This window comes from Acomys russatus, chromosome 12 (genome assembly GCF_903995435.1).
Source record: "Acomys russatus chromosome 12, mAcoRus1.1, whole genome shotgun sequence".
Lineage (NCBI taxonomy): Eukaryota > Metazoa > Chordata > Mammalia > Rodentia > Muridae > Acomys > Acomys russatus.
Window position 1 is genome coordinate 2155992 of NC_067148.1, and position 72089 is coordinate 2228080.

Sequence of the window (72089 nt, forward strand, 5' to 3'; positions counted from 1 at the left end):
CCAACTCCTTTCCAGGTCCATACAAGTTTCCAATAAAGCTAAAAAGCAACAATATATCAGACTATTGTTATGACACCTGTCATGTGGCACTCATGGTGATTCATGCATCTGAATCTAAGCTTAAAAAAAAGTAGTGTCCTTCAGTGTTGCAGTGACCCAGAGAAAGCCATGACCTGAAAGAGATCATGTATGACTACAGAATGGTTAAATATGAATAAAGAAGTATTCTGTATTCTGCTAATACATGAAGCTGACTGTAACAACATGCCCCAGTATTCATCCAGGGTTCCTGCAATCCTAAATGATGTCAAAAACAAAACAATCCAGTAAGTAATGCTTCAAACTTAGCCAAAGTCAACCATGAGTGTTCTGCCTGGTGAGCAGCTATCCCAACAGGGATATGAGATGACTGTACCTCTGCCTCTTCTACTTGCTGCCTTTCTTCTCTGTGGTCCCTCTCTCTAGTACTTTCAGGGTGAGGCTTTGTTTCTACACATTTTTTGACTTTGTACCAAAGAATTAATCCTTCTAATCCCTTGAGCTCTGGCATCTGGCCATCTCACACTGCAGCTGAAAATCCACTAGAATATGCAGTCACTGTCCTGCTTGAAAGGAGCTGCCAGACTGTTCTTGATCATGGGCCCAGTATAATCAATCAAGAGTCCTTACAAGAGAAAAGAGTCAGGAGAGTCAGAAATGAAGATGTGATCAAAGAAGCAGATGGTAGATAGATCTGAAAAATGCTATGCTGCCCACATGGTACGCAGAGGTAGAGACCACAAGCCGAGGCATGCAGCAACCTCCAAAAAGCAGAGGAATGTAGAGTCTCTTCTAGAGTTTCTGGTAGAAGCACAGCCCTGTCAACACCCTGACTCAAAACACTTGGAATCCATCATGAACTCCTGACATCTAGATGTTGAGATCGCCCATCTGCATTGCCTAAGCGATTGTCAGAAGACCCATCACTGCAACAAAAAGTAGCTTGTGGCAACATCGGAAAGTTAAAAGAAATTTCTGTCTGTTCTTAGAAAACTGGCAATTCAAGGCTGGGTGTGATGGTACATGCCTTTAATCCCAGCAGAAGCAGAAGCAGGTAGATCTTTCTGAGTTCAAGGACAGCCTGATCTAGTTAGTAAATTTCAGGATGATCTGTGTATATATGTATGTGTGTAGATGTACATATATTCCTAAAAATATAAGTACAACCTGTTTAATCTGTATAATGTTACACATATGCATGTTTTCAGGGCTGACCATTTGACATCAGACAACAAAGAAACTTCTCTTTGCCACCGATGGAAACCATTAAAACCACAACCAAACAAATGGCAGAGTTGTGGAGCTCAGACAAAGTTGATGATGCATCTACAACACAGTCCTGAACCTAAGGCTGAGGAAACACTGTAGAAGAAGGAACAAAAAGATTGTTAAGAGCCAGAGAAACAAAGTTTGGTATGAGACTGTGTCTGATAAAGATGTCAGAAGCTACAGCCATGAAGCCTCACCAATATAGCTGCCTAAACATGACCCGAACAAGGACTCACTAATCTGGATGGGGAAAAGTTCACGAGACCTCAACCCTAGACACCTAAGGAATACTGATAGTATGAAAAAAGTTGTCTTCCCATGGAATAGGGCACTAAACAATGGTCCACTTCCAGTGTCAGAAACTGGCTTTGCAGCAGTTTCCTTCTTTGGGAAGGGTCCAAGATCCCTGACGTTTCTCTTTTCCTAAGAGCTCAAATACTCTGGGCCTGTGTTACTATCAGTGAGATTGTAATAGCTTGTGCTTGGCCAGATTCATTCAATATTCTCAACACTATTAGTCACACCATTCTTCCTTTGATTTACTGCAACAACTGTCTAGATGGACAGCCCTCTGGACTCTATAAAGGCCTGCTTATCAAAGCAACAAAAAAGGATTGAGTATCAAGTTGGGTTGGATGTGTGAGAGAGACAAATGCATCCATGGGCATCACCAGGTAGCCAGCACTACTGCAGCACCATTGCTTTGGGGTTCAGACAACTTATTTTATCAGCATTGTTTTATGAGCAACTTTATAGCAGACACCTATATACTTGAGGATTCTGAACATTATGATCATGTAGAAGTTCTGGGTTTTGTTTTAGTTTCAGAAAAGAGGTTTGATGTCTATAATACTTGGCCAATACTATTATTATGTTTTCTAAAGTTATATTTTAAATCTAGAGGATGTTGGCCATAGAAGAACCATTCAAAAGTCTTGCACACACAAAAGGCTCAATGCACTGAGGAGGTGCCCAAAGGAAAGGTCTTTTGCCAGTGACTCAGCCACTAAGGACTGTTCACACTGTATAGAAATCACTTGCAAAACCAAAGATGCCAAAGCTGAACTTCAAATGCCAACAGTTATGTAAAAAGCCACTTGTTAATATAGAGGCTTCTTTTCCTTTATAATAACATTGAATATCAAATGGCCATATGAACAATACCTTTCCAGAAATTATATTCGTTTTCTCTCCTCTCCAAGTCTTCCCATATTAACAGGCAACTTCACCTAGTTTTATTTCTACAGAAACTCTCGATCATTCCATTGCATGACTGGGCAATCATTGAGAATGGGAAGAAACATTTACTCAGATTTCCTGAGGACAGTAAGCTGTAGAGGACGGTGGCAAAGTTCAATCCCCATACAGTCTTCCAAAATGGACTCTAGCCAAAGAGCTGTCTGAGAAATGAGGTGGATTTGGGCCACAAGATGCTTTTAAACAGCTTGTGTAGATATTTTTGTTCAAAGCCTGAACCACTCTGTCCTTCCTATGCGTGGAAGATTTTTTATGTGCACCACCTGGGCCTGGCACTGGGGACCTGCTGTTTCCAGACATGAGTGTGCACGTACTGTGTTACCTTTCAGAATAGAAATGTGTTGTCTCTTGGTTCTGGAGAGTGGAAGGCCAAGCAGGAAGCGTCAGCAAATATACTCACTCCAAGACTTTCTCTTAGTTGGGCATGCTTTGCTGGTGGCCAGAGGCGGCATCATCCTGTTCTCTGCCTTTCTCTTCATTTAGCAGGCTTTTATATCTGTGTCTAACTGTCTAATTTTATTTTTATAAAGTTACCAGTAGTATTGCATTAGAAGCCCACTCTGGTCAAGGATGACCTCACATTACTCACATACATCTGCAGCAACATAATTGCTAAATATTATTATTTTTATGTAATAATATGTAAATTTGTTCTCATCTAAATAGGGTTGGAATTCATTTCAACATATGAATTGAAGTGGTGCAATACAAGTCATATGAAATTTGGTCCATTAAATTATTCTACAGAAAACCAGAATGTAATAGGTTCCCCTGTTTACCCCTCATCAAGTACATGGTCTTCTTGCTTTGCCCAGTTCCCGCCAGTGCTGTGGGATCTTTTTCTTGGCTTGTTTCTCTCCTTCTCACAAGGTGTTTGACAGAAGTATAGTCTTAGGAATTGTTCGTTCTTTAAGACTTATTTAATCCTACACTTTTTGTGAAACCATTTTTTGAAAAGCCAACAGCCTCAGTGATTGACGTTTTATTTGTTTCTCTTTTCTTCTACTTAAGTGAAGCCCTAGGAGGTGAGTGCTCACAGCGCATGTTCAGGAAATGGCTGTCTGCCCGCGGAGGTCAGTGCTCACTTCAGGAAATGCTGTCTGCCCACCTTTCCTGGTAAAGCTGGCTTTAGAGTTATTGGCATGCTTGTCTTCTCTGCTGTGCTGGAAACTTCTAGAATGTTAAGTTTTAGGCATCCTTCAAGTGGCTTATTATCTGAGAACTAAACAATGACGATTAAGTCAAACTAAAAGGGTATTGGAAATGGAACTCAACACACCAAGAAACTGTGCTATAAGACACTCAGCAAAAACTCAAGCAGAAAATGAAAATGATTTGTCTGTCTTAAATTCCTGCTTTCTTATGTTTACATTAATCACTACACTGCATAACTTTGTCTTGGAAACATCAAAACATATCTTAGAAAGACACTGTGGGTGGGAACGTGAAAATAAGTGGTAGAAACTCTGTTAAAGACAAAGGAAAAAAATTATCCCAAATCTTAATCTCTAGCATGTTCTCAGAGATAAAATTTGCATGTGTAGCTGTTCCTATTGCTTTTTAGAAGATGGATGGAATTTTAGAGGGGATGGAATTGGTTCTTGAGCCTAGGTATCTGCCACCAAAGCTGTGCTTCTGAACCACTGAGCAAATCTAAACATCTGGAGCTGGCTTGACAGCTCCCCACTAAAAACAGCCGTGCCCCTTGGGTCTGTATCACATCACAGACAGAGACAGGTTTGTTCATCTGATTGTAGCTTTGCTTTATTCAGTTGGATCTACAAAATAGCAACCTAAGTATAAAGGGCATTCTCTGATAGAACATTGACCTAATTATGCAGTTTGAATACATTGAAAACTATCCACAAGTGGGTGTGTAAGATGCCCCATCAGGTAAAGACATTTATCCCCAGTCCCCACATGGTAAAAGGAAAGAACCAGTTCTGAAAATTGTGCTTTGACCTCCATATATGTACTAAGTGGACAGTACCTAGGCTCAGACACCAACTCCATCCCTACTAAGTGGGCAGTACCTAGGCTCAGATACCAACTCCATCCCTACTAAGTGAGCAGCTTATGAAAAGTATTGACAGCAATGGTTCCTTCTGCAGAGGCTACAAAGACTCCCCATCCCAAAGTCACTCCTTGGGCTCCCTTAATTTGTCAGCTTCTAGGCACTTCACTGAATGCAGCAACAAACTCACTATAACTACCCATGCCCATTTGTTGCACTAAGGTGTTTATGACTTACAACCAGCTTTACTGAGATATTATTTACATACTGTGTACTACACAGAGCTGTAATCCTGAACACAATCTAGCTTCAGAACATTTTTCTCTTTGTATATAATAAATTATGGGTATTTTTGTATTTGTTTTGTTTTGTTTTTAAGACAAAGTCTTACAATGTAGCCCTGGCTGGCCTGGAACTCACAGAGATCTGTCTGCCTCTTTCTCCTGATTGCTAGATTCTAGGCATGTGCCACCACACTATGCCTGGCCAAATTAATCAAGTATGTTTTATTGTTGTATTCTTCTTATGGTTTAGAATTCTCCTCATTCTAGTTTTTGAATAGTGGTTTAATTTTTTTTTCAACAGCTAAGTTGGCTACTTTGCTTTGAAAACAGAGTGATTCCTTGTACCCAACATACATAATTTTAGGGGGGGGGGTTGAGAAAGGATTAGATACTGTTCCATACTGCTTGTTGGGTAAGAAGTAGTCATAAATGGTGATCAAGAGCCACTTTAAATATTTAAGCTATAAAGAAGAACCCTGGGTGAAGTGCTGAGAACTGATCTGTGATCAAGGCAGGGTTACTAATGTTCATTTTTACGACTGGCTAAGTGCAGACTGGCTAAAACCAGCTTCTTCTGGCTTGGCATTTGAGAGTAAGGGTTCAGTTTAGTGGGAGCTGGAACAAGAGTGTGAACACCTGGGCAGGAAATGAAACTCCAGGCCACAATCCTGAAGTTGAAGTGGGCTAGGTTGGAAATAAGATCAAATGAAGAAAACCAAAATTTTTCACCAACTTGCTGAGGTCTGGATGAGTTCAGAACACCCACAAATACATGTCTGTCTGTACCCTACCTCTACAAACTGAAAGCATATTAGACTTGGGTTTTTCTTTAGTCAAGTAGGTTCATAGCAAAGTAAATATGCATGTTATGAACAACTTCCAGAAGTTTCTCTGGACTCATGTAAGCAACAGCTGCATGAATATTTCTTACATTGGCTGCCTTCCTAAGTCTACTTCTTTGCAAGAAAGACCAGAGGATTTTTTTCACTCCTTATATCTCATGTGGATTGATGGAAAAATGTTATTTCTGAAACTCAGTGTTCCAACCATAACTATGACTCCTAGAAGCTAAAAAGACACTCATAAACTATTTTTCTCCTCTTATATATTCCTGTCTTTTCTTTAATTGAGAATACTTAGTATTCTTTTCACACTCACTGGGATAACTATAATCAAAAGACAGAAGGCAAGGAGCTATAAGATGACTTTGCAGTGGAGGCAAGCCACTTGCTATACAAGCCTGAGGGCTTGGATTCAATCTCTGAAGCCTGTATACAATGAAAGAGAAAATGCATTCCATAAAGTTGTCCTTTAACTTCCACGTGTGCACTGTGGCATTTCTCTCCTCACCAACATATACACAACAATAGTATTAAAAAAAAAAGAGAGAGATACGTTGGCAAGAACATGTAAATATAGGAACCTGCTTGCATTGCTTTGGGAACTGTAGAATGGTGCGGTTACAGTGGAAAACAACAGGAGACTTGGCAAGACTGCCTCTGGGTATGTATGTACACAGCACACTGAGCAGCAGTTCCAGCTTAACCTTTCACCCACATTTATAGCACGTGGATGTAGCCCAAGTGTTCATTGATCGAGGACTTGGTCAACAAAACAAGGTATGAATACCCACAATGGTATTATTCAGCCTTAAAAGGAAGGAACATTCTGGTAGATGCTAAACATGGATGGCCCTCCACATGAAAGAAGCCGGTTAGGGAAAAGACAAATACTATGTAGTTCCACTCCTCCAAGTGCCAAACTCATTGAGACAGAAATTACAGCAATCATTAGTAGGATCTAGGTGTTGGGAAATTGAGCTTGTTAGTATTTAATAGATACAGGCACAGCATTCTGGGAAAGTGAGAATGTTTTGAACAGTGGGTGGCGATGATTGCACCGTGATGTGAATGCACTTTGCTTACGTCAGTGAGCTACCTTACACTTAAATGTTTTAAGTGAATACAAGCCTAAATCTGTATTAAATAAAACAAAGAAACATTAAATAAGTGAAAAATACTAGTTTGTGGTACTTAATGAAAGGGAACATTAAAATTCATGAAAAAGTCAGATTAAGATCTTGTATTAGTTACTTTCTATGGCTGCAACAAGGCAAGGCAACTTCTAAAAGAAAATGTTTAACTGGGCTTACAACTCCAGAAGGTTAGAGTGCCTAACAGTGGAGCAAAGGCGAGGCAGCAGGAGTCTGTAGCTGAAAGCTTACATCATGACCCATGAGCAAGAGGCAGAGCTTGAGAACTCAAAATGGTATGGAGTCTTTTGAAACCTCAAAGCCCACCCACATACTTCCTTCCTCAAGGCCACACCTCCTAATCCTCCCCAAACAGCCACCAACTGAGAAATCAAACGTCCTAGACTTATGGAGGACATCTCATTCAAACCGCCACAGACAACACAGAGCTAGGCTGTAGGCCAGCCCAGTAACAACATCAATGAGCTTTCTAGCAATTTGCAAAATGGCAAATGAAGGAAACATGTAAAGACAAATATATATCTATATAGATATAGATATAGATAGAGAGAGAGAGAGAAATACATATATAATAAAAAATAAAGAATACCCTGAAAAATAAAAAGAATTTGGTTATACATGTCATAAGCTAGAATATATCCTGAACTATACTTTTAGATCCTGCTAAATATATACAAGAACTTAAAGCCAAGAAGTTGTTTCCCTGTGAAATGACTATTCAATAAGCGACTGCTCAGCAAGCTCTCATCATGTGCTGTGTATTATTTTAAGCCCTTCGTACACATAAGCACGTAAATCTTGAACAACACCTCCAGGAAACAGTTCCCATACCCTCATTTTGTATCTGCGAAATCAGGTTTGTCCAGTTATTAAGCAATGGAGGCAGAATTTCGACCACAAAGTTTGACTCCAAGATGAGAATCTTTTGATCATTCTACAGTATTTTCAGTAAATTCACACACAAACAACTAGCCAAAGCCATGCTTCGTTTTATATTGAATAGCTTAGTTCTAGATGGCTTAAATAGCATGAATAAAACTACAAAAGCACCAGGAGAAAGTGTGGACTTTACACTTTGCTTCTTCTTTAACAATTTCATAGATGTTACAATGTATTCTGGCCATCACCCAACAGTTTCACCACACCCACCAAACTTTTCGAACTTTAAAAAAAAAAATCTCAGCGTGACAAAGCCTCTTTACAGAGCACACAAATCTGAAAGTTAAAGTTTAAAAGGCTCATAGAAGCAAGGCATGTTGGTGAGCACACAACTTTAAGTTTAAAGGATTTACGGATTGTAGGCCTGGTGATGCGTTACTATGATTGCCACATAGTAACAGAGATGTAGACGGAAGGCTTGTGATGTCCAGATCAACCTGGACCACCTAGCAAGAGCCTGTCTCAAAAGAATCCACCAACAAAAAGGCCTGATTCATAAGCATTTTTAAACCATAATTAAAGTCAAATAAGCAAAGAGGTGATGCCATGATCATAGTGCATACAAGAGATAGACGTCAACATGCCCCCATGGAGAGATCTTTTTACACATCAACCAGATGATAATAAACAAGCCTATGGAAAAATGCATGAGCATTTTATAAGAATGAGAAAAACAGCTGAGTATGCTTGTGCACGCCTTTAATCCCAGCTCTTGGGAGGCAGAGGGAGGATCTCTGTGAGTTCCAAGCCAACCTGTTTAACATACAAAGTTTCAGGCTAGTCAGGGCTACATAATGAGACTTCATCTCAGAGTGAGAGAGAATATAACAGGTGTTTAATCTTACTATTTACTAAAGAAGTTCACACTTGAATGAAAACCAATTTTTCATTTATCTCATTGGCAGAGACATAATTGATAAAATCTGGTGTTGACTAAGATAAAGAGGCTGTAGCTGAGTGCTAACATATGTGAGGCCTTAAATTTGATGCAAGCAATACAAAATGAAAAATAATGTTAATAAATACTTTTTAAATGAAAAGCTCCCTTTAAAAAAAATACATAGAAATACATATGGCACTGTTTCTCAGAGAGCCACCTGGCTTTTCAGAATTTCAAGTATAACCTAGGAACTCTTCCAAAGATTTATTTGCGGAGACCACTTCCCAAATAGCCAACGTACCATGCACATAAAAATGTGATCAGAGCATCATTTAGAACAGCAATGTAAGTTGAAAACAGATCTTTTATCCTTTGATTAGGAGCTAACTAAATTAAGTAACAAAATATGTGACCATGTAATTTGTGACATGATTTTAAAGTCATTGTGATGGAATGACATTGGTTTAATGAAAATAATGAAGACACTGAATAGCAGATAGAGTATGGCCACAGATGCATAAAATTGCATAAAGAAACATGTGCATGCCTAGAAGGGCACTGACTAAATGCCAGCTGCATTTAGATTTTTCAACGAGTTTCACTCCAATTTCTATTTTCATATATGATTTGAATTTTTAAATGAACAAACAAATACCACTAAACAATTAAATAGAACAATACAGGGGGTGGTGTGAGAGCTATTATGCATTGTCAACTTGACTATATCTGGAATGAACTACAATCCAGAAGTGGAGGGTACATCTGTGATCTGGATCTTGAGCCTGGAAGACACAGTCCCCTTCTACTGCCTGCAGATCCCCATGTGGAAGGCTCAGCTCCTTCTCCAGCGCCATGTCAGTCCGAATGCTGCCATGCTTCCCACCATGATGATAATGGACTAAACCTTCAAAACTATAAGTCAGCCCCAGTTAAATGGTTTCTTTTGTAAAAGTTGCTGTGGTCATGGTGTCCCTTCACAGCAATGAAACCTTAACTAAGACAGACTGACTTTATAAGAGTAAGATGTGGGTTTCTTCCAATGGTTTTAACAAAATAAACTGTAGATATATAGGACGACATGGCTTTTCACAAGTTCATGTTCAAGGAAGATGCAGGGTCTCAGTAAATCAACACTTGGCATAACCCTTGTGTGTGTGTGTGTGTGTGTGTGTGTGTGTGTGTGTGTGTGTGTGTCTGATTTTGACAATACCTATTTTGTTTTGTCGTGCTTTAAAAACTGGGAGCATATTTACTTTCTAGAACTCTTTTTTAAGATATAAACTAGAAATACAAATAATTTGCCCATCAATAGCCATCTGCTGCTGCTGCTGCTGCTGCTGCTGCTGAGGAGTGTGTCAAGTGTGTGCACTCTCAAGGGCTCTACCTCAGGTACGTTTTATCTCAGCTTCAAATTCTCCAGTGAACTCTGTATTTCTTTGTTGAAAAACACTGCCATGCACTGAGCTCAGCTCAGAAATGTTTCACAAGATTCCCTTATCAGCCCATTAACTTCACCACGTGATGTTTGCCTCTTGCCAGAGCACAGATTGTCTTCTGGGGTCAGTGCTTCTCAACTGTAGTTACATATACGAGCCGCAAGTAGAAATGGCCTTTTATTAGTAACTATTAGGTATTAACAAGAAATGCAAAGCACATGAAAAGAGCAACAGATGTCAGGCTCCCCCAAAAATAAAAAAAAAAAAGTATCGAACTGACATTATTTTAAAAGCTAAAAGATCTAAATTCTTTGTCTAAACTATAAATTTAGTCTTAAGCCCTTGGAGCAGCAGTAGTTTTGTGGGGTTCATGTTTCTATTGCTACTTAAAAAAAAAAAAAAGTCAGGAGGATAGCATGATATCAAAGAAAAGAGCTCTCCTTAAAGCAGCCCATGTCTCATGGCAGTTCAGTGTTGTTTCCATGTTTGTGTCTTCCAGGAGTCACCTCATCTTTAGTTTGTTCAGGTGCTATGTTATGTTTTGTTTTTGTTTGGGGTGTTTTTTGTTTTTTGTTTTTTTCTTTTAACTTGCAAAGCTTTATTCAGGTTGTAAAGGCTGCAGATAGCATGTCTAAATCTATATCCAAGCCAGACTTTGCAGTCCCCTAGACAGACTCAGCTCTTCCTCCCTTTGGTCTCACTTCCTGTCTTCCTTTTTCTTGTCCTTCTTGCCATCCTTGGTGGCCTGGGAGGCCAGAGAGCCCCATTGCATTTCGAATGGCTTCATTGTTGGGATCCATGCCTGGAAGGTTCTCTAGGATGCTCTCATGGAACTCTGGGTCCTGCATCACTTCACAGTCATCCTGCTTCTTCCCTGGCTCTGATGTGTCCATGGCTGAGCTGGCATCGATGTCAGCTGACTCTGCTTGGCCAAACTCCGCCGGGACATCAGCACGGCATAGGCAATCTGCTCTTCCTCAGTCATGCTGCTGAGGCCAGGGAGCTCAGCGCGGCCAAACTCCTGCTGGCTGATGGTCATCTTCAGAAGGGCAGCATCTGAGTCTTCAGTCCCAGATGTAGCAATTCCAGCCTCAGCTGCAGAGGCTGCAGCAGCCCGACGTGCCTCCTGCTGCTGCCGCTGGTCTTCCACAGGAACACGAAGGGCTAGGGCCAACTCGGGATCAGCACTGCGGTCTACTCCAAACTCAAAGTCACTGGCACTGAGACCCTACATGGCACCACCTTCGCCAGTCAGAATAGGAGAGCTGATGAGAGCATCGGTCAAACTGGGCCCGAGAGACAATGTCACTAGATGTGATCCAGTTCGTCCTTGCTGTTCAATGTACTCACAAAGGCCATCAGCTTTTCTGTGCTCACCTCCTCTTCCCCAAAACTGATGATGTCGACATTCAGGCGTTTAGCTGGTATCACCAGATCCTTGTCACTGTCCTCCACAGGGACACCCACGAAGGCATCTTTTGGTTCTTGCCCTGCCAGTGCTTCAGACTCCAGATGGGCCACAGGGATGCCAGTACAGAAGGTGATCTTGCCCTTGGGTTGCACAGTGTGAAGGTTGGAGCGGAAGGTGAGTATGGTCAGCGCTTCACAGCTATTGGCCAGTGTAATGAGACCCACATTATTCCCAGCGTCGCTTCTGTTTTTCTGTTTTTTTTTAAGATGTATTTATTTATTATTATGTATACAGTGCTCTGTCTGCATGTACACCTGCAGGCCAGAAGAGGGCACCAGATCACATTATAGATGGTTTTGAGCCACCATGTGGTTGCTGGGAATTGAACTCAAGACCTCTGGAGCAGCAGTCAGTGCACTTAACCTCTGAGCCATCTCTCCAGCTGCTGGTCTTTGAGCGACCTACAAAGTTGACATCATTCTGCTGGGCCTATAGCCGGGTGGGAAGGAAGTCTCCATTGCGCATGTACTCAACTGTTGTCCACACAAACCATAATGCTCTCCAACATCATCTTGCCACCTTCCCTCTGTGGCCCAGCTCTGGGACTCTGGTGCTATGGGTTTTGTTTGGTTGTTTTCCAAGACAAAGTTTCTCTGTATAACAGCCCTGGCTGTCCTGGAACTCTCTTTGTAGACCAGGCTGGCCTCAAACTCACAGAGATCTGCCTGCCTCTGCCTCCTGAGTGCTGGGATTAAAAGCGTGCTCTAACGCACCAGCTTGGGAGCCATGATTTTTACATGCTCCTCGAGCCAAGGAAAGCATCAGCCTTAAATGATCATATGGAAGTTGTGAGTCCCATCCTACTAGTGTCAATACGGATAGGTCAGTTCATGTCTGATTATTTATTTAACAATCTCTCCAAAAGTAAGCTTTAATATGTTTCCAGGCTGTTACTGAATATAACTCACCATTTTAAACTGGGCATACTACAAAAAATACTATTTTTTTTACATTCTATTTTTAACTTATATTACATAAACCCATTTTTGAAGCTGTGTCATTATTAAGCATTTATTTGTTAAAATCAAAAGTTCAAAAGTTTTGATAAATGCAAAACATTGGAAAGTATGGATATTACTAGGGAAAGGAAAAAACAACAAGATGACTGGAACTGAGGAAGAGTAAAAAATAAGCACTAGATACAAATAACCTACAAATTACAGTCAGAGTATCTGCACATGGTGAAACTACTTTGTAACAAATTAAGACCCATTTATATTACATTTAAGTAACTTGCATATAATTCTATGACCATAAACTTTTTCCTTCCTCTTTAGAAAACATGTGTGTGATGTGTTACTTCTTTTAAAAATAATACTTTAATTAATTCTTTGAGAATTTTAATGTATTTTTATCATAGTTCACCTCCCCACCCCTAATTCCTCAAAGATAAACATCAATTCACTTCCCTACCCATCCAACTTTGTGTTCTCTCTCTCTCTCTCTCTCTCTCTCTCTCTCTCTCTCTCTCTCTCTCTCTTATTAAAGCCATCAAGTCCAATTTGTGTTGCTCAACTGCTCTTGGATGTGGTGCCTGCCCTCATGTCCAGTTGACCTATGAGGGATAGTCTTGAAAGAAAATGGACTCTCCGTCTCCCAGCAGCTATCAAGCGCCAAGAGCTAGGAATGGGACTTCATACTCACATCTCTCTGAGCAAAGACAGTTTTCAGTTTCACAAAAGAAAGCAAAACTAATCAGTTACATACATTTAACACATTACAATAGCAGCCCCTCAAAAAGCCTGAGTAGATATTCCTGAAACTGTGTGGTTCTAAACAGACAATATAAGTTTTCTTAGTCATCGAACCATTGATCTCATTAACAATTGTATTTAAGAATGAGCTTGCTAATACATACATGCAGAGCAAAGATGTAACTTTCAGGACCACTAAGGTGGTAGCCACTTACACCTGCTTCTCAACACCACCTCAACATTATCTCCACTTCTACTGCTTAATGTAGAGACCTAAGGCAAACTTTCTCTCAGTGGCTCACTTCCTCACATAAAGTAACTCATCTTTATCCCATTCCTACCTCTTCTCCAAGATTTTTTTCACTATACATTTGCAGTTTGTTGCTTTTCATAGTCTCAAATAATGAGCCTAAATGCCCTTTATTGTTTCATAAATATGTACAGTATCTCAGTTGTCTTTCAATAAGTTTAGGATGTATGAATCATATTTGGTAGTGATGCTAGCAATCTGGACACAGAGTCAGGAGTCTTGTGAGCAAGACAGCCTGGACCATGTACTGAGCACAATTCCAGTCTGGGTTACTTAGCAGGGCTGTGTCACAAAGTAAAGCTAGAGGAATCCTACTGCATCCTTCATCTACAGCCTTCAGGTTCTATCAGCTTACACATTAATTTAATTTATCTGTATTTATATTATTTCCAGTCTACTCTGTCCTCATTTTATAAAGTCTTCAATTTATTCACCTTATTAAAATTATGGGGAATTTTGCATAAAGAATTTTACTTAGTTTATAAAACTTTCTTCTTTGATCTCTGAATATACTAACTACAACTTAAAAAAGAAAAGAAAATGTATTTTCCTCCATGAAGTGTTTTGCTTCATTGATCCATTGTTTTCTTTATGGATCTACTGCTGCTATCTGGTTCCTTGTTTTTCTGAATCTTCTGACCATCTTTGATTATCTGTTCATAATTATGAAAGAGAGACAGAAGAGAGAGAGAGAGAGAGAGAGAGAGAGAGAGAGAGAGAGATGATTAATTCAAGCATATCATGTAAATTCCTTCTGCTGTTGAGGAAGCTGTCTTTTCTTAACTGACATCCCTGGAGACATGGGAAAATTGCTTCTATAAAATTTCATGTATTGGTTGGTAGTTTTATCTACATTATTGGGTTTCCTTATGTGTCTACCTCTCTTTTTCACCCCACTCGCTTCCAACACCTCAACACCAGGTAGGAGAGAAAGACAATGGTGGGGAGAGAAGGCATAGTTATCTTTGGCTACTTTCTGCTGTTTCAGGGTTGTTGGGTTCTTTAGAGCAAGTCCAATCTTTGTTTCGGGACATTTCCAACTCATCAAACTACAACAACAACAACAAGAAGGAGCAGCAGAGGGGAGCAGCGGCATCCTTCTTTGGAGTGCCCCAGGCTCTCTCTGGGCTCTGGCATTTATTCCCTCTCCAGAGTCCTGGGAATTAAGCTGTCTGCAGCTGGCAAAGATCATGCCCCTCTCAGAACCCACAGGGGGCATAGTCTGCTGCTGTGAACAATCTAAATCAGCCCCATATCCCACACCTGGGATTAAAACAAAAACATGTTTACATAACATAACTGAGTTTTTAACAAAACAAAAACTCCCACTATATTCATGTATACATAAAGCAAGTTCCACAACAGACTAAGATAATTGTGAGCCTAGCTATTTTAAGAACTTGGCAGTATACTTTTCTTCCAGTAAAACACAATAGGAAAAATGTTCAAATAAAAAAATCTATCCTAACTCACACAAGGCCAGAGACAAAAGAATTTACCTATGCTCTGATATTCCATTAGTCCATTCCTTAGATAAATACATGTTCCCTTATAGACCTTGAAAATGTCAACAAGTCTACTTATAAAGAAAAAGGTCATTTAATTTTTGAAGTGTTAGGAAGATGACCAGCTCATACTTGTTAGGTGAAATATGTATGTGTTGTCACAAGATTCAAACATTTCTACTCTATTCTTTTTCCCCTTGTTTACTTTTAATTTATTTTCATTTTTTTAAACTTTTATTTTTTATTAATTCATTCATATTACATCTCAATAGTTATCCCATCCCTTGTATCCTCCCACTCCTCTCTCCCTCCCATTTTCCCCTTACTCCCCTTCCCTATGATTGTGACTGAGGGGAACCTCCTCCCCCTGTATATGCTCATAGGGTATTGAGTCTCTTCTTGGTAGCCTGCTATCCTTCCTCTGATTGCCACCAGGTCTCCCCATTCAGGGGACGTGGTCAAATATGGGGCACCAGAGTTCGTGTGAAAGTCAGTCCCCATTCTCCACTCAACTGTGGAGAATGTCCTGTCCATTGGCTAGATCTGGGTAGGGGTTCGATGTTTATTGGCTCAGCCGTTAAAGGCTAGGCTCACATCCACTCTATTCTTGAGCTACTATCTTGAACAACAAAAAAATCCTGATAGCAAAGATTATTTTGAAAGGTGAATCAAAAGGCAGAAAAAAAGCATCCTGGAAGAAGGTGTAATGCTTAGCTTGAGGTAGTGAGAGTTTGAAGTAAGAATAATTTGAGAAAAAAAATAAAACTGAGGGTTTTGTTTGTTGTTTGGTATTGTTTGTTTCATTTTGTTTGCTTTTTAAGTTAACTTTTGGTCTTGGCTACAATCTTAGACTAAATTTATTTACTTTAAAATTTTTAATTTATTTTTATTCATGTGTCTGTGTGTGTGCTGCATGTATGCAGGTGCTTGAAGACTGAGATGAATCTGTGTCACCTATGTGAGTGCTAGGAAGGGAGCCAGAGTCCTTTCAAGAAGAGCAGGTGTTTCTAAGTGCAGAATCACCTCTATAGTCCCCTACATTTATTTCTTAACCATGGTAAAACATATTAGGCAATTTGTATACCTACTTACAAGTATTATAGATCTTTAAAATGCTTGATGAATATACAAACAGTCCACATGAACATGATTTTCTCCTTTCTTAGAACTTTTGGAAATATCCACAAGTAGAGATAAACTCAGCAAACAAACTATGGTGATACAAGAACAAGTATCTCTTTAAATTCATTGAAAATATTATGCGAACAAACAAAATGTTTACAGTGGTTACTTGCAAGACTCAGAGAATGGACAGGAAATGATCATTTTCACTGAAATTCTGCATAATTTTCTTTATTCCCAAGAGGGGTGTATTATCATTACAAATCAGGCAATCTTTAAAAGTCATTTTTAAAACATCATTGTTTAACCCAACAGTACTAGCACACATGGAATAAAGAAATGATATGGCAAAATTCATGACATACATATGATAGGTGATAAATATATAGGTTTTTTAGTACAATGCTCTCCTGAATTTTTTTGTTTTTGTTTTTTTTTGTTTTTTGTTTTTGTTTTTGTTTTTGAGACAAGGTTTCTCTATGTAGCCTTGGCTGTCCTAGACTCACTTTGTAGACCAGGCTGGCCTCGAACTCATAGTGATCCGCCTGCCTCTGCCTCCTGAGTGCTGGGATTAAAGGCGTGCGCCACCACGCCCGGCTCTCTTGAAATTTTTATCACAAATGTTTGCCCAGTTTTTCCTGGTTATCCCAACTTTTTAGTTTTAGTTTAAGTTTCTTTTCACAATCATTTGCTTTATGAAAATACCATCCTCTTATTCACAAATCATCTCATTAGAGAACATTAATTTTTTAAAGATTTATTTATTATTATGTATACAGTGCCTGCATGTACACCTGCAGGTCAGAAGAGGGCATCAGATCACATTATAGATGGTTGTGAGACACCAAGTGGTTGCTGGGAATTGAACTCAGGACCTCTGGAAGAGCAGCCACTGCTCTTAACCTCTGAGCTATCTCTCCAGGCCCAAGAGAACATTAATTTTAAAAAAGCAGCCCATGCATTTTGTTTGGTTGGTTATGTGTGTGTGTGTGTGTGTGTGTGTGTGTGTGTATGTGTTTTCAGATTAATTGTCAATATTTAAGAGTTTCAGGTTCTGCCAACACAGGGCCACATCACATGACCAGTGGGTCATTACATTTGCCTGAGCCTTGAGCCCTGAGCCCTGAGCCCTGAGCACACCTCACTCCCGGCCAGACCAACAGGTCTTGGATGTGGGTACCTTCAGAATTCCTTGAACACTGACTTTCCTTATAGCACGCTGGAAAGCAACTTTTTACCTGCAGAAACTGTAAAGGACACTGAGTACCAAACGTATTAATGCTGTTACTGCGGGGCAGAGGGTAGGCAGGAGAAAGTGGGAGAGTAGCAGTTGGAACATTTCTTTGAGAACTAAGTGAAATAAGCTCGGCCAGAGGGACAAAGGTTGCATTCCCCCTCTCACTTTTGGAATCTAGTGGGACAAAGAAGAGAAGACATGCAAGTAGATGGGGAATCATCAGAGAAGAAGACCAGCCAAAGGGAGGGATGGGAGGGAAGGAAGGAGATGCACTGGTGGATGGGACCCAGATACACATATGCGGAGGGTGTCACAACAAACCCCATTGCTTTATGCAAGTAATGTACAGAAACTAAAGGAGAGAAAAAAAAAAAAAATGAAACCTCTCCGCTGGGCTTAGTACACAACCAAAAGGAGTCTGCTGGGAGATCAGCTTAAACAGCCTGCAGAGGATGAAAAATGAACCTGAGAAAAACAAACTGGAGTGAATGTTTCCAAGTGGAAACAAAGTGAAAAATTATTTTTTAAAATTTAATTACATACAAAATAAAAGAATATTTTCCCTACTTCTAAGTCACTGTGCTATATGATCCCGCGGACCCAGAAGGATTTTGAGTTTATCTCGCTTTTAAAAACACGCCCAGAGACAGGGTCCTTGGTCTTCCGAGTCTTCCACCCATGACGCCACTCTAAACCCTCGGACAGTAAACAGCCACCATTTCCCCGTTTTGCTTCTCTTCCTGCTCAGTGCAGCAGCCAGCAAAGATAAGGGCAGCTGCTGTAAAATTCCCATTAACTTCCCCCACCACGGCCCTTCCTCTCCACAGCGCTTCTCCTGTGGGTCTGGCATTTGGCAAAGCGCCCACATCAAGTGCTGGGATCTTTTCCTGCTCAGATGGGTCTGTTCATCACACAGGGTCACAGACCTTCAGTTGTGGCCTGCATACACTCAGAGCAGACATCTCACCCCAGCTTGACCTCTGTGGAAGGGAGCCGAGGGCCTGAGCAAGACTGCAGCCAGGCCTAAACAGAGTTGGCATCTGCCGTCTGTGCAGACTCCAGATCTGTAGCTGCAGGCTACATGGGAAAAGGGATCTTTATCCACTGTCTGCCTTGATCACAGCTAGGGGCCTAGGTCACAGCATCATTGAAGGATTGCTGAATGTTTTTTGAATGTGTCTCCACTCACAGAGTGTTAGAAATCTGTGTTACTTAGGCCCAATCCCTTATGATGATGTTATCATCCTCAAATGCTCCACATGGCCTCATTTGCTCAATCCAATCATGGAAGTATTGAGACAGGTAGGGCTGCTTTTTATAGTATTACCTCCAATTTACAGAAGGGAAAATAGAACTTGAGAACTTGGTATGGCTGACTCAACGTCAAAAAATGTGCACTGGGCTCCCTGGTACTACACTTTCATCCAGGACAACATAAACTACAAAACTGATGTAGCCTTTTATAGAGAAAAACACACTATCCAACACAGATGTCCTGTAACAAAAACAACTTAAATAATTAACCCCAAGAATCAGCACACAGGGCTCCAAGAGATCAAAAGTTTCTACATAGTTTAAGAAGTTATCAGTGGAATGAATGGCTCGCAGAAAGACCAGCCAAATTTCAGACAGGGCTCTGATAGTCAGAATTTATAAAAAAAACAAAAACAAAACTGTAAAAATCAAAGACAAAAAAACGTAAACTGTTGATCAAGGAATGGGCTAACGAGTTAACTCCCTCAAAAGAAGAAACGTAAAAGGCTAATGAGAATTTCAAAAACGCATTCAACCCCACTAGTCATCAGGGGAAAACAATTATAACCACCCTGAGATAGCACCTTACTGATCAGAATGGCATTACAAGACATCTGACAGCAGCCTGGGGATAGTGACGCATGCCTTTAATCCCAGTACTCGGGAGGCAGAGATAGGTGGATCTCTGTGAGTTTGAGGCCAACCTGATCTACAGAGTGAGCTCCAGAACAGCCAGAGATACACAGAGAAACCCTGTCTTGAAAAAACCAAAAAAAAAAAAAAAAAAAGAAAAGAAAAAGAAAAGACAAGAAATCTGATAGCAAATGCTGGCAAGGATGTGGGCAAAAGTGACCTTTATTCACCGCTAGTAGGAGTGAAAACTAAAAAGCCATTATATAAATCATTATGGAGGCCAGGCTCACCTGGAACTCGCAGAGATCTGCCTGCCTTCCTGAGTGCTGGGCTTAAAGTGTGCATCACCATTCCTGGCTAGAAAGTATAATTTTAAGGAAACTGATCCAAACTCAGAATGACAAAAACAAGTTCTGTTTCATGTGTTGAATTTGTAGCCTTCCATGTGTACACATACAAATATATGAGTCTACATATGATCCCAGCCTTCCGTGTATATACATACACATATGAGTCTACATATGATCCCAGCCTTCCATGTGTACATGTATACACATATGAGTCTACATATGAGTAAGGCTTAAAAAACCAGAAAGACAAGATATGACTAGGTGACAAGGAAGGACAGGAGGTGGTCAAAGAGACATAGAGGAAAGTTACTGGAAGGTGCTAAGGAGGAGACTAGGGGTAAAGGAGGGACGCGAGAGGAGAAACTGACTAAAACATACTCAGTTCAAGAGGCCATAATGATATCAAATACAGCATATGCTAATTTTGAAATAAGTAAAAATAATTGGAGAACACAACTCAGTAAAGAGAAATTAAGATTTTAAAAACATTTTATATAGAAATATTTTATGAAGATTTTACAACGTAGTATATCATTATGTCATACTGTAGAAAGACGGAAGGAAAAGATTAACCTCAAGGACAAAGAAAGTGCTTGTAGGAAAATATTGCAGTCTCCATGAAAGTGCATCAAAAGTTAAGGCAATGAATGTCCCATGTTGATACTGGTATGTTACAAAAAGACTTTCAAAACAGTTAAAAAAATATTTACAAACAGTTTTGCCTTTATTTTTTCAGATATTGAAAGGGAAAGTTTTGTGACTATTCTTGTTCTAGAATAGGACAGAGATAACACCTATGTAGGCCCAAGTCAGTAAACGTAAAATGTCCTTTCCAAGTGCGGGCCGCTTTTCTACCTGTAAGTTGCCAGGCTTGGGGGCAGCCCTCTCATACACTAAGACAACTAGATTGCTTGAGGACAGTGACCATGGTGACATGGGGTCCTCTACCTTAGCTTCCAGCTCCTACAGCCACACTAATAACATACTTTAAGTCCTCCCACACTGTACTAGAAATCTATGGCTTTGCTTCTTCCTGAGGCTTTTGAGAGTCATTTTATGAAGAGCCACATTCACATATAACTATGATATTTTGCCCTATCTTATAGGCAAAATGCAAAAGTTAAACCATGAACCTTTTTGGATGAGTCTGGCTGCATATTTTATTCTCCACATATAATAAATCCCTTAAATTCAAAGGGATTAGTAAGAATAATACTGGTTATCAGACTATAATCATATATGGAGAAAAACTTGTTTCTACATTGTAACTGAGAAAAATATCACTGATCTAAAAAAAAAAGGAAGTGGGCCAGACTTGTATAAGAGTGAGTTTTAAGGTGAAGTGATGTATCTGACTTTTAGTACAGACAATAGCTATCTGCTCGGGAATAACTTAACTCACCTGATAGCCACTCTGAAAATTCTCGTAATAAGGGAAGTTCATTTTACCATTATGTTCTCTCTATACATACACTGATGTTTTCTCTCCTTCTTTCTTTTCCCACGTCTAAATGTAAGGGGAAATACCAGTCCCTGACATAGGTCAGTTAGTGCTCTTAGCCCTCAAGGTGCAGCTGTAGTAAAACCAGAGAAATATGTAGACATTTATTGGAATTCTGCAGTACAAATAAGCACACCCACTCTCCACAATCTCGTAACAGGGGCCACAGCTAAACTATTTTACACAACAGATGTGTTAGGTTGATTTTCATCTGTCACTTCTTTTTCATCAGGACCACAAACAAAAAAATTGTTGCCCAGAGTCTTCTGGGCAAATCGGAAGTACATAAGATGGCCCATTGCCACAAAAGAGACGGAAATCAGTACGAGCAAGCCGAAAGCTTCAGGGTTGGGGGCCAGGATGACCATGATGAAATGCAGAAGGTCAAGAAGGTAGTTCATGGAGTTCTGCACACCATTGATAATGCCTCTTTCAGACTCAATTACGTTTTCTTGCAGCAACTGGGTCACAGTTAAATCAAAGGACCACAGACCTATTGGTAAGTGATATTTTAAAAAGTTAAATTTTCATGTATAATTTAACTTATAATTATATATCTCACATTCAATGTGCTAATATATGCAAAACACATTTAAGCTCTACAACCTTTGAATTACCCATACATAAAGTATTAATCATACTTTGCCTTATATAGCTTAATAGTATAAATTGGATTATTAATGATTTCAGAAAGGATTTTTACAGCCACAAGACACAATAAAGCTAAGCTACAAGCTTCTCAATCCTGTTCTTCTGTGACTAACCAAACTACAAAAGCAAAATGGCAGCCTATAAATTCCAGCACTTCTAGAGTTTAAAGTGACCTAATGTGCTGCCATGGCTAAAGAGTACAGAAACTTTAAACCATTGTTATATTGCCGCTTGAGTAGCATAGGGCTCCCAATAAAGCTGTCTTGCCTGAGTATTAATGTCACTGATAAATTAATGAATTGCTCTGTATCACAAGATAAATATGGTTTCGTTTCAAGAATAAATGGATTCAGAGGCCATGCACCAGTGCTCCATTAATGATTACTTAAATTCTGCTCTGTAAGATGTCTTTACATTACTGTATTTTTCAGACCATAAGATGCACCTGGCCATAAAACGCATCTAGTTTTTAGAGCAGTAAAACAAGAAAAAGAGTAAAACCAGCAATCAGACCATAAAGTGCTCCCTAATTTCCCCCACACTTTGGGGGGGAGTGTGTCTTATGGTCCAAAAAATATGGTATGTTTCCTGCCAGAAGTATAGAACTCACCTGTCTTGCCAACTATATGGTAACTACACAGGGCTAGAGAAGACTTTGAAGGGTATTTCTTTACTCTGTCTTTAAAAGAGTAACAATTTAAGGCACTTCCCTAGCACACTGAAGGCCCTGGGTTTGATCCCCAGTAGCATGCTTGTGCGTGCGCGCACACACACACACACACTCACTCACTCACACAATATTTACAAAAAAATCACTTCATACACACACATATACATATACACATATAACTTTAAATATTAAAAATTGAATAATACTTCATGTTTAAAGAGTAGGTTTTATATGTAAACTCTGGGATTCGACTAAATTAACATCTATGAAGTATTTTCAGATAACTTACAATTGAATTCTCTGCACTAGGTTTCCAAACCCATATTTGTAATTTTTGAATATGCAGAAAGAGCTCTTACCAATTCTAGCAGCAATGACTCCTGCAAACAGCAGGCTGACGGAGATTATGGGCACGGATTTAGTGCTCATCTCATGGACAGTATTAACAATATTAGACGCGTTGGACATATGCGTTTCTGTTGTAAAGATGGTCTCGGGTATTTTGGTAGTTGGGGACACTGGCTCCACTTGCATAAATCTAGAACGGATATCTTCGAATGGAGAAACAGACAGGTCCATGGGGCTTCCAGGCATGAACACAGAGATCACACACAAGATCAAACAGGAAAGCTGTGCCAGTCCTGAGAATAGGCCAGTCTGAACGAGGCCGCATTTTCGGCGGAGCCAGGTGAAGGCCACTGTTCCCATTATTCCGGTTATTGCTGACGCTCCCATCAAAATACTGAGGACGGAACCACTCAGCCCCTGAGTGTAGGCGTACCCTGTGGTGATGCAATCAAAGCCCAGGACTGTCATGTAGAGGAAAGCCAGGCCCATGCCCGCCAGAAACACCGGCTGGTTATAGTAGGAGACCCATCCATCGCGAAACGTGCGGAACGGCTCAGCAATCTGCGAGGCACATGTGGGCTCAAGTTCATGTTCAAGTTCACGGATGTTGGAGTCTTTCTCACCCATCAGATGAGTTCCCTCTAGAGGTTTTGGCTCAGTATCTGTTAATAAGACACATCATTTTTTTAGAGGAAGAACATGGGGAGTAAAAGCCAATTATTTTTTATCTTCTTGTTCTTCTCCTGTATGGGTCTCCTTGACTACTACATTATATGTTGTCTTTTTACTGGTAATCTATGAATTACAGCTGTGGAATAATTCCCAAGTACCAGTTTTGCTTTAAAAATACTGTTGGTTTCATTTTAAGCTCTTCTTTCCTATAGAAATTGCATTTTCACTTAAATAAATTTCACCAAAATTCATCAAATAAAATATAACAATTATGTGGGGGAAATAGAGTACCTTATTTTCTAGGACCTCGTTAAGATATCATTTTAACAGAAAACCAGCCTCCTCTTCTTGAAAAATTCTGCCTCTCTCTTCACTGCTCCCACTGCCCTCCAAACGGCAATTTTACTCCTCTCAAGGATGTTAAGAAATTTTCATATTTTCTGTCTTCCCATTTCGGTGAGTCATTTTCCCCAGCCATCCTGAACCAGTTGTTCCTCTGTGCCTGAGCCTGGGGCCTAACCTAACTTTTTTAGATCCCACCCAGAGCTCTTTGCAGAATCTCAGAAGATGATATGTCCCACTCATCCAGGCTTGCCCTGGAAACACAGCTTGGAAGCTACTTAGCATGTGTTCTTCCCCCAAGGTCAAGGTCTGAGCCTAGAATGCAGAGTGCTGCTGTAGTCAGTTACCTTTAGATGCGTTCAGTTGCTTCAGTTCCGACTCCTCCACCTTAAGGGCAGCTTTCACAGCCAGGGCAGGCGTTTTCTGGTAAACCTTCCAGAGCAAGAAGTACTCCACACACATCGACACCAGATTCCACCCCGAAATGAAACCACAGCCGATGACTGGGGAACCAAATGTCATGATCTGGCCGACAGCCATGGGGGCCAGGATGTTGGTTAGCTGGTCAATCCTTCTAATGGTAGCATTCATGTCTACAGAGGTAGGTGCAAGTGGCAGGTGAGTAAGAGTTTAAGCCTATCAAAGAAAGGCTGACCATGTACGTATGATAAAGACAAAAGCCGAGAGTACATATTACTGAAAGGCTAATTTCTTTTTTTTTTTTTATTAATTTATTCTTGTTACATCTCAATGGTTATCCCATCCCTTGTATCCTCCATTCTTCCCTCCCTCCCATTTCCCCCTTATTCCCCTCCCCTATGACTGTTCCTGAGGGGGACTTCCTCCCCCTGTATATGCTCATAGGGTATCAAGTCTCTTCTTGGTAACCTACTATCCTTCCTCTGAGTGCCACCAGGTCTCCCCCTCCAGGGGACATGGTCAAATATGAGGCACCAGAGTATGTGAGAAAGTCATATCCCACTCTCCACTCAACTGTGGAGAATGTTCTGTGAAAGGCTAATTTCTAAAGGCACTCTGTAACTAAACCACTTGCAATGAAGAAAAAAAGTATTTTCATGTTTTCTGAAGTAATTTTCCTCTAGGGAAAGCCAATAAATCAATGAGTAGTATATAATATACATTATATATTATATATGCATAGAAATAAGTACATAAACAAGCCTACAAATACATGTAACATAAAAAATGTGGCAAAACAAACTTAGTGCTTATTTTAAAGCAATGGTTCTCAACCCGCCTAATGCTGAAACTCTTAAATACCTTCCTCATGTTGTGGTAACCCCAACCATAAAATTATTTCTTTGATACTTAGCAACTGTAATTTTGATACTCTTATGAATTGTAATGTACATATCTGATATGCAGAATATCTGATATGTGACCCCTGTGAAAGGGTTATTTGAAACCCTCCCTAGAGGGCTGATGCCCACAAGTTGAGAACTGCTGCCTTAAAGGAATACTCAGAGTGAGTTGGTTATAGATTATGACTTATAGAGAATAAGAGGAATCGAAGGTGGCTCTACAAAGTGTTATTTCTTTTTATTTTTCTTGAGTTACTATTTACTGAGAAACAGAGGACTTCAAAATAATCAAAGTTAGCCTAAGAGAACTAGAATGTGATTTGGGAAATATTGATTTTGATAGACCCACTGACATCCAAGAGCTTCTCTTGAGACCAACAGTTAAATAAATAAGCGAGGCTGAGGATTTGGAAAGAGATGTGAGCCCATTTGGGAAGTTTGCCAATCTTTAAAACAATGAAATTTGATGGAATTTCAAGGGAGTGTGTGTAGAGAACAGAAAGAAGACTAAAGTGTTGGGAATGCCACTGTTTAGAAGTCAGGAAGGTGAGTAGAAACTAGCAAAATGATAAAAGCAAGAATATGGTGTCCTGCAAACCAAAAGAGGACAGTGCTTCAAACTGCAGGAAAATCGTGTGGGCTGAGTACTGGTGGCAGTCAAGAAAGATGAGCACTACAAGGGCCCTTGATTGGCTCAGTGAAAGCCACTGGGAGCCTCAAAGGCAGTGGAGCAAGAAGGGCAAATGATTGACTAAAGTTGGTTTAACATCTTGGTGCCAACTCCAGGAAACACCATTTTCTTATCTTTCAGCAGGTGTCCCTCCAGGGACACAATATAAATGCTGCCTCTTAGTAAAGAGCTACTAGTAAAATAAAAAGAAAGCCAGCATGAGTGTGAGGAAGGTGGAGAAGGCCCTGAAGGATATAGGAGAAAATCCAAAACAATCCTTCAGGAAGGAGGGGAAAGGTTTGATCGTCTCAATGCATGAGGTCAACTCTATGCACAAGGGAACAATGACCTAAGTCATGTGTTTTCCTCCAGTCTTGCACTACTGTGAAAAGTTGGGTTTATATGGAGTTGCTGAGCTAGCCTAACAAAAGGAGAGGGAGCCAAGTGAGCTAACCCCTGGGAGGAAAGCATGCCATCATGACTGATCTTGGAATTTAAACTGGGCAAGAGAGAAAGTATGCAGGGCCATTGGCTGCCTGGCCAATTGGGCTGGGAACATGGAGAAAGGTAGACTAAGACACAGATGCTAAAGACGGCGAGTATGAGGCAGGACGGTTTAGTGGCACTAACAAGACTTTCTCAAGTTTGACCCTGGGAATGCACAGCAATGTCAAAGATGAAGGAAGGGCAGCTAAGAAAAGTATGTACTTTGTCATGGCCTATGGCACACAGCACGGTGACATTAGTGAGGTAGGTCCTTACAAATCATCTGGGTTAGTAAGAGAAAAATCAATATGTGACTAATGAGTACATTGGTAGAATATTGCCTTTCTTCTTTCCCTCATTCCTTCTAGTCTTCGCTGGCTTTCTGATTAGTCCTATGAGTGTGCAATGGGTATATGATAATGAGAGAACTTTGATATTCTGCACCTTTCACTTGGAAGGCAAAGGCAGCCTTCATGGCGCTATCTTTGCAGAGGCTCTCCTAACTTCTGTCTACCCACTAACAAGATTCCAGTGTATGCGCCAACAGTGACACAAGGAACTGGTCCAAGTAACTCAGCAATTTCAATCCAAAAAGCAAATAATTGAAAAAAATAATAGCTGGATCTTAAAATAGCATTACAATAGCTAAATGTTTCTCTTTCCCTAGATGACCAATAACTCTTCCAAGACCCCAGGTTTCTGTCTTTTATGTAATATTTAGAAAAGTAATAATGCTTTGTGTCAAGAAAAAGGTGGTATCAGAAAGCAGGTTTTATCTTTCTGAGATGGAATGAATGAAGTGGCAGTTCTGAAGCTCTGATCATTTTATTGGTAACATTCTAGAACAGAATCAGTCTTCCGAATGTGCAAATATATGCTATTGGTAAACTTATATTCATTCTCACATGAACACTCAAATGAGTATTTTCTTGGTTCTTATTTGGTTGCTTTGGCTATAGCTCTGGCACAGAACACAGCATGAAATAATTTCTTTCACTATAATAAGTACGAAATACCACACAGAAGAATAATTTTTCAAAAAGGGATTTGCTCAGCAAATAGGAGCTAGCAGGTTCATCTAGCTAAAAGATGAAACCAACTTTTAACCACTAGAGTTCAGACATGAAAGTTATGTGCCATACTTGATAAAAAGGAAACCACCAGATTTTTCTTCGGAGTAATTAGCAAGAAACCCCAAAAAGCTGTCACTAAAAAATTGTCCCATAAAGGAAAGAAGGGAGCAGCCAGTGGCCTGGAATGTCTGGGAGAGGAGGCGCCACAGACACATGGAGAAGAGAGCGCCTCAAGATATGAAAACAAGTACCTGAAGTTACAAAAGAGTGTGTATGTGAAAACCTCTAATCTTTTCTGGAGCTCTCCACCTAAGTGTTCTCTCCTGTCCTATCTCTCAATGGCACAGCTTCCAACTTTAAAGTTCTCTGGAGCCATGAATGCTGGAACAAGAAAATGGGAGCAGCCAGCAGCCAGCAGCCAGCAGCCAGCAGCCACTTCATAATCTTACTCTTTCTGCTCATTCACCTACACACACACACACACACACACACACACACACACACACACACACACACACAGCCTCTCAGCCCGGTCTCCTATCCGGTTTTCTAACACCCTCACCAGAAGCCAAGGCAACAGCTGGAGTCCCCACCACTACCACCGCCTCCACACAGAGACTCTACTTTTCTTCTTCTATTTTTCTTTGGCCATCTCCTTTTTTTTTTCTGACTTTTAAAATTCTGCTCATAGTAGAAATGACACACAAAATCCATGGCTAGACATCTGCTGACCAAAACATGGCTTTTCGTTAATACCTGCTGCAGTTAAATATTGGGAAAGGAAGTTTGTAAGTTTCCTTCACTGCTCTACTAACTTGCACGTCAGGCTCAGGGGGAAGAACAGCACTTAAGACGTGACTGACAGAAGAAGGTCAGCAGACATCGCATTTCCCTTCTTAAACTGGAGAAAGCCTGCAAGGCTCAGAAATAGGCTGCCCATTCTAGACTTGCCTACCATGCAATAACTCACAATAAAGGGAGGGCCAGCTGAGAATTGGCCAATCATATTTTTGGTTGTTATGAAACATCTTTACATAGATACACAGAGTTATATTGTCTACTAGCACCACATAAAGATTCCGAGTATTTCCTTTTATCGAAGATATTTGAAGGAGTAAAACAACCTTTTAAAAACATCTTTTTATTACCTTTTAATTATGTGCACTGTGCAGGTATGGGCTCAGGTGCCCACCGAGCCTATGGGAGTCAGACCCTCTGCAGCTGGAGTTTCAGGCAGCTGCCTGGTGCCATGCTGGGAATGGAACTTGGGGCCTCCAGAAGAGGACTGTGTGCATGTAAGCACAAAACCATCTCTCCAGCTCCCTAAAATAGCCTTTTAAATTTAATGGCCTTTATAGGGTCAAAATGAGCATAGTTAATAAAGTCAGATAAGTGAAAGAAAAGAATTTAGAAGCCAAATTTTTCTTAAAAACATGTCAGAAAAATAAATATGTGACCTATCTTCAAAAATGCACTCTCATATCCTCTGAATTTTAAACCACAGACATATTTTATGTGCTTAAAATAATTTTAAAACTAATACTTTGAAAGAACCGTTGCAGGCTGTTTAGGATAAATAAGTTATACAAGTTACTTGTTAGTTGATCAAATCATGGTCATGTCAATCACTAGTCTATTTTATCACAAGAAAATACATCTTAGGTGCAACATATAGATATGATTCTACATAAAGATGAGGTAAAATAGTTAGATAAGGTCCTCGAAAACCTCAGAGACATACAGAATATGGCATTTTAAAATGTTTTTATTATTTTAAAGATTCATTGACAATGAGACAGGTTAACTCCTGGCAACACCCAGCCTACTTCAAAGAAGATGATGAGCACCAAAGAACTTCTTTATGAAGATGGCTTCAAATGTGGCAAACCAGACACTGTGCAAAATGTCCTTGTTTCTACCACAGAATTCTGCCTGAAAAAGGGCAAGCTTGGATGCAGGCCAAACTCTGCCAAGACAGGGTAAGCAAGTCCTCAATAGTTCCTGCCTCACAAATACATCTGTCAGATATATTGGGCCAGAAGGCTGAAAATGATGTTATAGAGAGTTTTGGGTGACTGTGCAGGCAGCAAACCATCTCTGCCATCTTCTCATTTGGGAAGCTGCTAACCTGCACCCCTATATACTCAGTTCATTAATTTTATTCCTTCTCAAGGCTCTGATAGGGTTGAAGACCATGTAGCTTAGTTTTACAGTGAAGCTTATTTGTTTAGGGGTTAAGATGTTTTTAGGTCTAGATAGATTTTTTTAAGTTGATAATGAGAAGATATGATAGATATTGATTTACGTTTAGAATTTTAGACGCACAAAGATAGAAAAGATATTTTCTTCAAGGCTGTCAAATACAAATAGCCAAAACACTAAGAATGTAACATTTATATAATTCCTGATTGTTTCATGGTTCTTGTTGTAGGTAGTTTATTGTACATGTGTGTAATAATACAAACGTATATGTTACAAATAAAAAGTATTTAATTTAAAAAGCTTCAAAATACCAAAGCCTAAAAAATATAATAATTTTTAAAAAGAGAAAGCTAAGAAAAAAGGATGAAGTCTTATCTTCTCTTTCAATATGACAGAAAAAAGAGATGTGGAATTTTTTTTTTTTTTTTTTGTAAATAAACAATGAAAGACACTCAAGACAGAGGCAGGCAGATCTCTGTGAATTCAAGGCCAGCCTGGTCTACAAAGCCAGTCCAGGACAGCCAAGGCTACACAGCAAAACTCTGTCTCGAAACCAAAACCAAAACCAAAAATGAAAGATCAAGGAGAATTTCCTGCAGAGCCCATTCACTGGGCTACTCTCATTGTACACAAAACCCCCAAATCCCAGTAGTATTTCTCTGGGTTGTACTGCTGCTACAAGGAAGTGTTGACCCAGATAAATTCCTTTTCTTCTAGATCAGGGCTGTCCAGCTTTTTAACATGAGAGCATAGCACTGTCCATCACCTACAGCTATGTGGGGCCACATTCACTGTTATCCAAGGAAGCATGCAGGCAGGCTGAGCAAGCCTGCTCCAGGCTCCTGTAGATTTTGTTCTCTTTAAGTCACTCCTTCCTATCATCTTTTTATTTCTTAACCACAAGGTCTAGTCAAACAGAGCCAATTGCTAACCCTAGCATATAATCGCTCCTTCTCCATCCTGGGGTAAGCCACTGTAGTCATCAAGAACAGTTTTCTTGACTGCAGGGATTGTTGGGCAGTGTGTTTGCGGTTCCCATTATCTTAAGGACCAGCAGTCAGTTCAACTGATCTGCAGCACTGGGTAGCCATCCTCCATCACCTTGGGTAATTATCCATCCAGCTCAAGCCTGTGTGCTCTGAGATGAAGAAGAGCACCAAATGTGTGCGGGCATGTTGACCCTTTGAAGTAGTGATGTAATAACAGGGCGTGCTGTCTTGTGAGCATTCTTTGGTCTCTCTTGAGCCACTTTCTGTGTTTCCAATAAACTAAGATTGTTTGCCAAAGAACACATTCTATCTTCCACTTGAAAACATATTTCAAAAGCTTTACACTTTGTAGGATGTGAGATAACTGCTGTTCAAAAAAATGTTTTTGAAGTGGAAACTAACTTCTAGAGTCTTTGCTACAACTGTGTTGTTTCCATTTGGTATATATATTTTAAGAAGTACCAATGGCACAATCCTTAAACTACATGTCACAGTTATGCAGGTAAAATACGATGTCAGATTGTTACCATCACAACTGAAGCTCAGAAACGGCAATAATTTACAAAGAAAAAGGGGGAAAGTTCAAACGAGCTATTCCAGTAACCGAGAGTGACGGTAGTAAGTACCTGAAGTTAACATAGTAACAATCAGCTAAATCACAGTGCTCTCTGACACCCAGAGCAGCAAAGCTCAAAACCCTGTGCTTCCCTGGAGTTGTTCTTGACACTTTCCCAGATGACCAAGAGCAAAATCCCATACTCCCACTATCACCACGGACTCATTTAGTCAAAAAGTAATGCAAGTTACCTGCTAATCTGCTTCTGTTTTCTCCCGCCACCACAACGATCCAGTCCCTTTGGATTGTAATTGCAGTAGCAGTACTGGCCAAATTTGCAATGTTTGCAATAGTGATGATCAGGACATAGCAGACAGTCTAAAGAATTGGAGCAAAAAACCTGAGTTAGTATGTCAGGATGCATTATTTTTATTATAGTCTCATTGATAAGAGGTCACTTTACTTTCTACGCAAGGGACAGTTGAGTACCCGGAGTCAGAAATTAAAGGGCATGACACTGATCACACCTGCATCATCTGTACTTAATGCAAAAAAAAAAAAAAAAAAAAAATGAGAAAAAAGCAACAGTGATCATCTATGTGACAGTTCATAGAAAGTAGTGATGTACTGATGATTTTTAACATTTATCCCAAAAATACTTGTTAAAACTGCATCCAAAGAAAATCAAAGAGACCTTTGGACATAGAAATATATATTAAAATGTTACAAAGATACACTCCCACCTAGACTATAAAGGGTTAACAATTTCACTGCTATCAGATGTTCATTTTCTGTCTTCCAGAACTCTGGGGGAGCTGAGGCACAGCCCAGAGGAAGCAGAGTGTGAGCCTCGCACTTCTGAGGCCCTGAGTTCCAGCCTCAGGGCCCCGAAAACACAAGCATCAAGAACTGTGAGGAAAACTTACCAGGACCCATCCATGATACATGGTCAGCAGCTCATTCTTGTGTAGGAAAACCATCATCAGGATGACGCCACAGAGGATGACGGACACATTCTGCACCACCAGTGACGTCTGGGCCACTGCACAGAGAAAAAGCACATGTTCACTGCAGCAGCATGTCCTGAGCACTTGTTGAAATACACTGACACTCATGTATAATTAGAAGACAAAGGAATACTTCCAACAGTAAATTCTGCCTCGGCTACTTCCTGTACTTCCTGTGAAACCTGCAAATAATGTTCCTGTGGCATTCTTCTGCTAGCTGGCGTCTTTCATGGTAACTGCATTTTCGTCTGATTTATCCACTAGAAAGTGTGCTGCCCTAAACAGAACTACTCCACAGATAAGACCCATCATTCAACCCATTGCTACTTAAGTTAAAATTAAAACATATAGGAGGTTATAAAGGGGTGAAGGAGGAAGTTATGGAATTCATAACCTCTCACTTACATGCAGGCTTGATCTAGTAAAATAATCTTGAGAAGTGGAAAATACACAAACATTTGCCAAAAATCAATAAATAGCAAATTTCTTCTGATTTGTATTTTATTTATCATTTCTATAAAATTCTAAGCTACATCTTGCATCACAGAAATGCAAATCCTAGTAGAAAGAGACACTCCTGCATGCAGACGAAGTGTTAGAGCAAAGCCAGGTATGAACCCGGTAGTCGCTTCTCCACCATTCACTAGGTAACAATCTAAGACTGGATATTTAATGCTTCTTATGCCTATGCCTAGCAAGTGTGGAGGATAGCATCCATCTTCCTGCCTTTATGGAATCAGAATGATACTCAAATAAAATAGTCATAAAAGCATTCTGAAATGCGTAAGTTATAATTACAAATCTTGTCATCCAGGACAGTAACACACTTAATCCTGGTTTGGAAGGTCATAGCAAAGAGCTTGAGATGAAACAAACTCTCCTCAGAAGGCAGTCTGAAGTAAGACCCAGCACAGAGCTCATTTATCCATATACCTGTGCCTGCGTTCATTCGCAGCAAAGCATTAAGTATCAACTGCCAACACACCAGAAGGAAGGGTATGTGATTAGATCACTATCGCCTCATCAGTCCAGTACCAGCAGTGCCACAAAGTCTCAAAACGCACAGAGGAAGAAATGGCGAGCTCACTCCGTAAGCATGGGGGATTTTCCCCTGCAGGGTGACTTGTGAGTTGATGATAACAGGCACAGGAGACCAACCCCCCGCCCCCATCTTACCACACTCACCTTCTCCACCCAGCTCAGCACTTCCCTAACACGTGATTGCAATGCTCAACAACTTTATGGTTAAAGGATCCAATGGAAAATATTCCTGTGTATAACTATAAGAATTTGGTTTTGTCTAGCATGTAGACTTTTTTCTATATGTGTTCTGATCTACTCATTCTCTAAACAAAACAAAAAAGCCTTCATATGGACATTTCTACTAGTAACATGACACCCTAGAGCTTGACAATCCTCTCGAGTACTTAGAAGCAGTCATCCTGAACGGAACAAAACTAACGATACCTTAATGCTTTCCAATGTCAGTCTTCAGGCAGACGTGGCCAACTCTTTGCATTATTAAGTGAGATCCAAATAATTATCTACATTCCTCTCATTCTTTTTTTTTTTTTTTAAGATTTATTATTTATTTATTATTATGTATACAGAGCTCTGCCTGCGTGTACCCCTGCAGGTCAGAGGAGGATATCAGATCACATTATAGATGATTGTGAGCCCACCATGTGGTTGCTGGGAATTGAACTCATGACCTTTGGAAGAGCAGTCAGTGCTCTTAACCGCTGAGCCACCTCTCCAGCCCCTTTCCTCTCATTCTTTATGACTAAATTCCTTAGTTATTTTCAATCTCTTGTATATAAAACAGATTGTGACTTGATTCCCTAGAATAAGTGTCACTTTTCATACGCATACAATATATGTACAACATATTATAAGTTCTTCCCTAAAAAAATTATAATTCAGGTGTCTGTGATGTAGACATAGCTATTCTCCCTTGTGTCAATATTTAGTTTTCAATTCCATCACACCCACCTTTCTGTGCAACTCAGCAATCTAGGGGACAGATGGTTAAGCTGCTCCCAGGGACATCACACTGGAGGGCCTCTAGAGCAGTTCATGGTTAGAGAGGAAGCCAGCACTAAGCAAACTTTTAATGTTTAACATGATTCCCAGAAAATTGGCTACAGGGTTAATGGTTAACATTTGGGACTGACAAACTGCCAAAAGAAAGAAAACCTATTAGGTCAATGTCCTGAAATCCCAACTACTGCAGAAGCCTCAGGACCCTGAATCCAGGTGTAGCACTGACCACATCCTGCAGCTGCATTGTGTGAGTGTTTTCTCGGAGCCAGTCACACTGATTTCTCTCTCAGATGGGTACCCCACCCACCCCATTACTGAGGGAACGCAGGCAGGTCCAGAGAAGGCGGTTACATCACAGCACTCACCTTTAAGTCTAGCATTCTTATCCACCCAGTCACCAATGATGGCTCCCAGGACTAGAACAGAGCCTGCCACCACCAGCCCATACACAGCTGTCAAGAGGAGGCTGTTTCCATAGAGTTCCACCAGAAACACAGACACTGCAAAGTGCCACATCCGATCCCCCTTAAACAAGATAAAGATGGTTAGTTAAATTGTTTTTAGACTCAAGAAGTCATTTCCTTATCAAATGGGTGCTTTCTGGCTACATCAAATGGTTTTTCAAGTCAATAATTATGGATTGAATACCTGCTTAATGTTACACTTCATTCCGACACAATGGAAAACATTCAAGCTTTATTACTAATGGTTTATACGCATCAGTTTGCCTTAAATGTTGACACAGCCAGCTTTTTAATTTAAGAATTGGTGGGAATGGACTTTGTGGCCTCTGATGTTTTCTCCTGGCTATCTTTTAAAAAAAAAAAAAAAAAAAAAAAAAAAACAATGTGCTGTTTCACAAGTAAATTTTTATTTATTTATTTACCTTTATTTTATGTGCATTGGTGTTTTGCCTGCATTTATGTCTATGTGACAATGTCAAATCTCGGAGTTACAGATAGTTGAGAGCTGCCACATGGATGCTAGGATTTGAACCCAGGTCCTCTGAAAGAGCAGTCAATGTCCTCAACCACTGAGCAATCTCTCCAACCACCTCGCAAGTAAATTTCAAAGTCACAGAACAACAGAACAATCAGAAGGAAGAAGTCAATGTGGGAAACTCTGACCCTGGAAGACCAAAGACGTTGAAATAAATATATAAGTAGCTGTTTTAATGTTTTGTTTTGCTCTTTGTTGGTTTGTGGTTGTTGTTGTCGTTCTTGTTTGGGTTTTTTTGGTTTGGTTTGGTTTGGTTTGGTGTTTTGTCCTGTTTTGTTTGAGACAGGGTTTCTCTGTGTAGCCTTGGCTGTCCTGGGCTAACTTTGTAGACCAGGCTGGCCTCAAACTCACAGAAACCCATCTGCCTCTGCCTTCCAAGGGCTGGTGTTACAGACATGTGCCACCATGCCTGGCTATTTTATTGTTTTAATACAGATAAATTCAAAAGAAAATGCCATATCTTTACATAGTTCCAGAACATATGAAGAATTTTGCAATTAATGATATAAAATGTGATATAAGTTTTTAACACAAACTTTTAAATAAGTCTGGCTGGTTAACATATGAGATGTCTAACATAGATTTTTGTGACATTGTAAGCTCCATCCCTGATGTCTTGGGTAACATGAAGAAAGACGATGTTTTGTCATCATCATCACTAAATTCCAAGACTGAGTTCCTTACATATTTGACCCTGTGTGAAGAACTTCAACTCTAGGAACTTTCCAAAGTCTTGCAAAATCTTCATGATAAATTTCATATGTTGGAAAAAATTATTATATTGATAAGTCAAATGCTATTAAATGTTAATAAAACTAAGATAACAGCTATGCATGGTGATGCATGCCTTTAATCCCAGCACTTGGGAGGCAGAGACAGGCAGATCACTGTGAGTTTGAGGCCAGCCTGCTCTACAAAGCGAGTTCAAGACAGCCAGGGGTACACAGAGAAACCCTGTCTCAAAAAAGAAAAATCAAAATAAAAGGCAAAACAACTACCACAACAACAAAACCCTAAGATAACAATCTTAAATGTTCAAATTTTAAATTGATTTGTGCTAATATAAAAATCATGCCATTCTCAACTAGAAATGATTGTATTCTTTAAAGATCACTAATTAACAAATGTAGATGCACCTGGCTATCACTACCTCCATGCCTGCAGGGAGCTTAAGGTAGAGAAATACCTCTGACTCCTATCAGTCCACAAGAAAGAATTTCCTGACACCAAACATTAATAGTGCAGAGGTAGAGAAATCTTGGTGCAAAGATTTCCAATGATAATTCAAAATGATTACAAGATTTAGAGCTCAGAGAAGGAAGTCGAAATTGCTCTGGCTGTCCTAATTTTAAAAGTGATAAATTATATACTTACAAAAATCCCAAGAAATGGGTAATATCCAAAGTAAGTGGTTCTAAGTCAGTGGTTCTCAACTTTCCTAATACTGTGGCCCTGTGATACAATTTCTCGTGCTGTGGTGATCCCCAGCCATAAAATTTTTATTGCTCCTTCAAAAGTGTAATTTTGATCTTAGGAATCGTACTGGAAATATCTGTGTTTTCTGATGGTGTTGGATGATCTCTGTGAAAGGGTCATTCAACCCCACAGGTTGAACTGCTAAACCAGGTGCCTCCATTTTCTGCCTCCCCACATTTCCATGGGTTCTCACTATACTTTGATATTTGTTTACACGTCGATCCATGCCACGTTGCGTCTGAGAATATGTAACCAGTTATTAATGCACTTAATAAATGCCCACAGAATGGTTTCTGATGTGTGCCCAGTGCTACTGTGGCTGTCAAAACTTCAGCAGTGCACAAAGCAGACGGGCTATTCTCCATGTTGCTGGTATTCCAGGGTTTGGAGACAAAGGCAAACCTAACATTGGACAGGTAGCAGCAAATGCTGTCAAGGAAAGGAACCCAAGAGGGGGCTGGCAAGTGGCACTCTACGTGACAACAGAGGCCTTTGTAAGCATAGAAGTACGCCCTTGAGAAATGCAGACCACCTGGGCTTACATGGAAACAGTCCAAAGGGCACCTACATAAACAGCAGCAACTCGCTCCTTGTTTTATTTCTCTACATTGCTATTTTCGTTGTTACTTTTTAAAGTCCTACTAAATTATACTATAAACTCCTTAACAAAAGCATCTATATCTCATTTATTCTATACTCCAATGGTAGCTGGGAATGCACTGGCCCATTGCCAGAAATGAAGTCAGAAGTTAAAAAACATGCAAATCCCCACAGACCTAACCTTGTGCATTTGCTCAATTTACTGTAAGGTTGGAACAAGCATCTTTCACATTTCTTTTGAAATCTGCTTTAAATTTTCTTAAGAGAGACCTTTTTCAATTTAAAAAAAAAAAAATGACCTGGAACACCCAACACTCAAGGCTCTTCTCATGAGCTGGCCAGTCTGACACCTTTTATCACCGACAGGTCACATGAGCCTTGAAGTTAATCAGTGTTGAGAAACAAGACACCTGGTTCTCTAGGATTCCAGACAGTCCTCCATTCCTGGTCCTTTCTATGCTTAACATTATTAAGGTAAACAGGAAGAACAAACTATCGGGTTGGATGTATAAAGGGTTCTTCACTGCTTTGTTTTGTTTGTTTCCTTATACCCATCAGCTAAAGCAAACTCAAGGCAATTCCTCTTTGTTTATACATATATTTGCAGAGTCATGCCCATGTAAGCGTTCAGAAAGACAGGAGCTTGCTTCTCTGAAAAGTTATCTGCGACTGCTATTGCTTAAAGTGCCAACAATCCAACTTAATAATTTCCCAAGGGCATAGGGCATAGCTTTCCTCATATGATGGCTTCCATTTATGTCTTATAGGTAAATCAATAAGGGATTCCATTAAAAAGAAGTCAGCACCTCAAAATATACTCTTGAAATTATTTCCCTTATTTATAGTGCACAGAATATGTCTACAGTTAAAGCTTTTAAGGAGTAGGAACAATTGTTTGACCTTACAGTTTCTAATGATTATCCAATGAGCACACCCAGCACTCTCTAGTATCTGAAGGAGTTGATGAAGGAAAACAGGCCAATGGAAACACAGGGATTCTCCCAAAGCCACATAGGACACCAAAGGGAGAGCTGTGAATCCATCACTAATTTTCACTAGGTGGTGGGTTTTGTTTTTAACCCACCCACGTATTAGTAGCCACAGATAATGACTTTGAAGGTCAGAATTGTAACCATTTAGATATTTGATCTTGCGTCAGGTATACTTCAACTCATTTTACAATACTACTGCAAACCCAGTATGGAGGTATTCATCAGTCTTCCATTCTACTCTGTTCGATAATGCTATGTGCTGGGATCACACATTAACAAAAGAAGAAAACAGAAAAGTTTATTAAATGTGAGGGTGGAAAAAAAGGAAGGCCCATGAGACACCTTCCCAGTTCAGTAGGAGGCATTAGTTTACCAACCCTAGTAATTATGCAAGTTTTCCTGTTTTGGACAGTTGTCAATCTATGTAGAGTTTTAGGAGTTCACCATTAAGTAACATTTACTAACACTCATGGGAAATATCTTTGAAGAACACAACGTTTTTTGTTGAAACGAGTCTTAGAACGATTTATTTACTTAACTGAATGACAAAACTGGGAGTTCACTTAACACAACTGTCTCCAATGAAAGTAAACAAGAACTTGCGCAACTATGCTCTAAGAACTAGTGCACATTCTCACTTACCCAAGTGGAGAGAGAGTGGCCGAGGTAAAGGAGAAATTTTGCCGAGGTCAGGTAGTTTGCTAAGGATCCTACAAAGGCACAGAGAACAAGTTAAAAACATGTTTAAGCACTCCAATGCGCTCAGATTATAATTTGCTTTTGGTCATAATTATGTGTGATTTTTATCAGGTCACCTACATTGATGCATTCTGCTTACTTAATACTGTCTACTTAGATTCTGCGTTGCCTCTTGGTCAATAACCGCCCAACTTGATGCTCAGTGAAGAAACTCTTGTTTCAACATTCTTTAACTTTGGTGGGGTTTGCTTTTGTTTTTTTTTTAATGCAAGAAATTTCACACTGCCCAGCTTACTCTAGCCTTGCCTATATGCAAAGTCTTTTATTGAAACTTTTGACTTTACGTTCTCCTCAAACCTCCCTGAAAACCTAAGTCAACCCTCATGGAACGGAGGGTTGACTCCCCATTCCCACCACTTGATGCATTAGATTTCACAACTCACCGCAGCATCCTTCCCGGCCGGTCTGATCTCTTGCCTTGGTCATGACACCTGGCGCTCTCCTCTTGCTTGTTCTGATGCTGGATACTATAGCTGCTCTTGCCCAGAGGCTTGTTCACAGGAGTGCAAGTAGGGACCGGAGATAGCACCGCTAAAAGCAGAGCAGCCTCAGGCCAAAAGACCCCAAAGAACAACTAGGGCAAAGAACAACAGCAAAGCTGCCACCGGGGTTTTCTTTTTGTCTTCTTTCCAAACTTAGCTAACACTGTAGCTGAAGTTGGAAAGTCAAAGCCTTATGGAAGCGGGTTGGAGGATCCACCGGCCACAAGAGACCCTGAGCCTGCTCTCACCGCCGTCACCGCCGCCGCCACCGCCGCCGCCGCCGCCGCGGGCTGAGCAGCCACTTATAGGGAGGCGGGGGCGGAGCTCGCCAGCGCCGGGGCCGTCCCTCCCCACAGGACTCCAGGTCAGGGCAAGCTGCGCTCCCGCCGCCGCCGGGTGCCCGCCGCCCTCCCAGGAAGCGCGAACAACCAGCGCCTCAGTGGATCACCCGCAGGAGAAACCCGAGAAGGGATTGGGTGGCCCGCGCTGTAAAAAGAAACTGGGTGTGGACCCCGAGGGGACACCACGGGGACCTTTTGCATAAAGCCGGCTGGCAGGTGTTAGAGGAAAGCGCTTCATTGTGGCCACCTGATTGCCACACAGTCCCTAGGCAAAGCTCTGTAGGATTCTGGTGCGGGGGGGGGGGGGGGGGGCGGAGGGGGGGCAAGAAAGAGCCTCCCACCCCCAACTATACTTTGGGATGGAGGTAGCTAAGTAAATAAAAGTCAAGTCACAGAGGCAGGCTTCCTGGCCTCCACGTCCGGCCTGCCTGCGGCGCAGAATGTTTTCCTTCTCCGGGACTGTGAAAAGAGCTTTCTCTCAAAGCTGAGGAATCAAAGCGCAGGAAGGGGCCAGCGCTGCCCAAGCGAACACAGGCCTCGCAGCCCAGGACTCAGTGCTGCCTTCTGCCCTGCAGAGGCTGCAAGGAGGAAGCACCCCTCTCTATCCTTTTCCCTCTGTGTTCTCACCCCAGCCACTCCTGCCCCCTTCGCGATTCCACACTCCCCAGTATCTGAAAGGCAGTTACCAGGAATACCGGTTGTCCCAGTTGGGATCCTGAGTCTGGCCCAGGACAGATAAAGCCATTTGGTAGCCTGCTGGAGGGGTGGCTGGACGAACTAAAGCAAAAGGCACCAGGTGTAACCTCTAATGACCTCTGTTTCCACCCCAGGGCATACCTGCTTACCTTTGTCAGTCTCTTCCAACACTTCAAGAGGATCCTAACCATTGAAACTCCGAGCAGCTTGCACTCATCAAGCACCGCCACCGCCACCAGAATGACACCTGGTGATGAGGAGGGCCACTCCTGAGCGCAGGCCTTGTATCTGGACTCCCTATCAGAAGCCCCAAAGGTCTTTGCGGGCGAGGTGCAACCGGATTCGTTGGGATGAGGTCTGCAGAGCAGAGATAGGGGACGCACAGTTTAACAGCCTTTTTGTCCTTTGAAAACCCTTCTCTTTCCTTTCACACAAAACTTTTCAGTCCTTTTTCCTCACTCAGAAGGCTTGGTTATATCTGCTAAAGTTCCAAACTGGGGTGCTATATGCAAATGTCTTTTGAAGTAAACCTGAAGTGTGTTTACATGAAGCGTTTGGGAATGGGCCATGTAGCGAATTGTGAGACTTTTTTTTTTCTTTTTTAAAATTTTGTTCATCTTCAAGGCAAAATGCAAATGACCCTGATTCCTTGCACATGTCCCATGGATCAGTTGCTGTGTGCCTTAAGGGTATGTGCTGAGCTGTCTCCAGGCTGCTCAACTTTCAGTCGGCTAAGAAGACTCTGAGAAACAGTAGCTGAGTCAATGTGTGCTTCAAAGTCTGATGTGGAGCATCTGTGCCCACTGTCACCAGGGAATCCTCAGAAGGAAACGAGGAGAGTGGTAAGGACAGACCGGGGCCTACGAAGAAGCAAACAGGAAGGAAACTGCAAAGCCAGTGTGATATCTGAGCCTTGGCCAGGGTTCCTAAATCCTAGTCAGTGGGAATGTACTCACTGTTAGAGCCTATTGTGGCACTGTGTGACACAGAAGGAGTTAAAAAAGAAAACGGAATAAAAATTCTCAAAACACTGGTAATACACAAAGTGACAGTTTCCTGGCCTTGACATTCCAGATTACAAAGCAGTGCTTCAGTCACAAGACACCCCTGGCTCTTCCTCCTTCCAAAGAAACATTTGACTGGTTGAAAAGTAAAATTTCATCCACAGTGAACAGAGAATATATAACTTTCTTGTCAACTTAATCACAACTCATGCATGTTGTAAGCCAGTTTCAAAAACAAAAAAACAGGTTCCCAAAACACTGTATCTCAATTCATTTCAACATTTTATTTGTAACACAGACTCTAAGTTACACATACCACCTTTGAAGTCACACTCCTCCCACCAGAGCCTCTTCAGCGCTGGGATTGCAGGCATAGGTCACTACTGAACTATGTAACAGTTTGTCAGTCTGCAGATAACCTTTAAATATTCCAGTCAGAATAAAATGTACTCTGGGTTGGGAAATAAAAGGCAGGGTGCTAGTCTTTTATTTTCAAGTTCTGTTTTTCCTTACCTCTGAGGCCCTTGGTTGTCTCTGCTGCATCTGATGTGCTCTCCAGAACAAAAGACAACACAGGGAATGGTCACTACCCCATAGCCTGAAGGCAAATGAAAAGGAAAAATCACAGTGGGGATCTCAACAGCGGTTACAGGAAAGCTTCAGATCGAAGGACAGAGCGCCCAGTGGACACAAAGCTTTAACCGTAGCTTAGAGGTGAGTTTCTGTTCAAGCGATTTTCTCTGTATTGGAAGCAAATTTCAAGATCATCTGACATTTCTGTAATTGTGAACCTGAGTAAACTCCTGAGAAATTCAAGTTCAGGTTCTTACTTCAAGTCACAGGCAACAGAAACGTGAGCATCATCACAGGTATTCATTTTGGTTGAGTATTCCAATCGATTTGATCTTAACAAGGTTTTTCATGAAGGCATAACCGTAACCTCTCCTCCCTTCTCTTCTTCTGTTCTCTCTCCTCATATACCTCTAGCTTTAAAAATGAATGCAGATTATTCCAAAATTACAGATATTTGTATATATATTCATATATACATATTATACATATAATTGTATATATACATATAATTCATAAATACAATGCACATATTTGTCATCAGGGTCTGGGAAGAATAGGTTATGACAACATCAGAGGCACTGGACAGTTTTTTGAGATGATGGAAGTCTTGACAGGTGTGATGGTGAAACATTGTGAATTTATCCAAAATGCCAAAACTAATAAAATGACAAAAACAGTGAATTTTATTTTATGTGGATTTCACCTTAGTTTTCAAAAAAAAAAAAATCTTAACAGTAAAGTTTGCTATTTTTCTGTCTGAATTAAAAAATGAGACGGCATGCAACAGATATGAGTATGGAGAGATTTATTTTGGGAGAAGAGAAATGAACAGAAATTGGAACCTGAGTGGGCCATGACGGTAGGGTACACAGACAGAGAGACAAAAAGAGAAAAGGAGGCATCCTCAAAGAAAGTGCAGGAGAGAAGTGTAAAAAAACAAAGTAAGAGAGCTGCGGACTGCGGGTTTGTCCTTTTATACAGGGCCCCTGGTGCACACCTAGTGGCCAGTAGGCGATGACATCAGAGGTTGCTAAGCAATCTGGAGGCAGGCTTGTGAAGCTGCTAATACGCTAACATTTTCATATCAATGTGGATTGCTATTAATGTAGGACAAACATGTAGGAAGAAGAAAATAGAACTCAAATCTTGGGCATAATATTGGAAACTAAAATGGAGAGCAGTGATAATTGTTTAATTTTCTCTATATGTAGCTAGGAAGTACGTATGAATTTCACTTAATAAACCTGTTGGTCTCTCAACTTTTGCTATGGGTCTTTTCTTTTTCTGTCTAACCTACCTCTCTGTTACAATATAAAGTCCATTCGATTGTTGTTTGTTTTCAGCTAAAACCAAAGATGGATGGTTACTGACCACAAACTTAGAGAGAGCTCAGCCTTGCCTCCCTAGGGCTTTATAAAAACAAACAGTTCTCAGCTACTTGGTCATGATAATTTGGTTTGTTGTCCTTTTCTGTTTCTCAGTTGCTTGAAACTCTCACAGAAGACAGTACATGAATCTCAGATCTCTCATACATCCAAAGGGTTCTCAGTGCGTACACATATTTGAGTCATCTCCTTCAGATGCTCTTCCAAGCAACACCTTGAAGCTAATTCCTGCTAAGCTGGCCATGAATTGTCGGGCAGAAAGTTTGAATTCTGGGCTGAAGGCAAAAATGTTCTCTTTCGTGGGACATGTCCCTTGAGCTAGTGCCCAGATATAAGTGAGTATATACCATTTGACTCTTTCTGCTTCTGGGTTAACTCATTCATTATGATCATTTCTAGTTCAATCCATTTGTCCACAAATTTTGGGAATTCCTTGTTTTTAATAGCTGAGTAGTATTCCATAGTGTAAATGTACCACAGTTTCTTTATCCATTCTTCTACTGAGGGACACTTAGGCTGTTTCCATGTTCTGGCTATGATGAATAAGGCTGCTATGAACATGGTAGAGCAAATGTTCTTGTGTGCTGGAGCATCTTCTGGGTATATTCCAAGGAGTGGAATAGCTGGGTCTTCAGGAAGCCTTATTCCCAGTTTTCTGAGACAGCGCCAGATAGATTTCTAAAGTGGCTGTACTAGTTTGCGTTCCCACGAGCATGAAGGAGTGTTCCGCTCTGAGACAGAGGGGAGGACATCCTATTGGGACTCTAGATGAGAGAAGCAAGGGAGAATGGGGAAATAGAAGGATCCAGAGGATCCTAGAAACCTACAAGAACATTATGACAGGCGGTTCTGGGCCCAGGGGTCCTGCTCAAACTATGGCACCAACCAAGGACAGTACATGCAGTAAACTTCGAACCCCTACCCAGATCTAGCCAATGGACAGGACATTCTTCACAGTTGAGTGGAGAGTGGGGACTGACTTTCACATGAACTCTGATGCCCCATACTTGACCACGTCCCCTGGATGGGGAGGCCTGGTAGCATTCAGAGGAAGCATAGCAGGCTACCAAGAAGAGACTTGATACCCTATGAGCATATACAGGGGGAGTAAGTCCCCCTCATACATAGTCATAGGGGAGGGGAGTAAGGGGAAAATGGGAGGGAGGGAGAAATGGGAGGATACAAGGGATGGGATAACAATTGAGATATAATATGAATAAATTAATAAAATATATTTTAAAATATGTTCTCTTTGGGACACAGATCCAGGACAGGTGCAGGAGGAACTGACTTTCAGCCTCTTCTCAAAGCCTTTCGTGGGATGTACACTATACTTGCTCTTTATTTTATTTGTTTTATTTTTATTTTGATAAATATTACTTTTATTCTGCTGATTTTTTTTATCAAGTCTCATACAATGACTGATTATCATTACATGTCAAAGAGGAGTCCAAGATATTAAAGATAATGTTTTTACACAGCTGTGAAATCCTTGGGCAATTCCCTAATCTTAGATCCGTGAGTTGTGCTTACACAGACATTCATGTGGTTAAAGATCCTTAAGGAGAAAACAAAAAGGCCCTTACACATGACCTGGACAAAGCCCTCTAGTCCCATACAATTTGAAATCGCTGTTGAAATTTTTCCAGCATTTCGAAAGAAAGCCTCTCCCAAGAATGTCCTTTAGAAACACTTCATTAGTGTTATCTGCACTGAGCAGGAGGCATAACAAAAGGCACTAAGCCTTTCCAGCACTGCACAAGTGGCAGGTAGGAGACAAGGGGCTTATCAGATACTGCTATCTTGGATCATCTTCACAACACCTGGTGAGGTAACTCTGTTGCAAACAGAAGTTAAATAACTCACTCAAGGTCACTCAGGAGTAGCTGAGGACAAGGCCACTGTTTTCTGCTTTCTTATTCCACTTTGAGGAACAAGTGTGAAACAGGTGAGGCCCATAAACAAAAAGAAGTCGGTCAGGCAATGACGGAAAATACCAGAAAATCAGGCAACAATAGGATCTTAGAAGACACAGCTTTGACAGTTGAAGGACAGCAAAAAAGTACCAAAAAAGAAAAAAAAAAAAAAAAAAAAAAAGAAAGAAAAAAAAAAAAACAAAACAAAAAACAGCAGCAGCAACAACAACAACCAAAACCCCAGCTCCTGGGATAAAAGAATTACAGACCTCATGGGGCAGAGCTCTTTTTTGTTTGTTTTCTTCTTTTTTGTTTTTCAAGACAGGGTTATCTTCATCTAGCATGGGCTATCCTGGAACTAGCTCTGTAGACTAAGCTGGCCTCAAACTCACAGAGACCCGCTTGCCTCTGCCTCAGGAGAACTGAGGTTAAAGGTGAGCATCACCACCACCCGGCAGGAGGTTTTTATTTTTTAATATAGGGAAACTGAGATGTTTGAGAAAAATCCCATTTTTATTTTATATTGCTTGCTTCTTCTGTGTTTTATAACAAGTATTAGAAGATGTAGGAATTCAAGGTTGATTTTTTTAAAATACTTTAAAATACTCTAAATTCCAGAATTTCTTGGCACTGAGGAGGGAATTAAATAGAATTTTTAAAGGCGATATGGTAGGTATAGGTTATCCAATATTATGACAGTTCTTTTACCGTATTTAATACGGACTTATTATGCTTAGAAGCGGGGCCTTTTTATGGTACAATGGAGATGTAGTTTTTTTAAGGATATTTTTTCACATTTAGAAAATGCTTTACTGAGAAATGTACATGCCTCCTTTTCATTTTTAATATTTTTGTGTTTTCCCACTTCTAATAACTATTCAAGAAGGTCTTTGATCTCCCAGAGCTCTGTTGCCTACACACACACACACACACACACACACACACACACACACACACACTACATCACATTACACACACATACATGAATGCACACACAAGCACTCACACACACTCACACTCACACAGTGTGTACTGTGTGTGCCTGTTTCCCTCTGGTGGTAGAAAAGGAAGGTTTTGTGTTGAAGCTAATGAGAAAAGGTACTTGGATTTGAGCTGACTTAAGAACTTAGGAAGCTGGAGATAAAATGAACCAAAAAGTAGATTTGCAGCAAGGACAGAGAGCATGGTGTGGTCAAGATTCAGATTAGGAATCAGGAAACAAAGTTCCATCTTGGCTAAAATGCACCTTTGGTGTCTGGTTTAGATACAGCTACTTTATATGTAAGTGAAGAAATTACCTGAATTCTAATAACAAATTCACTGAAATTTGATATTGATCATGACTCAATAGTACAGTGATATTTATTTCACTCAGTGTTTTCTATATAATGAGCACATATTACTTCTATAGTGAGCACATACCACTTTTATAACTAAAACAAAAAGATTAATTTATACTTTCTGAGGCTTTCTTGCATATCAGTTATGATTAGTTGTACATTTTCTTCATAAAATACTAATTAAACATTAAGAGTAAAACAAAGTTGCAATAATAAATTTGAAAGAGGTTTGTTGATACAGAGAGCAGAAGGTGAAGAGGGCCAGAAAGTGCAGCTCCAGTACCTTCCAGAGCTTGAGGCCCCGTGACCCCGCCCAGTAGGCTTTCATTCACCATGGCTGAGCTGATCCACAGGAAGCTGCAGGGAGAAGTGAAGAAACATCAACAGCTTCAGGAAATCCATGCCAGGAAGGCAGAAGCTTGAGGCACAGCTAACACAGTATTATTACCATGAAGGAGGAGCTGGCCATGTTGGATGGATCCAACGTGGTCTTTAAGCTTCTGGGACCCGTGCTTGTCAAGCAAGAGCTGGGGGAGGCTCTGACCAGGATGGGGAAGAGGCTAGACTGTATCACAGTGGAAATTAAGTGCTTTGTAACCTAGTGTGGCAGTCAGAGCAACAGAGAAAAACTCTTGCTCAACTGCAGCAGGAGTTCCAGAGGGCCCAGGCAGCAAAGGCTCCTGGGAAGGCCTGACCTCATGGAAGGAGGAGGGGAGAGAGTGATGAGGCTAACCCTGAGCCAGTAAAACAAACAAAAAAAGAAAAAAGGAAGGAAGGAAGGAAGGAAGGAAGGAAGGAAGGAAGGAAGGAAATTTAATATGTCACCCTATTGTATGGGTCAGCAGCATTCTTTTACTGAAGAAAATGGGTAATGGTTCAGCATTTTTGATTTTGTACTTAAATTGATTCTGATATTCTGCCTCTGAGGAAATCTAAGGCATTTGTGAAGGCATCTTAGGACCTTTGTTTATGTGCAGAGGATCATGACCTGGGACAATACTATGGCTAAAAGGGAGATGATTCTTACAGCTTCTGCTCTTACATTGGTTGCTTCTGGATTGTCTGATCTGCTGCTGTCTTTAAAGCAACAACAGATAGCGGAGGATTAGCCACGTGAACAGCATCACATATGGAGAGGACACCTACAACCAAAACAGTAAAGCATTTCCAGGGTTACCAACCTCGAAGGATGCCTTTAGATTGCATTGGATTTAGGAAGCCCAGGACTTGAGCTTCCTCGGGGGTTATTTTCTGAGGTTTACTTGATCCTTCTTCAATTCTTTTCCCCTTTCTATCTGCATCCTTTCCTTTTGATGGATACGATGACTAATTGCTGAGATGTGGCGGGCTCAGCATCTCATTTCTTGTGGTCACGAGATGTGCTTTATATTCTCCTCGGCATTAAGATACATTTGTCCTTTGGGGTAATAATAATAATAATGCAATCCTAAGAAGTAGTCATAGTAGAAAACATTAATGTTTTGGCTAATTTAAAATAGCAGATGAAAAATAGCTACACTATAATTGTCGGTTTATGAGGCTATAAGGTATCATTACAGGAGTTTAGTTGTTTCTTCTCAGTACCAATTACTTTAGACATGTCTAATTTGTTTTTCTCTTTTATGTCCTCAGGATTGCCTTTAAAGCACCTGTGAGCTGGCAAGGAGTGATGACTGTGTCTCAGCTCCCGGAAGGACAGATCATCTGAGCTAAAGCTGAGTGTCAGGTGAGGTGAGGTGGGAATTGGAGTTGCAGGAATCCCTTTTGTACAGCTTCAAAAACAGCCTCTTCTTACAAGCAGTTGACCAACTCAAACAAGACTATAACAATGGCAAGTTAAATATATTCTTTCACCAATCATGCGCTTATACTGAGATGGTGATAGGAGATTTTGGAAATAATCTCTCACCGAAATGAACCACATTAAGTTGGTTTCTCTTTATATTAGATGGTGCTATGGCCCCAGGTAAAAACCTATCACCTTTTCTCTTTCCAGACTGCCTATGCTTTTTAAAGGTCAATCATATGATGATTCTTCTGATTTCTCTTGTTCATGGGTTGCAGAGACTGTCCAGCTCCCCAAGGTCTCACAGACTATACTAGCATGTAAAAATGTCGTGCCATAAGCATGCCAGAAACACCCTAAATGTACCACATGATCTAATTGGCTAGGGTCTTCATATAGTCAAAAGTATCAAATGCTTCTAATTCTATCCCAGGCATATGTTTATTTTTAAGACAGTTTGGCTATATAAAACATAAGTCACAGGTGTAAATGGACACTAAACACACACAACAGTGGTAACCATTTTAGAGGTGCACTTAGATTACTGTTCTGAACATCTCTCTGATAAACTTCCTTTCATACAAATGTCCACATTAACTCCAAGAGAAAATACTCATCAAAAATTATGACTTATGTTAGCTCTCAAGTCAAGAAAGTCACTCTACCAGAATCCAATGATTGTGAAATTATAGACAGTGTGACCAACTTTTAGGAAGAATAAGGACAGGATTGTGAAGCTTTACGGTATATCTTCCTAGGTGGTGGGAATCAAATATCAGAAAATAGGAATCTGTCTGTGCTGTGTAAGGAGGTCTCAGATGACAATTCCTTCCAAAGACAGGACTTGACCTCAGTAATATGGCATGAATATTCCAAATTTGGATTTAAAAAATTAAATATAGTTTTTCCATTTCCAATAGTAACTATGCCTCTAAATGTACCTATATTTGTAGCTTATTAAAGATATCTCTACAACAGAGTAATTACAGCTATCAAACAAAACATTCATCTCATTTCTCCCTTTAAAAAAAAACAGCTAACAAATAACTAGGCATTGGTGTGCACAACCTGGGCAACAAGGAAGCCACCAGCAAGCAAGCAAGCCCCCACACGTCACACTTGTGAAGGCATGTATGCATGTACACCAGGTATACAGTAAAAGTTAAGTTCACATATTAAATTAACACCTAAAGAGCTTTTAAATGCCATGTGTCATAAAAGGATAAGACTAAATTGATTTGAGCAGATATTTCACATTTTGGGGAGTTCGTATCAACAAAGCAAGGCATCATCATGAAATAACTTGTTTTATCATTCTAGTACATACTAAGCTAGGAATTTATTAAGATAGGAAATTGTAGTTTACAGGATGGGAGATTTTCCTAGTGACACTGGAACAGTTCCACAGAAGGCAGGATGGGTGTTACCCTCACAGTTTCCTACTTATTAGAGTAGAGAAAATTTGAAAAGTTTGCAAAATCTGACACCCCCACACAAATTATGCTTTCTATGTTGCATGTTATTGAGTGTTATATCCATGTATGCTATGAAAGGAAGTGAAGCATCTCCTCATGAACTGATAACTAACCAGTGGCATCACTGCTACCTGTGCTGGGTGCTTAACTTAGTGGGTTCATTTGTTGACTTTTGGTTTTCAGGGCTATATAATTTTTGGTTATCAGGGATTTATATGTCCCTGATATATATAATATACAATCAATTTGTTATTTAATTATAATGACATATTTCATATTATAATTAAGTAATACAATTATATATATTAATTGTTTTGTGTGTGTGTGTGTGTTGGCGCTTTTGCTGCATATATGTCTGAATCACATGCATGTCTTGTGCCCCTGGAGGCCAGAAGACGGCATTGGGTCGCCTGGAGTGAGAGTTACAGATGGTTTTGAGCTGCTGGGGGTCAGTGCTTTTGACTGCTGAGCCATCCATCCATGCAGACCTATTCTCTCTACGCTTTTAAAGATTGTGTTCCAAACGGCAGGTCTTGCTGCTTATTGAATGCTGAAGATTTGAGGATCATGACTATTAGGAATTAAGTAGTATTCCCTAAAATTCTGTATTGTGATGTCACAACCACCAGCACCTCAGAATGTAACCTTATTTGAAATTATATAAGAATAGGCCTCACCACTCTGTGCCCCCAGATCAAGTCCCCCAGTCTCATCCCCAGCTGCATAGCACACCTACCCTTGACAGCCTTCTCTGCCCCCATGTTCTGTGGATTCCACAGATCTTTCCTTCTAACTTTCCTCTGACAAAAATCTAACACTTTTTCATGCTAAAAGTTCTGGAGATATTGAGGATATAGCAGACATACCTCAACATAAAAAAAAGGCAACGTACAGCAATCTAGTGGCCAGTACCAAATTAAATGAATAGAAACTCGAAGCAATTCCACAAAACTCAGGAACAAGACAAAGTTGTCCACTCTTTCCATACCTATGCAGTATAGTACTTGAAGTTTTTAGCTAGAGCAATAAGACATCTATAGGAGATCAAGGGAATACAAACTGTAAAGGGAAAAGTCAAACGAGCACTATTTGCAGATGATATGCTAGTATATATAACTGACACTGAAAATGCCACCAGGAAAGTCCTACAGCTGATAAACATCTCCAGCGAAGTGGTTAGATACAAAATTAGAAGAAAAAAAATCAGATAAATGGGACTTGCCATAGAGCTGTGGCCAGGGCATCCTGAATCTGAGTGGCAGAAGACCAGAGACTGTGGTAACCCGATGGCTGACACCGACATCGGTGTTTCCCAGACGAGAGTAAACATCCGGGGAGTAGCCTCCCTCCCCCTGCAGCTGTCTCCTGTGTCAAGTTTCCCCACAAGGTCCTGGACTCCTTCGAGCCTGGATTCTGTCTTTACTAGCGCAGGTTCGCAGTTCCAGGGGCCGCTCCACTCCAGCAATCAGACCTCAGATTCTCCCAGCTTTCCCCAGGGCAGCTTCTAGATAACAGCGGTCAGCATCCCAACCCGAATCCACAGTGCTACTGGTTCCCCTGTGGATACCAGCTGGACAATACGAGCACACAGGGTATGGGTCCAAGATGGTAGAGCCCAGTCGAATCCAAGTGCTGGGAACACAGTGCTTGCTTGGCTACCAAATGACTACATGGCTCAATCCAAATCCAAATCCATAAAGCCAGCATCCGTTGGCTGCGTGGCTGACTCCATAATGCCGAAACCCACTCCTGAGCTGCCTGGTCCACCTAGGAAACAGCTTGCACAGAGGTGAGCTGTAGGCAGAACTCAAGCCCCATTGTCTGCCATCAGGAGGTGCCCAGTGGGGAGCCCTCTCAACAATCTGCTTGGAGCCCTCACTGCCTGCCTACTCATGATCTATCTGAGCACCAGAGACCACCAGGCTTGCTACCACCAAAGACAATCAGATGGCTAGAGGTCAGCATAAGCACACAAACAACAAAACCCAGGACCATATCGTTTTTTGCTGTTTTGTTGTTTCGGGCGTTGTGTGCATTTGTGGAGGTGATGTGGCCTGCCTTCTGGGACGCAGATGAAAGGGTATCCACAACTCTGAGAGCTGGGATTCCAGCCCTGAAGAGGGACAGTGTCCCATGGGTATCCTAAGCCATGGGAGCCCAGGAGCCTCACAGCTGAGAAAACGCCTCCTCAACAGAGACAACACAGCTCCCAGGGAAGGGTTGCCCTAAACCCTGAGGAACTGAGGAGCCTTGGAGTCTGAGCCTTGCTCCTTCTTTTCTCTTCCTCCTCCTCCTCCTCCACCTCCTCCTCCTCTTCCTCCTCCTCTTCCCCCTCCTTCTTAGAGCAAGAGATTTTTTTTTTTAATTTTAATACTCTCCCTTTTCCTTTTAATTAGTTTGGCTAATGATTTTCTCAAAGAACCAGGTCTTGGTTTCATTGGCTCTGTGCATTGTTCTCTTTGCTTCTAATTTACTGATTTCAGCCCTGAGTTTGATAATTTTCTGTCATCTACTCCTCTTTGGTGTGTGTCCTTTTTGTTTCAGCTTTCAGATGTGCTCTTAAGTTGCTACTATGAGATCTTTCCGATTTGTTTATGCAGGAACTCACTCCTCTTAGCACTGCTTTCATTATGTCCTTTACATTTGGGTGTGTTGTGTCTTCGTTTTCATTGAATTCTAGAAAGTCTTTAATTTCTTCGTTTTGTCCTTGACTTATATGGTCATTGAGTAGAGAATTGTTCAGTTTCCATAAGTTTGTAGGCTCTCTGTTGTTTCTGATGTTGTTGAGTTCTGGTTTTAATCCATGGTGTCAGATAAGATGCAAGGGAATAAGCAACCCAACATCTGAAAAAACAAAAACAAAACAAAACAAACAAATAGCATGAACAACAAAGCATCTTTTTTGTATCTGGTGAGGTTTGCTTTGTGACTGAGTATATGTCATTCATTTTGGAGAAGGCTCCATGAGGTGCTGAGAAGAAGTTATGTTCTTTTGTGTTTGGTTGAAATATTCTGTAGATATAAGTTAGGTCCACTTGATTCATGACATCTATTAGTTTCATTATTTCTCTGTTTAGTTTCTATCTTGATGATCTGTCCATTGGTGAGAGCTGAAGTCTCCCACTATTATGTGTTGGGCTCGATATGTGATTTAAACTTAGGTAAAGTTTCCTTTCAATTGTGTGTACTCTTGTATTTGAGACATAGATGTTCAGAATTGAGAGGTCTCTTGGTGTATGTTTTCTTTGATGAGTATGAAGTGTCCTTCCCCATCTCTTTTGATTAATTTTGGTTGAAAGTCGATTTTATGGTGGGGTGGCACAGCCACGTGGGGGCCACCAGGTTCAAAAGATGAGGTCCTCAATGCATTCTGAGGAGGATGATTGTGTTCCAGAGCTACAAAGAAATGTTCACCCCTGAGAACAGCCTGATTGGGAGGAAACACTTAGCACAATGCATTATAAATACCCAAGCAGAAATCATCCAAGATGGTGTTGATCACACACTGTGTCTGATCCACAAAACAGCAGTGACTGCACAGCCACCAAAGGACCATACTGAGAACTCCAAAACACAGTGCTGGGGTTTCCCAGAAAGAAGGGAATCCTGGCATGTAGATTGTCCATGGCCTCCCGCCGCAGGACCATGGAACCATGCTCCAGTGAGCTCCCAGGGACCCCAGGCCACCTCTGCTGCCACTGCTGCTGCTTTTCTTGTTGCAGCCCAATATGGTGCAGGCCAAGGAGATGGCATTTGAGGAGCAGGTGCTGTTCAAGTTGAGATGAGTGAGGACTGCACTGCCCACACCACAGGCCTCATGGACCTCTTCTCACAGGCCTGGGACATGCTCAGTGCTGAGAGCTCTAATGTGCAGAGGTGAATAGTAGGGGCAGCACCAAGGTGGGGGCCCATGGCGGATGGAGCACGTGATGGAAATAGAAACTCTGGAGGTGCAAATCAACAGAGCCACAAGTTCCTCGGGACAAGAAGCTGAGCTGGGCCAACGTCAGTGGCTTCAATGAAGACTTTGAGGGGCTTCCACTTGCCACCAACTTGATGGCCCACAAGATCCAGTACCCGCAGGAGTAGGAGGCCATCCAGGCCTTGATGGCCAGTGGCAATCCAAAGAATTGAGTGGGAGCAGGAGAGCTGACCCTGAGGACACAATAACAGGAGAGCTGGACCTGAGGATGTGGGAGCAGGTGAGCCAGCCCTGAGGACATGGGAGCTGGAGAGCTGGCTCTGCCCTGAGGACACGAGAGCAGGAGAGCTAGCCCTGCCCTGATGACATGGGATCGGGCCCTGATCCAGGGTTCTGAGTCAACCTCACCCCAACATCTACCCCATGTATGACCCTCTGGAACACTTGAAGAAGTTGGACCTTCAAATTCAAAGATTAAGAATCTCCTTGACACACGGCAACAATGGGATATCACACAGCAGTCCCAGTGAGGATCCGGTAACAATACTGTAGGCCTCAAACCAGACCCATGACTCATAGCAATGAACGTTTGAAAGTAAACATATGTGGCCAAAAGGCTATACTGCGTGATACACTACAGCTTCTGTGACAAGATTTTTTGTTTGTTTGTTTTATTTTACTAGGGGGAGGAGAAGAATTTTGGTGCATGACGTATAAATCATAGATATTCAGTAAAAGTAAAAAAAAATAAATAAATAAGAAGAAAGTCTATTTTATTAGATACTAAAATGATGACTTCAGCTTGTTTTTGGAATCTGTTTGGTTGGAAAACTTTTCTAGCCCTTTACTCTGAGATAATGTCTATCTTTATTGCTGAGGTATGTTTCTTGTAGGCAGCAGAATTATGGGTCCTATTTTCACATCCATTCTGTTAGTCCATGCCTCTTTGTTGGGAAATTGAGGCCATTGATGTTGAGAGATATAATAAGCAGTGGTTGGTAATTCACGTTACTGTTGGTGGTGGTAGAGTGTGTGGGTGGGGAGGTTGTTTTTGTTTTGTTTTGTTTTGTTTTTGCTTTTTGTTTTTATTTTTTAAGATGTTGGGTTACTTATTTCCTGTGTTTCTCTCTGAAAACTGACAATGGTGTCCCATTGCAAAGGACAACAGGTACACAACTCACTGAACCGGTGAAATCAATCTGGTGCCTATATGGAGCCTTCACCCCTAATTCTAGTTTCTTTGGTGTAGGAAGATACTCTGCAGGCTACAAAAGGAGAAACATAGAAACCAACCCAACTGCAAAACCTCTGACCTACAACCTTTCCTGCTTAAAAAATATGCTAGGAGAATGGTGGCACAGAACTTGTCTGAGTAACCAACCAACCAGTGTCTGATTTAACTTAAGGTCCATTCCACGACATGGAATCCATACCTGACACTGCTTGGGTAACCAAGAGCAAGAGACTAGATAGCTCAGGGACTTAGGATAAAACCAGACATGACTGGTCTAAGAAAAAAAATTATCAGGAAAATGATTCCTAATGATATTCTATTATACTCATCCAGTTTTTATCAGAGACGCTTTCTCCAGCAGCAGACGGGAACAGATGCAGAGACCCATAGCCAGACGTTTTCTGGAGAGAGTTTGAATGAGCGGTCCCTACCAAATCCCTCCCCACAGAGCTCAGGGAACCCTGTAGAAGAGGAAGCAGGAAGATTGTAAGAGCCAGAGGACGTGGAGCACAACCAGGCAAATAAAGCCCTGTGAAGCAAGTAAGCAAGGCACAGATGAGCTCACACAGACTGAAGCAGCAAGCACATGGCCTACATGAACCTGCACCAGTTCACCTGCACACATACTGTAGCTATTAGAACAGTATTATTATGGGACTCTTGGCTGTGAGAACAACAGGTCTCTGACTCCTGTGCCTCCTTGTGTGGTTATTTTCCTCTTGTTGGGTTGCCTTGTCCAACTTCAATATAATCGTTTGTGCGTCATCTTGTTATTTTTTATTTTGTTATGTTTGGTTGTTATGTCTTTTAAGCCTGTTCATTTCTGACGAGAGACATAAAGAGAGTGGATCTGGAGTGGTGGGGAGGAACTGAGTGGAGTGGAGCATGGGGAAAACAATTAGGATATATCGTGTGAGAAAAGAATCAATTTTCAATAAAAGATAATGTCGTATTAAAAATATAGGTACAACTAAAAGAAGGAAGGCTCCTAATTCAGTGGTACTGTTATACTCATTTAAAAAGAAAAAATTAGACAGAGATATGAGCAAAGAGGAAGAAAAAAGAGGGTCAACATCAACATCTCCCACCATCACATATGAACAGAGCAGGATGGAGCTCCCTGACAACCAGCTGAGAAGCCAAGCCTCATCTCGACTTTGACCTCTAGTGTTCAGAGCCAGCATAATATATTTCTATTGTCCTAACCCACCTTGTGGTTCTTGGTAAAATTAGCCTAAGAAAACTAATGCAGAACTGAGTCACAGTTAGGCCTGTTTCTTCAGGGAGAAGTAACTCTTGGCTTCTCCCAGGGATTGCTGTGATTTAGGATGAAACACAATCACAATGAAATTCATTCATTCATTTTTGCTATTCTCCTTTCCAGAAATACATTGTAATGAAAACTCACCGGTAACCACGCACAGTAATCGCAGAACTCAGGGAAGCAGAGGCAGGTGGATCTCTGTAAGTTCGAGGCCAACCTGGTCTACAAAGTGAGTCCAGGACAGCCAAGGCTACAACACATAAACTCTGTCTGAAAAAAGAAAAGAAAAGAAAAAAGCCAACAACACAACAATAAAATTCTTTGGAATAATCAGATTTTGGTTATGCTTAATCTATACTTAGTATTAAATACCAGATGTATTTAAAATATCAGAAAGAACATTAACTATATACACGTAAGTATTTGTTTCTGTGCTTGTGATTGTATGAAAGTATACGACCTATATACTGGTGTGGGGGAGACAGAAGAGGGTGTGAGATCCCCTGGAACTGGAGTTATAGTTGGATGTGAGTCACAAGCATAGTTGTGGGGTATCAAACTCATGTCCTAACCACAGCCATCTCTCCTGTGCCTTAAAGTTAACATTTAGTAATTTATTAAAAAGACAAGGTATGATGACTGATGCCTATAGTACCAGTGCTGGGGAGCTGAAGCAGAAGGATTGCTGTAAGTTCAAGGACAACCAAAGCTATTTAGAAAATATCAGGCCAATCTGAGTTAGAGTGAGATATCTGCTTAAAACAAACAAACAAGAAAAGCCACTACAACAATAACAACAAAGAGAGTTGCGGTGATTCCTGTGAATATGTGACAGCCTGCTTCTCCCATTATGCATATAGCTTTAGTCACTTTCAATTTGAATATCAAGTGTTTACATATTAAGGTACCTGACTTTGAGAACAGTAACAGTACTTCTAAAAAGTCTCAGGCCAGTGAAAGAACTTGTCTCGAATTAAGTGTAGGGAAATATATACTATTTGATCATATTGTAGTTTATACTTTGAAAGCAGTAACATGGTAGTGTGGGCACAGGACTGCACATAACTTGTATGTCATAATGCTCAGTCAAGTTTATACTGTACCTATTCTTTGTAGATGACAGGCAGACCACAAGTTGCAAACTCATTTGCTCACAGTTTTTCTCACAGTTTTTCCAGGAGGAAGAGGAGGGGGAGGAGGAGAACAAGGACAAGAAGAACAAGAAGGTGATTCCTGAGGAGCACCTTCCAAGCCAACCACCATGGCACAGATAGACATGTGGACACACGCTTTTATCCTCCATAAGCCTGAGTCACCCAAAGAGGCTAGGACAAGATGGACTACAGGATGCGAGGGAGTTACTACCAGAGCTGATCTAAAAAAACGCACAATTTTGCCACCTGCAACAAACATCTCTCCATAAATTGCCTAACTGTAAAGCATAAAGAATAGCCAAAATAAAGAATAAACTTTTTTGTTTTTTGAGACAGGGTTTCTCTGTGCAACAGCCCTGGCTGTCCTGGACTCACTTTGTAGACCAGGCTGGCCTGAAACTCACAGAGATCCGCCTGCCTCTGCCTCCTGTACTAATGGGCATGTGCCACCATGCCCGGTGCTAAGAATAAAATTTTGATTGAAAACCTTACTCACATGCTAGCCATTTCTATTACCAGGGTATATTAACTGTCTGATTTATTGCCTCCTTAATAGCCTTTCAGTCCAGAAAAAAAAATGAAGGAAATGATTTTAATTATCTCCATGAAAAGTAAAACCTTTAATAACCATCCTAACAAAGACAAGAGGAGGAAAGCAACGGCGAGTCATGCCGGTGCGGAGGCAGCCATCACCTGCTTGGGCTGAGGCTTTCTAGGGGTCAGAACAGCAGCTGAGCATCCCCAGCACAGACAGAGGAGGAGAGAAAAGCAGAAGCTTGAAGCCCCTAAAATGGGAGTCGGGAGCTGCTGGGCTCTGAATTTTATCATCAACATCACTCTTTTCCTGAGTTAGTAAAAATTCCAACATGACATGCTCACAGTTAAAATGTAAGATCCAAAACACATTGCAAGGCTGTGGAACCTTGTGTCAGCACCTCACTGCTCCTTCTGGGGAAGGCAGTACAGATAACTCTTATGCATCTGTAACGTTCCTTTAACTGGGCTATGGGTCATCAGTTAAAAGAAGCTGGGCACAGAGAGGACAGGAGATGGGACACCCCATTGCGGTCAGGGAGTCTCAGTTAGGGGCCAGAAGAAAAGAGAAGGAGGAAGGATCTCGCCATGAGGACAGATGGAACAGAAACAGCTAAGGTGAGACTAAGATGGCAAATAACATGGGCACATGGCTGGGAATTAGCCAGGCTAATATAAATGGATTAAAGTAGATTAATATGTGCTCATCTGCAGTGCTTCAAAGCTTTTGAATGAATCTAATAGGTCTCTGTGTCATTATTTGGGAACTAAAACAGGCAACAAAAACTATTTATTTTTAAAATAGTTTTTAAATTCAAAAAGGGTTAAAAAAAAAAAAAACCTATTTATTATTTTATATTCTATCTCCACGCCCACCCCAGACCTAGATGTTAGGTTCTAACTCTGATAGCCTTTGTGTGGTCACTTGTCTTTTAAAAATATTTGCAGTAAAGGATTTTTAAGGTAAAGGGGGGAGGAGGAGGAGAAAGAAGAAGAAGAAGAAGAAGAAGAAGAAGAAGAAGAAGAAGAAGAAGAAGAAGAAGAAGAAGAAAAGAAAAGAAAAGAGAAAAGAAGGAGAAGGAGAAGAAACATAGTATACCCTCAGATTCAGTATTAAGTTCAAGACCAATTTGAGTTTAACTCTGTTCAGATAAATCTGAAGAGATCTTTTTGCTTGCACATGAGCTTACACACCCAGAGCCAGCAGGAAACAGCCATACTCCATGAAATAAACCAGGGCCATCAGGATGCCCAGAAGTCTTTCCACTCCTGACAAAAATAACTCTAAAAGACAAACTAGTCATAATTAGTTATGTTAAATCAGTTCCCCCAAATATATGTTTCCTTATGCTTAAAGACTCTTGAAAATAATTCAGTTCTTATACAAGTGTGGGCTCCTTCAATAAATAATAGTGGGGTGACTCCTGGGTGCACCCCAGATAAGGTGCACGCCCAGGAGTGGGGACTAAGTGACGTAATGAACCCACAATCTACTACAGTTGTTCCTAGTTTCCAGCACATGTCTTCAAACAGAGCCAAGGATTAGCCACTCATTTCTCAGGGTCCACACAGTTAAAGGTGGCCATGTAACATCTAAGACACCTGCTGGATGAACTGAGGAGTTTTGCTTGGCACCCCACACAACCCCAGCTCCCCACTTTTTGCACTGGACACTGTGATATTATTTTGTGCCACCTAATGGGAAAGAAGAAGAGGAAAATCCTGAAGAGTGTCATCAACTGTCACCTCTCACAATTTATGTCAAGTAGAAAAAACAAGGCCCTATTGTTTCCTTTCTATCTAAATCAAAATTTTATTGCTACCAAATCAAAAGCATTTTAAACTGTTAAAACTTGAATTAAACACAGGATAAGGGTGAAGTTTGGTTGGCAGTGTGCTTACTTAGCATAAGCACAGCCATGCAAACGGGGTGTGGTTTGTCATGCTTGTACTCTCCGTACTTAGGTGGTAGACATGGGGAAAACAGGAGGACCATGCAGTTAACGATTATGTTCAAGGCCAGCCTGGGAGATATGAGACCCTGTATCTAAGAGAAACTAATAAAAACTTAACTGGATAATGTGGGGATTTTTTTTCCTATATCATTCTCTACCTTGTTTTTCTTTTTTACTGTTAATTTTCAAATTTTTAAATGCATGGATGCTTTGTCCGCATGTATGTCTGTGCACCATGTGTGTGTCTGGTGCCACAGAGGCCAGAAGATGATGTTGCATCCACTGGGATTGGAGTTACTGACAGTTGTGAGCCACCATGCGGGTGCTGAGACTCAAACCCAGGTCTTCTAGAAGATCAGCCCGCGCTCTTCACTGCTGAGCTGCCTCTCCAGCCTCATCTCCGCTTTGCTTTTTGAGTGTCTCTCTCTGAACCCAGGGCTCACTGGTTTGCTACAACTGTTACCCAACAAGTACTTAGCATCCTATCTTTGCTTGCCAGGCAGAGAAAGGGATTACAGGCGTGTGCTCCAGATCCAGCCTGTTACCTGGGTGCTGGGAATCAGAGCTTGGTTCTCAAACAGAACTTTACCAATCAAAACATTCCCAGTCCTTAAAAGCATTTTAAGGTACACAAATAACCAGTGAGGCTGAAAGATGGGAATGACATGAAGTAGGAAAATTAGGAAAGATCTGAGGAAGAGAGAGCTCTTGTGATGGGCACAGCAGGCTGTTACAGCAGCAAGGTGAGTTTCAGGTAAGGACTTCTATAAAGAAAAAGGAAAAAGTATTTTTAAAAGACCACCTGCCCACAAAGTCATTTTGCTTGAAGAATTTTTAGAAACTGATTTATTTTCTTTTTAATGCTACCAAATATTAACATCCACCACAAAGTAATATTTAGTTTGTTAGTGTAAGGTGGGTGTACATATAATAAAGACTTTGCAAGTTTCAACTTGACATGAAATTATATTTTAAATGCTGCTTGAGTAATATACTCATTAAAGTTCACATTGTATATCGTTCTTCATTGTTTTTAACATTGAAAACAAAAACATCCTAGGTCTCATTTAATCCTGACAAATTATTATTTATTAAAAATACTTAATGATTCACCATGGCCCTCACAAACCTTATTATTATCTGCATATATCTAAGAATAAATATAATAATTAGCTCCTTGCTTCTGCATAGATATGGCATCAAAATTATAGGATTGCACAGGCTTAAGGTCAAAAAAGTAAACAGAGCTCCAATCCCAACAACCCAAGACAAAGCTGTTGATTCAAAGCAGAAGCTTGATAGCAACAGTGGAGGCCAAGGCTCAGCTCTGGACACGCATTGGCACTGTGTGGTTCAGGATGGGGTTACTCAGCATGAGGAAGTCAGGTGAGAGATGCTGATGAGAGGCCAGGACTGTGGTAAAGGAGACTGCAGATCCGAGCTGTGGCTAACGCTGAGTAGTTGGTGTTACCGGAGGAAGATTGGTTCCCGTCCTCTGAAATAAACTTGGAACAGATAATTTTGCCATTTGTCAAATTTACCATCATCATGTTTCTGGGATGATGCTTACCTGTGAGATTGCAATAATATTGGGCCCTCCATACTTAGCTGTCAAGACAAAAAACATCTCTAATGCAGTTCTCGGTTTAATGAGTATTTTACTATTTTTCTGTGAAGCTAAGATATACCAAGCTGATCTATTATGATCTTGAAAATTACTGTGCATTTTAAACATTTGGCCTTTTGTCAATTTGATATGGATTATTAATGCTCTGAATTTAATATTAGTTAATAACATGATTTGAAATATACCAATTAATGTGTCAACATGAATTCTCTGTCCTGAGTAAAGCTACAAAATATGTAAAATAATTTGTATTGAATTATACTAAAATGGTACCTGATAAAAATTATGCCAATTAATCCCAGCACTCGGGAGACAGAGGCAGGCAGATCACAGTGAGTTCAAGGCCAGCCTGGTCTACAAAGCGAGTCTAGGACAGCCAAGGCTACACAGAGAGATCCTTTCTCAAAAAAACAAAACCAAAATAAAACAAAAAAACCTACAAAAACAAAAATTGGCCCAATTTTACTATGCTAGCTAAATCAACTAATAGGAAAAAAAAAACCTGAAGGGGCATGAGCCAGCTGAGCATGGCTCTGGCACACCTTGCCCTGCTCTCTTATTCCCTCCGGTCTTGCTAAGAAACCATTAGATGACATTCCTGAAACTAGCTAGGGAAATCTATTCCCGTATTTAGTCACTTCCTCCTCCTAAGGCTTACTAAGGTCCAATTGTCAAAACCCCCTTTGGATCACCTAATTAACATGCCCAATTAAAATTAAATACCTCGTCCTAACTCAGGGGTTTCCCCTTATAAACTGCCATTTGCCTATGGGCCACACCTGTCTCCTCACTATCCAGAGGCAGGACTTTGACTCCCTCCCCTCTACTTTGCCTCTTTTCTCCCCTCCCACTTATTCACTTTCTTTTCTCCCTTTTCCTCTATCTCTTGTCTTTGTCCCTCATCTCTTCCCTTGTCCCTTGGAGGCAAACAAACCTCATTTGAGCTGAAAACTTGATCTTGGGGTGTCTTAAGCTGACTTCTTTGAGGTTCCCTAAAAAAACTATTGATTTCCTCTTTCTGAATTTAAGAAGTCGATCTGTTTATAGCTAAAACTTTAGTTAGTCTTTGGGTGTGCAAGTATTCAGCATGAGAAGCCTTAGGATCAAAGACCAATTTATGGGCTGAGGAGAGGGCTCATGTGGCTGAAAGCACTTGCTGTACCTGAGTTTAAATCTCCACAACCCACACAATGCTGGGCACAATAGCACAAGTCTGTGATGCCAGCGCTCCCATGGGAGATGAAAGGTGACAGAAGACTTCCTGGAGGATGGGACCAGCTCACCTGGTAAACACTGAGGCAAGATTTCAAACAAGGTGGGCATGTTTGCATTCACTCAAGTGTATATATGTGTTTTCCTCTCCACACGCATCATACATGTAACAAGAAGTAAAAAGAAAACTCTCTTATTTTACTTTTCAAATATCTTCAAGCATCTGGGAATTATGTGTTCGATAGTGTCTGTCACATCTTGGATCTTTACTGGAAACAATGTACAGTTGTAGGTGTGGTCTCATAATACTGTTCTCAACCTATTCCACTCTCTAACAAGTTACTGCTATGTATACATGCCATTTTTTAAAAATCAAGGTACCACAGCTTGTTTCTTTCAAATATAAGTTAAAAAAAATAAAAGTTAACATCTCATGTTCCATAATTAAAGGGCAAACTTTCAACAATGCACTTGTTTGTAAAGACACTCATCTGCCATGATCTAGGAGGCAATTCTTCTGTCAATCCCAGGTTGACAAGTACAGGCAAAGTCAGGCAGAGCTAGCAAGAAGTGAATCCAAAACAATGTGTCTGCTCTCTCTCTCTCTCTCTCCCTCCCTCCCTCCCTTCCTCCCTCCCTCCCTCCCTCTCCTACCTAACTTTAAATTATCCATAAGCTAAAGTCAATTACAGTATAAATGTAGAAAAACTTACTAAGTTAAGAATTCAAACTCCATACTAAAAGTTGTCCTATTACAAGTTTCCCTAGCCAACTGCAGCCATTAGTTTTCTCCTTAATTTCTCTCAACTTAGAAACAGGTTGATGATGCTTCAGACACTCTCATTTTTCAATCACTATTTCTCACTAGTGAGAAAAAATGCTATAAATAGACCTTCAAAAAGCAGTGAGATGCCCTAAAGTTCCCTACTCTTCATGGACTCACAAGAACTCACACTGCTGTTGCCAATGCCCTGCTTTCCAAGGCCTCAACTTTTTGACAGGTAACTGGCAGTCTCAGAGTTTGGTTACTACTTTTAGTTTGCTTTTGTTTTAGTTACTTTTTAAAATATTTTTAAAATCAACTCAATAGAAACAAACAAGAAACCTCAAAGTAACATGCTACTGACCAATGCAATCATGGGATGACTAAACACACTTTGAAGTGACCAGATTGATAATCAAGTTTGCTCCCAAATAAAAAACTTAGACCATGTAACTACGTGTATAAATTTCCTACTCAAGGCCAAAGTGTGTGTATGTCATCTACTAACATATCCCCATCAAAAGTGTAGTAGCATGAGACATGTCAAAAAAAAGTCCTTGAAAACAGTTTTTTTTAAAGCTTTGAATACATGGAACTGTGCAGAATAATATTTATACTGCTGAACAATGCGTAACAAGGCATGGCTCCTGAGCACCACATCATAGTTGCTACTTGGGTGTTCAAGCTTGTCCAGACATCTTCCATCACTTGAAAGTGTGAGGTCATAGCAGGCTGCTGTTGCTTCCCAAGGCATAACATCGTCGTTGGATGGAAGGAGCTTGCCTTTGACCTCCCGTCTGCCGCTTTCCCTTGCATGTCACTTGGCTACACCTCTGGCTAATCCTCCCTACTAAACCCGTAGACCTACCCCCTCAGCAACTCTGTTCTAGGAAACGGCAAGATGGACCAGCTTTCAAATATAAATAGCTAACCAAGCTTCACTTGTTGTTACCCTGAGCTGTTTAAATTTTAGTGGCAATATAAATAAGGAAACAATACAGTTAGTTTTCTAATTACAGGACCCTTTTTTAAGAAGGTCAGGGAAAGGAACCCTACATCATAAGAGGTACATGGGGAGTGCATCTTCATGTTAATTCCAGAATTGCTGCTAACATTAACTTGGACTTCTACTAGGTGAAGGGACAGCTAACTGCTGATATTTGCTTTAATCAAATAGGTGAGCAGAAGTCCAGTTTGTAGCTTGGTAACTTAAGCCACAATGACTTATTCTGTCCCATATCACTTCCAAGTTACTGTCATGTAAAGAAAATTAACTAGTTGTCCACTATGCATGGATACCAGCCTGTCATCTCTCACTGACCATTTTACTACAGCAGAGCTGACACATATTATCCTTGATTGATACACAAAGGAGAAAATTCAGTCTTCTCATCTTAGTATTAAGAGTGAAAAGGGCCAAGAAGGAAATAAAATGAGAGAAAAGGGACAGAAAAATATCTGCTAACCAAAAGGATAATCATGAAATAAGTGTCAAGTTTGCAGACATGACCAGGCAATTGTCAGACAGCAGCAGCAGCTGGTACCCTCTCCCAGTCTCTCCGTCTCTGACACTGGATGTGTGGCACAGGATGTGAGTGGTGTCTATCAGGTTTTACAGCAACTCGGAAGCTAAAGTTTAGTCTAGCGGTACTCACAGCCTGTGTTTTCAATCCTGAGGGTCATTAGCATTTTACATTGAGTGGTTGTGACATGGCTGTGATACTGTTTGCTTTCTATTTCATTTTAAAATAATTTCTGTTCTTTTGCTTTCCGTAACCCCAGCCCCGGGGCCCTTCAGTGACTCTTACTGTGGCTGAGAGACCACATGAACAGGGCAAAGGAGAGTACTTGGGAGAAACCAGGGACTCCAGTGTTACAAGCATGAAGTGTTTAGACGTGGAGAAATAAAACTGTTGGTTGTGCGGCCTTGTCGGGCCACAGAGGAAGAGGATACAGGCAATCCAGATGAGCCTTGATAGGCTGAGGTCAGATGTTAGGAGAGGAGGGCTCCCCTTTCTGAGGACTAGCGGAAGGAGGGAGGAGGGGGACGGAGGGAGGGTGGGACTGAGAGGCAACAAGGGAGGGGCCTACAATCAGGATGTGACATGAATAAATTAAAACTAGAATGAAAAAATTTGTTGGTTGTAGCTTATGAGTCTACAATTACCTCTGTTTAAAAGCAAATTCGAGTGCATCCTCTTTTCCAGACAGCACTAGTCCTCTTCTGGTGAGGCTTATGTACAGAACACCCTGTTACAGTTGATGTTGACAATCTGAGGATACACTACAAACGGTTTCAGTCTGTAAAATGAAACAATAATAGGTATTCAAGCTCCTTTGCTTGAAGTTTTAAAAAATTGTAAATAACTGCTGGGCAAACAGACAGGACATTCTCCACAGTTGAGTGGAGAGTGGGGACTGACTTTCACATGAACTCTGGTGCTTCATATTTGACTACGTCCCCTTGATGGGGAGGCCTGGTGGCACTCAGAGGAAGGATAGCAAGCTACCAAGAAGAGATTTGATACCCTGTGAGCATATACAGGGGGAGGAGTTACCCCTCAGTCACAGTCATAGGGGAGGGGAGTAGGGGGAAAGTGGGAGGCAAGCAGGGAGGGAGAGAGGAATGGGAGGATACAAGGGATGGGATAACTATTGAGATATCATATGAATTAATTAATAAAATAAAAAAGAAAAAATATTATATAGAGAGTATAAAAACCTCAAATATGTTAAAATTTTAGTTACTTATGCTATGAAAAATTATTATTACTAGTGATATATGAAAATGATTGGGGTTTTGCTATGTGATAGGAATTAGTAACAATTGTAGTAGTATTACTACTGAATTAGGAAATAGCTCTAAGCAGAACGCTACTCAAACCTTTCACTGCCAAGTAAAGTAAAGATGTGTAAATAAATAAGTATTTGGGAAAAAATAGCTGCTGGGAAAAATGGCATTTGCCTTTAATCCCAGCATTTTGGAGGCAGAGACAGGCAGACCTCTGTGAGTTCAAGGCCTGGTCTACACAGTGAATTCCTGGACAATAAGAGATACATAGTGAGGCTGTGTGTGTGTGTGTGTGTGTGTGTGTGTGTGTGTGTGTGTGTGTGTGTGTGTGTGTGCCCGCCCGTGTCTGTAGAAAGTTCAGGTGAAAGATTCCATCCACAGTACCACTCATGAATTTCTTTGATGACTACTGAATCATCCCAGAATCCAAGGTCAGTTGTGATCTCTGTGGCTCTTCCATACAGAGTCTACTCACTGACCACCTGTGGCAGAATCATGTACATCTGGGTATGGCTCACACCTGTAATCCCCTGTGCTCAGGGAAGCAGAGCAGGAGGATTGCTGCAGCCCACATAATGTAGTGACACCATCTAAAGAAAGAAAAGTGAGAGAAGCAAGGACAGAGTAACATTTTTGTGGCTCTCAGATTCTCTAAGGATGCCTAAGGGCTTTTAGGGGTTTAGACATGAGAGAGCAGCCCAGCCATGGAGTTCAGTGACTTTTCCATTTCCAGTCTCACCATGGTAACCACAGTAGCTATACTCTGACCTGCTTAAATAGCAGGGCATCGTGTAAAATGTATTTTGTTTTTTTTTTTTTTAAAGCCATTCTGAGGTTGGGAAGATGGCTTCTTGCATTAAGAGAGGATAACTGTTCCTGTGAAATACCTGAGTTCAGTTCCTAACACTCTCATTGGTTGACTCACAACTGTCTGTAACTCCAACTCCAGGGGATCCAATGCCCTCTTCTGTACTCTGGACACATGTACTCTGATCCATACACGGACAAACATATGCATATACTTTAAAAAATTAAATAAATAAATATTTTTTTAAAAGGCCATATGAAAAAATAAAATAAAAAATAAATAAAAATAAATAAAAATAAAAGGCCATATGGCTTAAAAGTTCAAAATCGCTGCCCTAAAGAAGTGCTTAGTATGCATCTGTCTTCCCTTTGAATCATGAGGAAGTGACGGTTACATACATGTCTCTGTCCTCTGGGCATGCCCAGAGAAGCATGCACTATTTCCAGCCCTTTCCCTACTTCTCAAGGGGACAGTCAGGTTTCAAGAGAGGGACAGTAACGTACTATAGGCTCATCTTGAAAAGATGTTTGTTCCTCATGCAGATGAAATGACTGCTGCTGCTATCACTGCAAACAAGAAACAAACAGGACAGCAGTTAGCACTCGGTGCCTGCACACAGAAAAAATACACTCAGAAAAACCTATGGATAAAACTTTTGTCGCTATTTCTTCCTTAAACATACAGTATAACAGTTAATAGTTGGCATGGTTGCTGATTAGTTATTATAAGTAATCTAGAGATGATTTAAAGTTCATGGGAAGAAGCACATCAGCTCCTATGCAAATGTCACACCATTTTGAAAAAGAGGTCTGGACATTTAGGCTTTGGCATACAAGAAGGGCCCTGTAACTTCTCTCTAGCAATGCTGAGGAGCAATTGCATTGATCTTGACCTAAACACAATCTTTATATAATAATTCTATCCAAGTGAAGCACCGTTAGCAATCACTTATTAAGAAACTAAAATATAACACTAAATAATTTAAAAGTATTTATTTCTTAGTTACATAATTATTTGTAATTTATGTCTGAGGTTGTTTTGGCAATTAAGAAAGTCTGTAGGCCTGGTTTTAAGTGATTTTTTTTTTCTTCCATTCTTTCTAAACAAAGAGACTTTAACGCTTAAAAATCACCGAAACTTAGAGGAAAGTTAGAGAAATAGATGTGGTGTGTGTGTGTGTGTGTGTGTTTGTGTGTGTGTGTGTGTGTGTGTAAATGTAGGAAATTGTGCATGTGCAGGACAGACGTCAACATCATATGTCTTCTTCAACCATCCCTCTCGTGTCTCTTGCTCCCAGCTTTGCTCAGCTGTCTGTAGTTCTCCGTGTAGGGTTGAGGCCTCTTAGGCTTTTCATTGTCCAGTTTAGCATGTCTATTGGTGTCACCCTTGCTTAACTCACTTTTGGGTGGTTATTTTGGTGAAACTCTATGGGAGCAGTTTTATATGTGCTAGGAGACATAATCTCACAGCAAACGCTTACAGTCTTTCTGCCGGTCTTCCACGATGTCCCCTGAAAATTAGGTGCAAAAGTACTTTTCTGATTTCTTCAACTATGAACCAATTGTAAATATTTGTTTCTTGAAGCAAAATTTCAGGCGAGTCAAACTTTCCCCGGGGAAAGGCAGCCAAGTCTGGCTTTAGAGGAGAGAGCTGAAAGAGCAAAGCCAGCTGGAGACAAGATTCTGAAGTGTGCACATTTCTCTAGTGTTTTGCATCTGCTTTTTCCAGTCCACTTGACAGAACCGTTCCCTGCCTCCCAGATACTTAGAGGCATTCCAACAACTTCCTGCGTGTGGTGTAGACTTTCCAAACGCTGCTTTCACATGGGAACTGTGGAAAGTTTTAGTCCACGTGCTTATTGGGCCAGTCTACATAAAGTAGTTAACATCATGATCTGTGTTTTTAATTTACCCTCAGTTATGAAATAAAAGGCTTTTTCCTTCTGAAAACAACTCCAGGCCTCATTGTACAAGGCTGGGATTGTTGTGGTGTTCTGTTAGTAGCTTAGGTACAAGAAATAGCAATGAGCCTGTAAAAAGATCTTCACACAATATGAATTTAGCAGAATTTCATGTGTATTTGCAACACTTTCCCAAAAGAATCAAAATACTACTACAAATTGCCTTTCTTTCACCATGATGATGATAGAAGACTCTAACAATATGTTTCCCCCATGTACAGGCCTCGTATGAATTTGTGATCTGGGGAGAGTTGGCCTGCCTTATTCTACAAATCAATGCCCAGAGAATTAAGGATTGAGTAATGGTCAAAAAATAATAATAATCTAAGAATTATTTGTTTTTCATTAAAGAATCTCAAAAAAAAAATCAATAGAATCAGATTCACTAAGCCCTCACTTGCAAAGTCTGGGAGACGCCTGGGAATCTGCATGTGTGTAAAGGCTTTCCCTTTTCTAGTGCTCTGGTGTGTCCTCTCTAATGAGGTCAGACTAAACTGGTAGATAAGGATATGCTGACCCACTGTGTCTGTAGGACCATCACTTCTGTGTTCACTTACATACTCTCTCTATGGACCCACCTGAGAAATGGTGGACTAGCTCTTCAAGCAAAGCACAGATCCCGTATTTGACTAGAGAATAGAAGAATAAGACTACATGCAAGGGTGAACTCCCAGAGAGGTATCACGTCAGATTTTCCCAAGATACCAAAGGAAAATAGTCACATAAAGCCAATATAGAAAATCTGGAAATACCAGTTCCTCTAGAAACCCAGAGAAACACTGAAGAAGACCAATGTCCCTCCTTCTGGCCACGACAAAACTACTTATCCAGAAAGCTGACTGTCTTTATCACACCATGGCTTACCTAACACACAAATTCACAGCAGATTTTAGTTTGCATTGGAGGCATCTTAATTTTTTATTCTAACATTCATTCTCAAAATTCTTTTTTTTTTTTTTTTTTTTTTTTTGGTTTTTTGAGGCAGGGTTTCTCTGTGTAGCCTTGGCTGCCCTGGACTCACTTTGTAGACCAGGCTGGCCTCGAACTCACAGCGATCCGCCTGTCTCTGCCTCCCAAGTGCTGGGATTACAGGCGTGCACCACACGCCCAGCCTCAAAATTCTTATAAATACCTGCTGTGTTCAAAATGTTCTTGTGCAAGTCATATAGTTTTCTGGTTTTATAAATGTATATTATAATTATAATTAGACTGTCCTTGGAATAAAAGGAACTCAGCACCACGAACTCAGCCATCCAAGGGCTTCAGCCATCAACTCACAGTGTCTGTACTCTCAAAGGAAACATGACAAAGAGCATGAACTCTTCCCAGCTTCTCGGGTTCAAATTAAAGTTCCTGACTTAGGAGTAGACACCCTGGACTGGATCTGTTCCTTCTCTAACTCTGTTTCGCCAGGCCATAGCACATCACGTATCATATTGTAAGGACTTCCCATTACTGCCTAGCCATCTATATTGAGATGTTGGTAACTGGGTGCAGTCTGTCACAGCCTTGTCTTTCAGATCAAAGAACTATAGTTCTTTTATCTCCTAGACTTTGCCTAGGAGATTAAAAAAAAAAAAAAAAAAAAAGACATTCTAATCAAAACTCCCACTGAGGCCTCAGTGATGGGTAACTAAAATCAGGACACTCTTAACAAAAGAGAAATTCATGCTGGGAAGGCAAAAGAACAGATAGATGTCTAGCATGCCGCTCACTGGTCACCTTCAAAATTATCTTTTATGTATCTTGCCATAGATATCCAGACAGCATCCTCTCTCTAGCCCCAAAGAAGGCCAGCTGAATGCCTAATTCACAGGAAACATTTGTAATATTCTAGAGCCCAAGACTCTTAGAGATGCTTCAGCCTGGCCTTAATCTGTGCCTTTGTGTTTTGTCTTTAAAACATCTGTAAGAGCTACACAAAGCAAGATCCCTGGCAGCTGGGTATATTGATGCCATGTTAACACAAGAGGAAACACACAGATGATGGGCCAGGCTTACCAGGCTTGGATGTGCAGCTCCATTGGAAATAGCTCTGGGAAGCTTCCAAACTGGATATTGTTTTCAAAATGTGGGAAAAAAAAAAAAAAGCAACAACAACAACAAAAGCCATACAAAGAAAGACCAAATGTATGTCAAAGATCTTAGTGAACATGGTGGTATCTATAGGCATTTTGAGAATGAGTGTTAGAATAGAATTCTTGGCTGACCTATGAAACTGGTGAATGTGTGGGGACATTTTGTAGCAGACAAAAATATTTGCAATTCCATTGGAAACAAATCTATAAATTAAAATGTAACTTGCTGAATTCTGGATAAAACTGTAGCAACAGGTACCAAAAAGTCCTTGATGAAGTGTAAGAAGTTCTTACCCACCATGCCTTGGTCTGTAAGCAGAGGCTGAGGATGGGGCTCCTGCATTCTCTTTGGTCCTGTATAACTTCTCTTGACTAGCACCTGGTGGCAGGAAACAAGAAGAGGCCTCTCCCTCACCCCCACCCCACCTTTTTGTTTGTTTGTTTGTTTACAAGAAGCAACTTTATCAGTTTTCTTTGTTTTTTGTCTTGTTTTGTTTTTTGCAGGAGGGAGTTGGGGTGGCATATCATACTATTTGTGGTAAAATTTGAACAAATTCCAACATTTGAAAATAAGCAGTTAGTGAGATGGTGGACATCTGTCCTCTCTGCCTTCCCATCATGCCTCTCTTCTCTACTAATAATGATAATACATTGTTTACTTGTATGTATATATATGTTTTTTAATTTAATCACTGTACAGCCTCTCCTCCCAGTCCCACCCTCATATTCTACTACCCGATTTCC

At 40.8% G+C, this 72089-nt stretch overlaps 1 protein-coding gene and 2 pseudogenes across 1 annotated transcript; 1 reads left to right on the forward strand and 2 right to left on the reverse strand.

Annotated features, from left to right (window-relative positions):
- Window positions 1-10808: 10808 nt before the first annotated feature.
- LOC127196132 (26S proteasome non-ATPase regulatory subunit 4-like) lies at window positions 10809-12093 on the reverse strand (annotated as a pseudogene).
- Window positions 12094-21067: 8974 nt separating this feature from the next.
- Slc40a1 (solute carrier family 40 member 1) lies at window positions 21068-39809 on the reverse strand. Its single transcript, XM_051153774.1, has 8 exons — window positions 39429-39809; window positions 38929-38996; window positions 34585-34744; window positions 32096-32211; window positions 31421-31547; window positions 24219-24464; window positions 22869-23519; window positions 21068-21681 (listed from the first exon to the last, which is right to left on the reverse strand). Exons 1-8 carry the CDS (start codon window positions 39469-39471, stop codon window positions 21368-21370), a joined length of 1725 nt encoding a protein of 574 aa, XP_051009731.1. The 5' UTR covers window positions 39472-39809; the 3' UTR covers window positions 21068-21367.
- Window positions 39810-47115: 7306 nt separating this feature from the next.
- Window positions 47116-47476, forward strand: LOC127196133 (prefoldin subunit 6-like; annotated as a pseudogene).
- Window positions 47477-72089: the final 24613 nt, after the last annotated feature.

Bases quoted from the DNA above. Each gene is read 5' to 3' on its own strand.
- Slc40a1 (XM_051153774.1), bottom strand. From the start codon at position 39,471: ATGACCAAGGCAAGAGATCAGACCGGCCGGGAAGGATGCTGCG. The intron at 34,745-38,928 runs GTAAGTGAGAAT...ATCTTGTTTAAG, and splicing joins GCCACTCTCTCTCCACTTGG to GGGGATCGGATGTGGCACTT. The intron at 23,520-24,218 runs GTAACTGACTAC...TCTTATTAACAG, and splicing joins GCAACTGAACGCATCTAAAG to ATACTGAGCCAAAACCTCTA.